The sequence below is a fragment of the Arachis ipaensis genome, chromosome B2 (assembly GCF_059453495.1).
Source record: "Arachis ipaensis isolate K30076 ecotype BB chromosome B2, ASM5945349v1, whole genome shotgun sequence".
In the NCBI taxonomy this organism is placed as follows: Eukaryota; Viridiplantae; Streptophyta; class Magnoliopsida; order Fabales; family Fabaceae; genus Arachis; species Arachis ipaensis.
In genome coordinates, this window is record NC_142437.1 from 113690894 (window position 1) to 113762982 (window position 72089).

A 72089-nucleotide genomic window follows, 5' to 3' on the forward strand; every position below is an offset into this window, starting at 1 on the left:
ACTGGAAATAATTATCATTAATAATTAAGTTTATATGGTTGTGTTTGTTTATAGAAACGGTATATTGAGATTGGGACACAAAAACATAAAATTGTGTTTAGCAAATGAGATATGAATAGAGACAGTATGTTTAAATAGGGACGGACATAAGGGGGGCGAGTGGCGGCCTCGGCCCCCCAACTTTTTTTAATAATAATAAGTTATTATGTATAATTTAATTTTTTTTTAAAAAATATTTAGTATTTAGTCTAATATAAATAAAAGTTCAGTCTAATTTAAATATTAATAATTTTAATATCTAAAAAATAAGTAACAATATTAAAAAAAATCTGAAAAAGGTATTATTACTAATATTTTTAATTAAATAAAAATTTTTAAATCTCATAAAGTGAATTTTTTTTCTTCTTGTGGCCTTTTTTTTATTCGTTTGGTATTAATTCTCTCTGTTTCAACTGCTACAATTAAGAGATCTTTTTAAACTATGAATATTGTGAAAAATAACTTAGAAACAAAATAAAAGATGAATTTCTTGCTAATTGTCTTTTAATTATATTAAAAAGAAAATTGTTGGAAATTTTGACACAAATTCTATTATCGGTGAATTTTATGATACGAAGAATCGACCACTTCGTTAGTAAAAAGTATACACATATTTTTTTTACTTTAAAATATATTCTCTATCCGTATATTTTTATAATACATCTTATATTATATAATTTTTTTACATAATTTTTAATATTATATGTGTTATTGGCCCCCCCATAATATCATTTCTGGATCCGTCCCTGTGTTTAAAGATATTGAATTAGTGTATTTTGTGTATATTCTGACAAAAATAATACAAAAATACTAACAAATGACACAATTTATTTTTTATTTTTTTTATTATTCTTGTTAATTTTTTATAATTATATTTTTTATTATTATATTTTTTTCTCAAATTTTTTAAATAAAAAAATAAAAATAAATTAAATTTTCATAATTTATTCTACTTTATTATCAAACAAAATATAAGAACATTAAATTATGTCTTTCTATTCTTTATATTTTATTTTTAGTGTGTTATCTTATCCTGTTTTAAAAAACAAAAACAAATGACGTCAAAGAATTGAAGTCTCTGAACTAATACCTTAAAAATAATTCTGTAGAATATAGTGATGAGACTAATTTATTTTTCCTAGTCTTTAATAAAAAAGACTGAAAAAGTTCTCTCCCCTCTTAATTCAACCTTCATACACCATCCCTCCATGCAGTGTCAAACATCCTGCTGTGCCTACTGGCTCCACAATATAGATCTTAGAAAAATCACATTTTCACAATTGTCCTTCCACAGTTAAATATTGTTGTTTGGTTTTACATAAAAACCAGCATCTCAGAAAAATGAGAATTTTAAATTTTTTTAATGTTGTGAATTGTCATAATTTTTCTCAAACCCGTGTAGTTTTCCACATTATCATGCATCTTCATGACATTAGGGTGCCCATTCTAGAAAAGCACCCTTGTATTATTCCTTTCAGTATTATCAACTTAATCTCCTCATCTGACTTTATCTTTCTTATTGACAATTCTAATTTACATACGGCCCTATTAAGAAAACCTATGCAACCTTCAAAATTAGAGAGCATGGTAGGTGAATACATATACGCAAAAGATAACAAGTATATAAAAATTAGGTTTAATTATTCTGTTAGTTTTTATATATTTTTTTAATTGAGTTTTTATATTATTTTTAATTTTATAATTATATTTTTTTTAGATAAAAGATATTAAAATTAACAGGATATTTTTCTCTTAAAATACACGTGGCTAAAGATCTAGTTAGATTTTTAATTATAAATACTTTTAATTTGTGAAAAAATATTTAGTTAACTCTAATTTTTTTATACTAGGAGACTTAATTATAAAATTAAAAACAGTATAAGAACTTAATTAAAAAAATATAAAAACTAATTAAAAATTTAATAAAATTATAGAAACTAACCGAATAATTAAATCTAAAAATTACTCTATATATATATATATATTTTACTGAACAATTAGCCATCAAAATATTGAATCTGTCATAATAGAATAATTAAATTTATAATAAATAAATAATTAAATTTATTTATAATAATGTAATAATTTTATATAAGATAATAAATATATATTTTTATATATAATATCTATTTAGTAGTTAACTTTTTGTGTATATATAACATAACGCATAATTGTAAATATATAATAGGAGGAACAGTTTTTAACTTTTTAGCGAGGAAGAGAATTAGCCACTGACTAAAAATTCAAATACATATATTACTTTTTAAAAACATAAAAAGGATAAAAAATTCAATGTTTTCTTATTTATTTAAAAATTAGAGGATAAATTAAAATTCTCAATTATTTTTCTATACATATATGTTATTTGTTTTATATTAATTTTTTTCTTTTTTAAGGATATATGATAAGGATTATACTCTAAACATTTTGATCATATAAGTTTTTGATATTATATCATAAAATTATTTACTCTAAAAATTTAAATTATTAGATAAATATACATAAATAATTATATATAAAATAAGAAAGAGTATGAAAGGCATCTTAATTTAGTCTAATAAAAAAAAAAAAAGTCTAGGGGTCAGTAATTTTTGTGTTTTCTAGTCAGTACTTAATCATCAAAATAAAAGTGAGTAATCTCTCATCATTAGATATAATCTCATACTATTTAAAATACTATTGATGACTAATTGATGGTTACAAAACATTAAAATTGATGCCCCTAACATTTCTCAAAAGAAAAAAGAAAAAAAAGAGTAGTAGACACTTTAACTTGCATCTAAAAGACACGCAACAAATAAGAAAGTCCTCACATGTATTTTTTTCCATCCAGAAACGGTGAGTGTTTTTTTTGGTATGCTGAAAGTGTTCAACCAACTAGACTTCAAAACACACAATTAGTTTTTGGTAAACTGATTGCAACGTACAATGGTGATATTATTGAGACCAATTAGATATTTGTGATTAGATGATACGTTTTAAAATAGTATTATTAGCTATAATGACGATAAACTTCCTTCACTTAAATTTATATCTATGTTATTATGTTTTAATTATAAGACAATTGAAGTTTTAGAATAATTGTTCGTTTAATATTAATATAACATTAATACTTTTTTTATTGATAATACTCTTGATATAATTGTGATGATTAAATAATTATTACTTTTTAATTATTTAAAATAATTTAGTTTAACTATATAGAATTTTATAAATTTTCAAGATATATTAATTATACACAACTCAAAAACTTTGATAATACTTTTTTTTTTATTTTCTTGTACTTTAATTTTTTTCCTCCTCTTCATAATTAATAATATTATTGGATGACAATTTTTTTTATATATTTTTGTTGGACATCCTTTTTTTTTTTTTCAACGCTTTACTATATATTCCATTCTGTTTATCATCCCATGAAAACTATCCTTGTTAAAAAAAAAAAGGAAAAAACATTATTTTATATAGAAAGAAAAAATTATTGGTACGTGTCTACAACTACATCTCTTGCACCCAAAATTTGGCCACAAAACTAACCACATGGTTTTATATATAAAAATGGTTGATCCACTTCTCTGGATTATCTGATTCAATCGGAACAATCTTTCTTATTATTTAAGTTCTGTATCTTTATTCATTACATGTTGAAGATATTCTAACTTCATACACGCATAATAATTAATTGTAGTAAGATATAATCCTACTAATGAAATCTATAATTAGGTTAAAAGAATTGAATGTGAGAAAACAAAATTAATAGGCATGCATGTTAATAATATATGTTATCATACCTTTTCACATGAGTCACATGGAGTTTCTCTTTCAGCATTCTCGTACAAACAAAAACAACAAAAAATGAATCATTGACGGTTACGGCTAACTACTCAAGTACTCATCTGCCTAACGTTTACGGCTTCATCTATGTTTTTATTTTTTATTTTTGGAGGACGTTAATTTAAGTATGGAACCACTTACATAAAACATACTTAAAACGCCTTTTTTTTTAAATAATTTTTAATAATTAAAATTCAATACATATAATTGATTAAATTGTATTATTTTTGTCAAAATTAGATAGATAAATTGATTTAATTGGAAAATCAGTAAACCAAATTTTGAATCGACTAAATTAATAATTTTTTTTTATAGAAAATGATTACAATAACTCTATTATAGAAAATGACTAAAATATTTTTATTATATATATATATATATATATATATATATATATATATATATATTAATTTTGAGAATTCTAAATCCTAATTGTATGATAGTACAGATATAAAAGAAGTGTTAGGATATACGGTTTTTAAAATAATAATAATAATAATAATAATAAAAATATTTTAGTTATTTTTTATAATAGGAATATTGTAATTATTTTTTATAAAAAATATTAATTTAAACTTTTTAAGGTGTAAATTATTGATTTTTTTGTCAAATTTAATTTTGATAAAAATAATACAATTTAATTAATTATATATATTAAATTTTAATTACTAAAAAATATTTTTAAAAAAAATACATTTTAAACGTTTTTATCTAAACGGCTCCTATTTAAGGATATAAAGCTTGGTTTCATTCAACGTTAAAATAGGAAGATATGTCAAAGTCTAAAATCTTTATTATTTAAGATATAAGATACGGAACAAAATTTTTTTCTCCAATATCCTCATGGTTTGGTTTATAGAAAATAATAAAATATACAAAAAAGATATGTCCTAAATGGCGGAACTTGAAGATAATTTTTGAGGGCCGACATATTAAATTTGAAATAAAAATAAAATACAAGGTAACTAAATTAGTATAGTATAAAATTTTAACCGACTAAACTAATCATACTCTTTGAGATTAATCTACTACTTCACTTTATAAAAGATTCAGAGGGGTCATAATTTTTCATTGTCCATAAGAAACTTTGCCAATATCTAGGATTGATACATTTTTTTTGTTTACTTTTTATCTATATATACCTATATATCTCATTTTCAAACATATATTTTTTTTTTTAATTTCTGTGATTATAACAAAATTTTCAAATATAATATTAAATATTGTAAAAGAAGTGTTGACTACAAAACATAATAATTTAGATGTTCAAATTATATATATATATATATAAAAAATTTTTTTTTTTCACTTTCTCACAAACCTAATTGCATTATTATAGCCTAACTTGGATCATTGCTCTTCATTATATATATCATATCACAATTAGTGCAACTATTAACCTCAAAGTCCTAAGCATTATTTTTTTTTTCCCCACCAACATGGCTAGCTCTTTTGTCCTTAAGATAATTTACTTGGCCATGATGATAATGTGCATAATGTTGGGTCAAATTTCATCACTTACACAAGGTGCTCCAACATGTGGCAAGATTCGAATCACATTAGCACCATGCCTTTCATACCTTAGGAGAAATGGTGATAGAGACTTGATCCCTAGAAAATGTTGTCATGGGGTTAAGAAGGTGAACCATGGAACCAAGAACAAACAAGATCGTCAATCTGTTTGCAAGTGCATCAAAAGAACAACTCAGAATGTTAAGGGTCTGAATCTTAAGAAGCTTGCTAATCTTCCTCAAAAGTGTGGAGTTAAATTGCCCTACAAGTTATCCCCTTCCATGGATTGCAACAAGTAATAATAAAACACTTATCACCACTATCATGCATTTTCATATTATATATATTCCCTATATTTTTACTGAAAATACACAGTTTATATAATTAGGAATATATATTTTTTCTTAGTGTCAATTGATAATATTCTTAATTGTTTATATTATTGAATAATTAGAGAATTAACTTTTTTTTTTTTACTTAATATCAGTTAATTTTTTAAAATTATCATTTTTTACTTTAAATATTTAAACACTAAATTTTAAATTTTAAATCCTATTTTTGTCCTAACTTTAAACCTTAGTCCCTAAGAAAATAACGTTTTAAAAAAAAATTTACAGTAAAGAAAAAAATTGGTATTAATGAATATACTAATTTTAGGTTCATTTTGATTGCCTAATGCAGGATTAACTGAGCTTGTAAGGAACTGTGCTTTTGGATTATGTTACTTTATTGAAGAAGTTGTGTATCCCTAAATTCCTAAATATAGACTACAAACTAAGATTTGAGATATTGATGAAAGATTCTACAATGTATTGTATCACTTGAAAGTAATAGTTGATAGAAATAAATTATTATACTTTCCATCCAATCTCCTTATCCCTCACCATAATAAGTGATAATACTTTAATTGCTTCTTCCTTTTCCCAAAATAAAAAGTTATTTGGAGGGCGTTATTTAAGCATGTAAAGCTTGGTGTCCATCCAACATTGAAATAGGAAGATATGTCATAATCTAAATTTTATTATTAATATAAGATACAGATGTTTCTTCAATGTCGTCCTCGTAGGTATATATATGTTGATGCACTGAAATATAAAATATTTAACACAGTAATTTAATTATTTTTGTTGACATAATAATATATAATTAAATATATTTATAAAATTATTTTTATACTATCAATATATTAAAATAAAATTTATATTGAAACATGCATATATACACTTATGTCATTGTAACAAAATTTTCAAATATAAATATTAACTATTGTAAAAGAGGTGTTGACGTAAAACAAATACAATAATTTAGATGTTTCAAATTATAGTAAAAAACATTTTCACTTTCTCATCAGAAACCGAATTTGCATTGTGTATGTGTGGTATAATATCTATATATACCCTAAGTTGGATAATTGCTCTTCATCATATCCATCATATATATCTCACAAGTAGTTCAAATATTAACCTATCTAAAAGTCCTACCATGGCTACCTCTATTAGTGTTGTTAAGGTTACATACTTGACCATGTTGATAATGTGCATAACTTTGGGTCAAATGACACAAGCTGTTGAATTATGTGGCAAGATTGATGCCACATTAGTACCATGCGTTGAATACCTGAGCAGAAACGAACATATAATCCCTCAAAGTTGTTGTGATGGGGTTAAGAACCTGAATGCTGGAGCCAAGAGCAAAGAAGATCGTCAATCCGTTTGCAACTGCATCAGAAGAATGACTAAGAATCTTAGGGGTCTGAAGCCTGACAAGCTTGCTAAACTTCCAGAACAATGTGGAGTTAAATTGCCCTACAAGTTATCCCCCTCCATGGATTGCACCGAGTAAGCTAAAAACACACGTTATATATATAATTGTTCATATTATTCTATTTATGGTGGTGTTACTCGTGAAAATGTCATCATGTTAAGATATTGACAGGTATTATGTTAAAAAATTCAGTTAAACATATTAAATCATATAACTTGTTAGAATATAATTATGATCAATTAACATCAATTAATATTATTTAGTATATCTGAATATTTATTATAGGAGATTACGTCTTTATTATTACGATTCTCTTAGCACCTATAAATATGCTTTTATATTGTATCATTTTAGACAACTTGAATACACTCAATAATACACAAATTCTTTCTCCAGTCTAGTATCTTATTTCTAACATAACTGTTGGCATTTATATTTTCGTATAAAGATATCTTTATGTGATTAATTATTTTATTTTATTTAGGATTACCAAATAAATAGTTAAGAGTAATTTTATCATTTGACAATAAAATATTATGTGTGTTATAATATTATGAACATACTAATCTTAGATTAATTTTGATTGGCAATTGCAGGGTTAACTGAGCTTATAGGGAGAAATGTGTCGCTGGCTTATATTACTTAGTTTGGTTGTGGTAGGAAAAATAATTTGGCAAAAGATCGAGAATGAAGAAGTTGCCTATCTCTAAATTTCTAAATATAGAATAAAAGTTAATTAGATGCAAGATATTGAGATATGTTATACGGTTTATTCTATCAGTTGAAAGTAATGAATGATATAAATAAATTGTTATACGTTGCATCTAATCTCCTTTAAACACGTGCTTTATTTACTCGTTGGCTTCTATGTACAAGTATGAATTTGAGTTCACAGAGAGCTTTAGCTCTTGGAACAGAATGCAGCAGAAGATCTTTATTACTTGATCAATTATGAAGTATTGAAGAATTAGAATTGTATCTTAATTACATAGCATTGTATGTGAAGACACCATATATTTATACCAACACTCTACTAACTAACTAATACAAATAACAAACACCTACTGATCTAACTAACTAATAACCAATTTCTGTTTTTTCTACTCCACGTCACTACTTCACGCAATATCACAATATCGATTAACCATCCTGATTCCTGGCATCCTTAACATTATAGAATTTGATTTTTTTTTTTTTTAGTTCTGAAGAATTGATTTTAATTTTCAATAATATTTGAAAGAGACAATCTAAATAGTCCAAAGTTATTTTTTTAGTATTCATTAATCACAGCTAAAATAATTGTATAACTTTAGATATAATGAATCTATAATTATATATGATAAAATAAATAAAATAATTTTAGTTATTATCTTTATAATATTATGGTTAATGTTATTTTCTAACCGTTAAAAATTCTAAAATTAACGATTACATAAATTTTAAGCATAATAAAAAATTTTTAGTCATACGCACACTCACAAACTAAGGATCCTTTTCTAGTTACCACCATCTATCTATTACCGGAAATCGAACCTTGGTATGTCTACTTATGAGGCAAACAGGTTTGGCACCCACGCTTATATGGTGATTTTTTTTTTTTATATTGTATATGATAAAATTTTTCTAGTTTTCTACTATGTCATTGGCTATGAGTTGCTGTATACGTATACGTATAGGAGGATTCGAATTCCAAATACTTATTTAAATGGACTAATACACTAACTATTAGATTAAATTAAATTGGTTTAAAATAATTTTTTTTTTTTGTTCATAGTATCTCCTAACCTAATTAGCTAAGGACTAAAAACCCTCGACATTTACTTAAGCGGACGAGTGAGTTGACCACTCGAATAAGCTAAGTTAGTTAAGATAAATTCTTTTGTTGGGTATTATATATAGTGAATTTTTTAGAGAGGTGAGTGTGAAAAGCGTAAGTTATGGTTAAAAAAATGTTAAGAAAAATCATATACTTCTCTTATAGACATTATTAGGCTTGAAAAAGTGGGCTGAAAGTCCAAATAAGACAAAAATGCAACCCAGACCAGCCCAAAATAACTCTTTTGACATCACGTAGAAGCATCTCTCGAAGCTCGTTTTGGTTGCAAATTTCAGCGCTCTAAATGTTCAAATTTTATTCTCAAAAATCAAACTGTAATGTAGTGGCTGCAAATGGCTTGTTCTGTTTTTGAGTACTGATGCTGGAAATTGATTTCAGTTTTTTTTTTTTTTTTTTTTTTTTTTTAAACGAATATTTTATGTAATTCAATGTAATTGTTTCTTTCAACTACTTCTTGTGTAGAAATTTCTTAGCTTGTTGTGATCTTTTAGCTTCTTGGAAGTAAACAAAAGATGAATCTGCAAACACAATTAAGATGATTATAATAAAGTGTAACATAGGATTTGTTATGTATATAGAAGGATGCAATTGGGTTGTATCTAATTCTTTGATGCAAATCAATAAATTCAAAACCAAGGAATCACCAACCCCCTTAGACTGAAAACGGAATTGTTTAGAATGAAGATCCCTTTTAAGTCATTAACAGTAATTTTCTACATTGTTATTTAATTTTAATTCAATGTTTATTATGCCGTAACGATTACGTACTATAAAGAAAAAGTTTTAGTAGTTAGTTTTGAAAAATTATTGTTACTATTGTTATTTAGTTTGATTTATTCAGCCTTTTATTTATTTATTTATTTATTTTTGAAATTCAACAAGAGTAAAACCACCATGTTATGACTATGATTTGGTGTGTGATTATGTTCGTAACAGAATGATGATTCTCAAGTAGACCTGTAGGGACTCTTGAAGGAGTAGAATACAGTGTGTTAATGGAGATTCTTTTGCTGGGTAGTAATTGAATTGACGGAGTCCATAGATATATTTGGACAATCATGAATAAAATTTAGCCTCACATCCATGAAGAATTATTTTGTTGGATATAACGTTATTTAACTTGGGTATTTTGGAAATTATGGTGATACTTATGCAGATATTCCTAGAAAGGGTGCAAGTGCAAATACTTATTTTTTTTTTATATTATATATGATAAATTTTTTTTTATTTTTTATGAGTTAATATTTAATTTGGTCTCTAAATTATACGTAAACTTTAATTTATATAAAATATTAATTGTTTTTTTAATTTTTAAATTTTACAAAGATGACTCACATAGTCACATTAATCCTAAAATAATTTCTAGCATAAAAAAAATTAATAAAGCGTGACAGTTAATTAAATGCTATCTTAAAAATTGTAAAACAAACGTAGTTAAAATAGTCTAAAATTGACGCCAAATCATTTGTTTAATAAAAATTTTTTTAATAAATATCACTTATAATGTTTTATTTAGATTATTAAAATGTCAAAATAAAAACGATATTATTTTATAAAATTTAACATAACATTCGACTCAAGATATTCTATTAATGTTTGTACTTCAAAAATTAACTTAGAAACTAATATAAATTACGCTTACAAAATTTAAAAGCTAAATAAAAGTCATTAAAATTTCAAGAACTAAATTAAAATTTGTGTAAAAATTAAAAAATGAATATTATGGTGTTTTTGAGATTGTACCTAACTTATCAAAAGAAGGCAAATAGATAATATTTAATAAATTTTAAATATTTTATTTTTTATTTTAAATATTTTATTTTTTATCTTTAAAAACAAATTAGACAATTTAGTCACCATAATTAAATTTGTTGCTTCTTCTCTTCCTATTTATCAAATGCAAGTGACTCTTTTTTCTACTTCGATTTGTCAAAAGATTGATTCTGTGCTTAGACAATTCTTGTGGAAGGAAAAGGTGGGGGAGCGATGCTTAAATTATGTCAAGTGGAGCAAAGTTGTCACTCCAAGAAAATATGGAGGCTTGGGAATTAGAGATACCTAGTGTGTAAATTTTGCTTTATTAGGAAAGCTTGTTTGGCAATTACTGCATAATAATGATAAGCTTTGGGTAATAATTATGTTGGCAAAATATTTATCTGGGAGGTCTTGCTTTTCATCCAGTTTTTCTAATAATGTTTCAAGCACTTGGCGAGCGATTTATAAGACAATAAAAAAGTTTCGTGATGGTTTTGATTGGTGTACAGGCAGGATGTCTCAATCCTTTTGGTATCATGCTTGGCGACCATGTGGAACGCTAGCTCCTTTGGTTCCTTTTGTGCACATCTCTGATTCTCACTTGAAGCTAGAAGATGTCTGGTACCATGGACATTGGCGGTGGGATATTCTTTGCACAATGATTCCGGAAGAAGTTAAACTTGATTTGATGCTCTTTGATCCTATCAAGCAGGCAGGAGATAAAACAGGTTGGTTTTGGACAAACTCAAATACTCTCACCTACTCGACTAAAAGCGGGTATGAATGGCTATTGAAGAAGAAATTTGGCTGGAACGATAATGAAAATTGGCTTTGGCTTTGGCGCTTGAGAATACCGGAGAAGATAAAGTGTCTGCTCTGGCTTTGTCTCAACAACGGAGTTCCCACAGTTAGTTACCGGTTTCAAAGAGGTCTTGCTACTTCTGATTTTTGCCAGCGATGTTATCTTTCTCTAGAGAATATTAACCACTGCTTTAGGACTTGCCAAAAAGCTCGTCAGATTTGGATTAGCTTAAATTTGGGAATGACCGCTGAGGACTCTAGTTTGGATTTTGTGTCTTGGATTCGTTCTAACCTCAACAAAAATGAGTTTCTCTTTGCAGCGGCCTTTTGGTGGATTTGGAGGGATAGGAACAATGACATCTTCCATCAAGATGATCCATGGAGTAAGGAGAAAATTGTTCACTTAGTTCAACATGCTGCTCGCGATTTCTCTAAGGTTGTTACCAACCAAAAACATATTATTCCTTCCTCTTTGCAATATAACTGGGAACCACCTCCAATGAATGTCTGTAAAGTGAACTGCGATGCAAGCGTTTTTGAAAATGGGCAATTAGCGGGCTTTGGATGTATTATTAGAGACAGCATGGGAATTTGGATGAAAGGTTGTTCTGCCAGTATACCTCTTTCTAGTGTTCTCTCTTGTGAGTTTCATGCTATTTGGAGAGGGCTTGTTATGGCTTGGGATTACGAGTGTAAAGAGGTCATATGTGAAACTGATAATCTTGATGCATTTCTTCTTGTTTCGCGAGGCACAACCAGCATGATTACGAATGACTCTGATCTGCTTGGCAAAATCAAAGAGATGCTTCAGCGCAATTGGACAGCTACTTTAGTGCTCATCCAGCATACAGCAAACAGAGCGGCTGATTTAATGGCTAAAACTGCTGCTTTAAACAAGCAGGTGTACCTAGAGTGGTTACAACCCCCTAATAATTTAGACATTATTATTAGAGAGGAGTGCTACTCTTTCTCTTATGTGTTTTTTCTTTGTGTTATGTTCAGTCACAAAAAAAAAAAAGTCACCATAATAAAAAACATCATAGAACTCACCAAATTAAAAAACCAAATTAAATAGTACCTCATTTTTTACGACATCAACTAACTCAACAACGGCGGGACTAAAATACCCTTATCCCACTTCTCAGTTCTCACACTTTCTTCTCTTCTCACTCCCTCTTCCAAGACACCGTCACTCATCATCATCATCGCCAGCCTCCCTCTGCCACCTTCCCTTCATCGTCGACCACCCCGCCGCTGAGAACCAGCGCCAGAACCAGAACCAGCGACGCACAACCAGCGCGGTGCAGCTCAGGAATCTGTACCACCATCGAAGAGCCCTAGCGGAAGCCGCTGTCTTGTCGCCGCCGCCAGGACCACCACAACCTCGTGGTTCGTGTGTCGCCGCTTTTGTGGCCTCGTCGTCTCCAGCTCAGTCAAGCAGAAGCAGCCAGCGACTCGCCCAGGTTCGTGCGTCATTGTCGTCTCTTCTTGTCCTTGCTATTGCTGTTGTTTGCTCGTCGACCTCGCCATCTCGCCTCCAGTGGCTGCTCGCCGCCGTGGTTAGTGATTGTGAGTCCCTGTTCCCTCTTTTCCAATTTTTCCGTTCACAGTTTCTTGCCTCCTTCTTCGCCCAATTAATTAATTTGCCAGTTTGCTATAATTTTAATAATAAAGTTGATTTAGGTTTTGAATTTTTGATAAGCTAATTAATTTTCTATTTTGCTGTTGCTGTGATTGTAATTATAAAGTTGATTTAGGTGTAGTTGTTGTTGTGATTGTTGCGGTTGCTGTTGCCGTTGTGCTGTGATTATTGCTGTTGCTGTTGCGGTTGATTTTTGGTGGGCTTCCTCATCGGAGGTGAAGTCGACGCCGAGGAGGGTAGTGGCGCTGGCGAGATGGGGTGATCCGATGGAGAACCACTGGAATTCGAAATGAGAAAGAAGAAATGGATGGGGAAGGGGAAAGGGAAAGGGGAATTGGGATTCTGTTCTTATTTCAGTCTGAGTCTCTCAGTCTCAAACGCTACCTTATAGTTTTTTTTTTTTTCTATTCAAAATTCAAAATTTTCTCCTAATCTGTTGTGTGTGCTTGTCATCGATTAGCTTAATATATTCTGTATAATTTTGAAATTGCCAATGTACTTAGGAAGCAAATTTTGATAAGTTATGGTTTAATTTAGTATTGGTTTTTCAAAAATCTAAACTATGCATACTGAATCCATCTAATGGTGCACTAGGTGTCTACTTCACTTGAGTTAGACTTTTAATTCTCAAGTTTCAGCTGCTATTTCATTTTCTTTTCAAATCATTCTTATCATAAGTTTATGTTATCTAGAACTTCTTGTATGTTCTGGCTTGAACTATTAAACAATCTTTACTTTAAGCTTCATATTTTGCAGATCTTGGTCTCTACAAGTGAGAGCTATGCCTCATAAAACTCGACCTATGACAGCACTTTTGGTGTTCACCGGACTGAATGCGGTGTTGTGTGCAACTATTACTCCAGTTTATGATTTTGTTTGCTTTCTACCCTACTGGGAAAGAAGGGTGAGAATTTTTTCTTTGTTTCTCTCAATTTTACTACTTGATCAGGAGCAAAAAATAATGAAACTTGGTTATCTAGAGAGTGATACAATCAGATTTTATGCTACTGATCTCTCTGCATCTCTTTGCTCATGATCTGCATTTTCTAAATCTTTTCCATGGATTGAAAGACATCCTTTTGAAGTTCTTGAATTCATAGCTGAATTGTACTTTATGGATGAACTATGTTCAATAATAAGCATTCTTGTATTGGCTTTCTAGAAACCGTCGAAACCTCAAGCAATTCAATATGGGATTTATCTTTCCCCCTGAAATAGTTTTGATGATTGGGAAATTTGGTGTTTGCAGAGGGAAAGGCGTCGGTTGGAGCGCGAAGCTTCTATGCTTACAGCTAACAATTCAAAATAACCATTGCATAGCAGGGTCTTCTTGGATTACCTGTTTGGAATAGGATTTTTCTTGTTTTCCCTTCATTTCATGATGTATTTTTTTCTTCTCTGATTGTATATTGCAATGCAAAATATTATCTTGAAGCTTAAGTCTAAAATCTTGGACCCCCACTTGGAAACCTTATTTGGAGGTCTCGGCACCATCATTTTCAAGACTTGATTGAGGTCTATACCAAAATGGCCAGTGCCTTCATATTTAGGTAAATTTTAAATTTGTTTGTCTTCTTTGAATGATGGAGTGAGATAGTTTGCATCTTAAATTAACATGAAAAACTCAAAATAAAATAGAAATTAAAATCTTGAAGTTAGGTAGTTAGGAATGAAGTATGAAGCTAGGATGCCAAAAATGTGTACTGAGATATTTGTTTAAAGCTATATTTAGAATATATCTCCAAGTTCATGAAAGTTTTGCAAAAAAAATATGTATTATCTATAATCAAGAAAATAACTTAAAAATAGAATATAGCGTGAAGATATTAAATTTAGAGGCCCTCTTAAATGAACATTATTAATAATTTACCACATCAAACACGCATTTTTTATTTTTGGGGAAGAAGGGAGATCAAGTTCGGATCGGGTTGGGATATGGGTGTTGTGTTCTGGTCTGGGCCGTTTTTGGCACCAGATACTAAAAAAAAAAAACACTTTGCACTGTTGCTAAATGCGTCTTGAGTGTCTCTTTCGTTAACTACTGATTACCTATGATGGATAGACACTGACACGGACACGAGACACGTCGACACGCGAATTTTAAAATCTTACATGACACGGGGACACGCATATATATAAAATATAAAGTATTTTTTAGATAAATCGTAATGATATTTTGATATTTTATTGATATTAAAATATAAATTAAAATTTTTGATTATGTTTAATATCTTATTTTAATTATATCAAGTATTTAAAATATTTTTTGTTTTAATAAATAATAATATATACTCTATATAAATTTATTTTAAAAATATATGTTAAGAATAAGACAGGACACGCTGACACGTGATGGTATTTAGATGTGTCCAGATGTATCCGGAGAAGAATTTTTTATTTTTTATTAAGACACGGTTAGACACAGCAGAAACGCGTGTCGGACGAGTGTCGTGTCCAAAATGTGTCCGACACGTGGACACGATAACTCAACAAAGTGTCCGTACTTCATAGCTGACTATCGAGTTAAATGGTGTTGCTCTTTCAGTTTTGCAATTATTTTTTTGGTTTTTGGCTGTTTGGACTTTGGATACATAAAAAAAATATTATTTTAGCAAAATATTTTTGTTGGTACAAAAAATATTCACATTTTTTTAAAACAGATATTTTATTAGGATACTTCATTAACAGGCTCATTAATTTTCATATGAGAAAGTAACGTGTGTTACTCAACGTTATGATGGTTTGAGGAGATAATGCAGTAATGTGACGGCGTTAGTTAGCTGAGGAGGGGCTAGTAATCGGACCGTCCGATTTCTTTGTTGGAGAAGGGGGTGCACAAATCGGACGGTCCGATTTGTGGGTGAGGGAAAAAGTCGTGCATAGTAATCGGACCGTCCGATTACATGGGGCTGAGATATTTTTGGTTAAGTTAACTGAAATCGGATGGTCCGATTTGCTGAATGCTAGAAATTTCGAATTTGAAAGTGATGAAAATCGGACGGTCCGATTTCAGGGCGTAGTAAAAGTTAACTGTAGGCATGCGGTCGGACCGTCCGATTTATGGTTTTATATATACCTCAACGTTACTCGAAGTCTCCATTTTTTGTTAGTCAATTTCTCTTCTGAAATCCCTTTAGTTCTTTCTTCTTCTTCTTCATTGTTTCGGCAGCAGCTTTCATGTTTATTGTTTGAAGATCCTATTTGCATCAAGTTTGAGAGTGTTTTCTGTGAGTACATCATAATGGATGATAGAGTATTGTTAAAGATTTATTATCATGGGCAGATTTTATTACAAACAGCTGAAGGTGTAAAATTTGTGTGTGAAAATCCATTGGATATTATTATTCCATTTACATTGTCGTTTGAAGAATTAAAAGGTGTAATTTGTGAGAAGATGGATTCTCAAATATGTAGGAGAATATCGTGCATTTTGTACAGGAACCCAGTATCTGTATTTGGTGGGTTCGTTCAGTTTCAAATCAAATATGTAACCGATGAAGCGAGCATGCAAGATATGTTTTCAGTGTACATGGAAACTCGCTCACAGATATCATTCATTGAGCTGTTTATTGAGTTTGAGCAGTCGGAAGCAGATTGGAATATTGAGATGGAAAATTATAATAGTGATAGTGAGGAGGAGTTCGAAAGTAATTATGAATGCCTTGATCCGGGTGGAGATGGAGATCAGGCCGAGGACACTATGCAGGCAGATGTGGCTGATGTGGCAAATGCACTAGTAAACCAGCATCCGTTTGTGGAGCCTACTTTCATGCGCTCACTGGACTTGGAGGCCATGCATATACCGGAATTTCCTGAGTATATGAATGCATGTATGCAATTTTGATACAATGTATGATAGAATAATATGACAGATTGATTAGTTAGCATGACGAACAGACCAGGTTCGGTTCAAATCGGTCCGGTTCAAATCAGACCGGTTCAAATCGGACCGGATCAAACCATACCGGACCGGTTCAAATCAAACCGGACTGGTTCAAACCGAATCCGATCAGTTCAAACCAAACCGGACCTGTTCAAACCAAACCGATTCCGACATTGGTATATTGATATTGATTGTGTTATTATTTATTTTTTTTGTTCAGCTTAATTTTATTCTTATAATTTAATAATTTGATTTAATTATGACCGGTTCAACCGGATAAACCAGTGACCCGGTCATTTGACCTGGTTGATGACCGGTTCGGTTCTGATAACTACGGTAATTAGCGTTTAGTTTTTTGGTTGATTTTTTATTTCTTACGTATTTAATTACTTATTTATATTTATATGACCAATTTATAGTTGTTAATTATAGTACATAATTTTTGGTGTGAATGTAGCAGAGCTTCCTGTTGTAGCGGATGGTGAATTTATGGTGGGAATGGAATTTAGTTCTAGGGAGGCATGTGCATGACCTAGGTCCTGCTCTTGATGAGGCACATCCTGACTCAAACCAAACTGTCTCCTCAACCTATCAGACGCATGCCACTCAATGCATTCAAATGAGATCAGCGGCACGGTTGCACTCCAAATAATCGAGTGGTGGAGGATGTCAGCCGGAATCAGACCCGCCTCAATGCGCTCAACTGCATAAGCCTCCCAAACAAACTGAACACATTGAAGATAACAGAGTATTACACACCAGATAATAATACTTCTAATGAAAAATATAAAGACAACTGAATATCACATACTTGTCCATCCTGCAGATCGTCCAATACCCTCCTATAGTGCGCCAGAGATTGAAATCTATAAGCCCGTTCATCACGGTCCCAATTACGCCATCTAACATCAAACAGCTCATTATAAACAACTTATGATAAAACTCTCAATTAAAAGGTGATGCACTTATTCAATGCAGATGATGTTTGAACTTACCTATTAGCAAGCGGAAAGACTCGAGGATTGCCTAGTATAGGCGAGAGAAATGGTAAACGAATCCAAGCCCAGGTAAGCAGAAGGGTCAGCGGTCCATCAATCTCCTTGCAGTCGACACGAGTAGCCCTACACAATGCTCTATACAAGTGCGCCAAACATGCCGAACCCCAACTAAATTCTCTGATCCCGCCGAAGTTTCGGAGCAACGGCAGAAATTTCCAGTGCACTCCTGCCGCAGACTTGTCTCCAAACATAATGGTCCCAAATAATAACATTATGTGGCACTTTACATACCTCTGAACCTGAATATCATTATCTAAGACTATATGTTCTTTTAGTCTCCGAAACCAAGTCAATTTTATAAAACTTCCTCTACATTCTGTCTTCCTGGGTGCAACACCAAAATGATGGAGGCATTCGACCTCTAACGCCTCATAACTACTCATAGTCGGTCCTGTAACTGGAAGACCATTTGTCGGAAGCCCAAAAATTACCGCCACTTCCTCCAACGTCATGGAACACTCGCCAATTGGAAAATGAAAAGTATGAGTCTCGGGCCGCCATCTCTCGATCAGAGCATTAATTAATGCCGATTGACATTGGACAACTCCAATCTGCGAAACGTAATAAAATCCAGTCTCCCGCAAATGCCCCTCCACAATTGGATTATATGGATCCGGTGGCATATAATGATCGCATATTAACATTCGTGAACCCTACAAAACAAAGCCATATATCACATTAATCAAATATAACCATGCTTAACTAACATACCATATTTAACATTCTTGCATTCTCATTATCATATAAGCAATATAACATAATTAATAAACCTTAAATGAAACTAAAATTAACATCTATTTATTACTATTATTTCCATGAAAACTATATTTTCTAATATCTACTTCCTAACCTTTTCTTAATAACGATTTCCATTCGTTTAATGTAAATAGATAGAATGAATGTTAAACTCAAATAAATTTAAAATTAAATCTAATTATTATTATTACTCGACAGCAATATAAAATTATATTTGTTAATTCTAACTCCAACATCTAAACTAAATCCTATTTGGTTTATAGTAATAACTATTAATAATATCTAATTTATATTTATATAACTGATTCCCCACTATTTTCTAGTATATTATTATTATTATTATTATTATTATTATTATTATTATTGTACGGACAGAAATGGAAATTAAATTAACAACCATACATAATCTATTCTACTAACTAACCACATTATTCTTACAGTAATTAACTATCTAAACTAGTTTAACTTACTAAACTAAACCTAAACTAACGGTCACTAGAATAATAATAATAATAATAATAATACCTCGTTCAGGATAAATAAATTAATGTCACTTAGTTCACTAATTATACTTACACAACTCTAACACTTGAACTAACTAACAGCATACATTCACTAATTATAAAAATTGCATGTAATCTAATTATTATTATTTAAATTAAAAAAAATTAATTTAATAAAATAAACTTACATAACTAGGTTGATCAAGATAATTAACAATATGTAACTCTGGACGATTAACATCTTTTGTTCTTCATCTCCTTGGCATTGTTCAACTTGGTCCCCCTCCTTGAATTTTTTTGCTGCTGAAGCTTCAATGGAAGAAAGAAAATAAGCCTTTGAAAGAGATAGAAGGGACTGAGAGTGAGATAGGAACGAAGTGGAGCACTGGATGGAAGACTAGGGTTTTACTCCAATGTGAGAAGGGTCCACTCCCTGGGTTCGTGCATGCTCGACGTGTGGCTATGGTGCGCAAATCGGACGGTCTGATTTGTTCACCATCCACGCCAGTAATCGGACCGTCTAATTACATATCCCCAAAATCGGACCGTCCGATTTCAAGTTCGCAGCCCCCACACTCCTATAATGCACGCCACACCCCAATATCGATGGAATGCACCAAAGCTACCCTCATATTAAAATTAAAAAAAGTGTCATTAACACACTAACAAAACCAAACAATGATACTTTTTTTTTTTTTTTTTTGGAGAACTAGAATTATATTTACTTTTTGAGTTAAAAGTACATTTATGTACCCGCCAAAATTACATCACGTCATACAGAAAGTCTCAACTCTATACCAAATCTACAGGTATTTACTCAAAATATTTACTTAAATAGATACCAAAAAAAAAAAAAGATACAAAAAAAAGTAGCTATCAAAAATTAAGATTAAATTGATTATAACACTATAATGTTTTCAAATTTATATAGTGGAGTATAATTTTTTATTGGGTAAAGTATATTTTTTGTCCCTGAAGTTTGGTAAAAGTTTTAAAAATATCCCTAAGTTTTATTTTATTTCAATTTTGTCCCAAAAATTTTCGATTTGCATCAAATATACCCTCAGAGGCTAAATTTTCAAAAAATTTAAGACCAATATAACAATAATGCATAAAAATTATGCTTGATTTGCTTGTGTTGAAGGGTTGTTCTTATGAAATTGTTATTGAATCGATCTTAAATTTTTTGAAAAATTAGCCGTCAGGGGTATATTTGATGCAAATTGAAAACTTTTGGGACAAAATTGAAACAAAATAAAACTTAGGGATATTTTTAAAACTTTTGTCAAACTTTAAAGACAAAGAATATACTTTACCATTTTTTTATTTTATTTGATAAGAACTTTTTACATTCATTACTTAAAATGTCATTAAAAAAATATTAGTTTGATTATATTGAATGGGTCAAAACTTCAACTATATACAAGTATACAACCCTTGTCAAAGTGTGATTAAGGACAAAATGGAGCTTGATTTGAGGGAGAATGTTAGGTGTATGAGACACTTAGATGATAGTCATTCCAGACTCAAAGAATTTGATTAAATGTCAAAAGGACGAAAATCAAACACTTATACCATAAGTTAAGAACCTATTTCCAATTTTATCAAAACATTGTAAGAAAGATACATATCTATAATCATGTCATGGGGATTTAACTATATTTTTATGTTGGTTGTCGAAAACCTAACACAACCCTCCTCCTTTATCTGAGTTTGGGACCGGCTATGTACCGTAAGTGTAACATAGGCGGAGTTAGATTTATATCTATAATTGAGAAAACAATTTAGAAATTGAATATACGTGATGAGATTGAGAAACATTTTTTGAGATAATTTAGCTTATGATAATTTCTCATTGTTTAGACAGAATTTCCAGCACAAATCTTAATTCTAGCCTTTAAAAAATCTTTGATAAAGCTTTTCGTTTGTTTCATTTAGTTTTTGGTACCATAAACTTCCAACATGGTATTATAGTCTTTTTCACCTTTTTATAGCAACATACTTCCCTTGTCTTTTGTAAGCTCTTCTCTTCAATAGAGTAATTTATTTTTTCCTCTTAAACCATCTCCATCTCTACCTCACCGGAGGTCGTCAACAATGGCACTATGCCATCTCATTAGTGATGGACAATTTTCCTTTCAAAAATGTTATGTGCACGTCAAAAGTCAGCTATCAAATCAGTCACTACATAAATATATGTGTTGTTTAACTCATTTTTATAGTGTATTTTAAATTTCAACATGTATTTTATGAGTAACTAATTTTTTATGTACATGTAACATGATTGTTTTCATTTTGTCCTTCGTAACTGTAGTTGACGTTGATAGTGGCGATGGTGGTGGAGTAGGAGGGAGAGAAGAAGAAGAAGAGATGAAGGAAAAGATGTAGCTGTGGTGTAATGTGGTAGCATGGTGACTTTAGGGAGAGAAATAGAATAGCTAATAGCATATTGGTGTGTGTGAGAGAGAGAACAGTGTCCATGAGAGGTGAGGGAGGGATAAAGGAGTAGTAGGATTGTCCAGGGTTAGAAATGTGATAAATTTGAAAATGAAACTAGGGTTAAAAGAATAATTTAAAAATTTATTATAATTTTTTAGTGTTTAGTTAGTTACAACCGAACCGAGTTTATTTTTTTTTATAGATATAACTTAAATTTTTTATGAATAAAATAGTAATTTATTTTTTTTTTAAATAATTTTGTTCAATTTCTTTTATTAATGATTAAAATTTTCTTTTAGTTTTCCTTCATTATTTTTATAACACTTTTTTTTATTTTAATATTGGGACAAATATGGTGTATAGCTGCGTTATGAGAGTGCAAGGGGCTTAACCAACATGTGACAGCTATGATCAACAAATCGAACGGTCTGATTTGAGAGAGAGTAATCGGACGGTCCGATTAGAAGCATCGCAGATACACAAATCGCATATGCCACGCGTCATACATGCAAGCACACCCAACCCCTGCTTGTATATTACCGCTGCTTACCCCATTCTTTTCACTCTCGTCTAGGGGTGAGTACGGGTAGCGGGTATCCGATTACCCGTCCGAACCCGAACCGAACCAATTAAATTGGTTCTGAAACCAACGGGTAATACCAAACTGATGGCTTTTGTTAGTGATTGGTTCGGGTATCGGTTTTGGAGGTGTGGAACCTGAACCAACCCGCGAACTCGATCATATATTAATTAAATAAAAAAATAAAAAATATATATGGCTTTTCCATTAGATAATGATTATTTGTTATTAATATGTTTGGATTTTAATGAGTTTAGTTTTTAATGTATTTGGTGTTTAACATGTTTGGATTATTTCTATTGATGTTACATGTTTATTGTACTTGTTGAATTTTTAAGATAAAAATTTGGTTTTTTTTTTTATGAATTTCAAAGTCATCGGGTACCTAATTACCCGAATCGAACCAATCCGTTCTTAATCAGTTTGGTTTGGTTCGGGTACATGTACAAAAAAATGCAAATCCGAACCAAGCCGAACCGATTACATTTTGATCGGTTCGATTCTAATTTTACCATAAATCCGAACCAAACCGACCCGTGCTCACCCCTACTCTCGTCCCACTCTTTCCTCACTCACCCCCAAGTCTCCACCCCCACCTTCAACCCCACTCATTTTACTCTCCATTGTTGAAGAAATCAGACCTGGGAGGTAAAAAAAATTGGACCACCAGCCTTCAACAATGCCAAGAAGAAGGAGAATAAAAGACGTCAATTGTCTGGAGTTCCACATTGCTAATTATCTTAATCATCCTAATTATGTAAGTTTTAATTTTTAGATATTTTAATTTAATTAAAATAATAGTGATATTAGAGATTAGTAGAAATAGATAGTGTAGTAATAATTTTTATTAAGATTTGTTTCGAGGGTTACCTGAAACTGAATTGTCTTTGGGCTTGTATGTGAGGCCCAAATCCTCAATGAAACGAATTCCGACTTAGCCTACGTCCAATAGCCGTTGTCCGAGTTGTTTGTGAGAAGATGGGGGCTGGTACCTGCAAAACACTCCGATGCTTAAGTCAACAAAGGTCTTAGCAGATTTTTGTGTATTGAAACTTAATTATATATGAGGGTGTCAGTGTAATTTTAGGTGATGAACCAATAACCACCGTTGAAGTAGTTCCACTTTTGGTGGTGGATAACTGCCCCTTTATCTTAGAATTGTTGGGATCTCTCTTCTAGAAGTGGGTGAGAGATATTAGGGATAAGTTATAACCCCTTCAGGGGAAAATTATTTTCCTGTAGCACTCTGTCCGACCTCTCAAGAGGTCGGTCATGTAAGAGACGTCTTTTGGACTTTTATATACTTTTAGGTCTGACTTATGCTTTTGGATCAGGTATGAACAAAATTATAGGTGTATGATAATAAATTAATTATTATTCATTGTGATTAATAAATTGATTGTAGTAATAATTTTTGTTAAGATGCAGGTATGATAATAAAATAATTATTATTAATTGTTATTAATAAATTTATTGTAGTAATAATTTTTATTAAGATTAGAGGTATGATAATAAATAAATTAATTAGTATTAATTGTTAGTAATAAATTTATCGTAATAATTTTTTTTATTAAGATCTAGGTATGATAATAAAATAATTGTTATGAATAAATTTATTGTAGTCATAATTTTTATTAAGATTATAGGTGTTATAATAAATTAATTATTATTAATTATTATGAACAAATTCAAGTAATAATTTTTATTAAGACCTAGGTATGATAATAAAATAATTAATATTAATTATTATTAATAAATTTATTGTAGAAGATATATAAAAATTATTGAATTAATTATTATTATGAGTATAATATAGATATTTAATAAAAGATTAATAATTTATTGTTGTGTGTTGTTAGGATAGAATATTTATTAATTATATGTTATATTTTATCTATTTATTGTCGTATTAAATATGTCTCAAATTCAAAATTTATGCATAAATCATAATTTAAAATTATTACATATCTGCATTTATATATTGAGAAAATTTCAGTGTATGCATGGCCTCCAAATCCAACGATCGCATGAAAGTTGGCTCCTCAAACGGCTGCTGGTTTGCTAATGCATTTACCACATCTGCCACATCTGCCGCCATAGCATCGTCAGTTTGATCTTCGTCTACACCCGGATAAACGACTTCATAGTTACTTTCAAACTCTTCCTCGCTATCATTGTTGTAATCTTCCAATTCAATCTCTCAGTCCGCTGCAGATTGCTCAAACTCAATATACAGTTCGATGAACAATATTCGGGACCAACTTTCAAGATACATTGAAAACATTTCTTACATGCTCGCATCGGTCACGTATTTCATTTGAAGTTGAACGAACCCACCAAAAATACAAATATAGGATATCTGTATAGAATACACGACACTCTTCTAGATATTTGAGAATCGATCTTCTCACAAATCACACATTTTAATTCTTCAAATGACAGTGTGAATGGAATTATAATATCTAATGAATTTTCACACACAAATTTCACTCCTTCAGATATTTGTAATAAAATTTGACCATGATAATATACTTTTAACATAACTCTATCATCCGTGATAATATACTCACATTACACACTCTCAATTTTGGTTTTAATCTTTTCCAAACAATAGAGAAGAAGAGAAAGAGCATAGAGGAGCTTTAGAGATTTGAAGATTGTGAGAAAAAGATGAAGTGGAGAGTTCGATGATGAAGTTGGTATATATAAAATTGAAATTGGACCGTCCGACCGTTTTTTTTATTGGTTCAAAAATTTTGAAAACCTAAGTCAAACAGTACGATTAGAGGCATAGTCCGCAAAAAAAAATTTGTGTACATGAAATCGGTGGGTCCGATTTTTTTGGACAAAAAAAATTTCACTTTGCATGCGTGAAATCAATGGGTTCGATTTCTTTGCAAAAAAAAAATGTATGCCCAACCCAAATCGGATGGTCCGATTTGTGTCATTTTTCACCTCCAAAAAATTGGACTATCCAATTTTTTTCTGTCAGTTAACTGCCGTTAGTCCGTTACAATAGTGTAAAACACCCCTAACTTTCATAACGTGGCGTTACACCAACCTATGCGTCATATCGAAAAAAATTAGCCATCTTATAACATGTATGTTTTAATATTTCTTCAAGAAAATCAACTGTGATATGTAGTTGAAGATCAAGTGTATAATTTAATTTGGTAAAACTTTTTAGAGAGGTGCTTATGCACCTTATTTTATATTTGATAAATAAAAAAGACGATATATTTGTACTTGCAATTTTTAAAAATTAGTGGTACTTTTGAAAGTATTTTAAAGTTGGCTTGTTCTTATCAAAAAATAAAAAGTCTAATATAACCCTGTATAATAATAAATATCCAAAATTATTTTTATTAATTATTAACCAAATTTTATTTATTTTTCCACATACATTTTTTGCTATTAAAGTCTTCATGTATTTTTAATTTCTCACCTTAACCTTCACAAATTCTACACACATCACACACTAAGTATGAACTTCTTCTATTTGTATTATTTGTTGTGCCTTTTCTTTTTGAGAAAGCCAAAGAATGCTTATTATTTATTAAATTTTTATTTTTATTTTTTTCAAAATATTATTTTATTATTTTTTTTCAACCTAGGGATAATTGCTTAGAAGTGAGAACCAAGCTAATATAAAAAAAAGAAAGAATGGAAATAGAAACACAAATGTCATCCTAATTCCTAATAACCTACTTGCTTTACTAAAATCTAAATGGATTTTTGTAGACAATTATTTTTGTAAATAATGTTAACAATAGGTTTTAGAATTTGACTCAATAAAGTAGAAAAATACTTCACTTAATAAATTAAACATCAATCATTGTTAACTATATGTACGAGTAAATCGAATCAAAAGAAATAACCATCTAATTAAAAATAATAAACATAATCATCTACATACCTATTGAATTAAACATCCTACATATTCATTGTTCATATTGTTTAGTATTGTCTATCTATACTTTTCCAATCTAACTATCTAATTAACCCTTGATTTTACCAATGGTGATTGGAGACCGAGTAGAGCGACCTGAGTTAGTAACCTCCATTGTGACCTTAAAGCTCTTCTCTTCTCCAAGTCACCCTGCGTGTCACACTAACCACAGATGCGGAACCGTTATTGAAGGGTAGGTGAAATCCAAGGCGCCCATCCCATCAGGGCAATCATGATGACGAGCCTCGGAGAACGCCATGATCTGGCTCTTAGCCAATGGCACATAAGAAGTTGAGGTAATCATCTATAGTTGTATCATAGACCAAGCCAGGGTCCATGGCGCGATTTGGTCTCACGTGACTAAAACCATATGCATACGGTGTTACTGTTTTAAAATCCCCATCAAACATTGGCTCATCACCCTTGTTCCTTGTCCTAGCGGATGTCATGATGGCGGACTTGATAGCTGATGGTCTCCATTCAGGGCGGAGTGTCTTGAGAAGGCCGGCGATTCCGGCAACATGAGGGCAAGACATAGATGTTCTGGACATTGTGATAAATGCAACCCTGCGCTTATCAAAGGGTATTTCTGTTGGGGGTAACTGCTTCCGAGCAGGCAGCAATGATGTTGACTCCGGGGTGGTGACGTCAGGCTTAAAGGATCTCAGATGTCTGTGTTGGACCTTCTGGAGGAGAATGATGCCATGAATGGAGCAGGCTTCACATGCAACAGTTTCTGGTGGAGTAATATATCCCATCGGATTCTTGGAAGAATTGAGGTATGCAAAGACTTGCAGGCCATCTTCATAAGTGAGCTATGATGCTGGAAGGAATTGAGGATCGGCGACGAGCTCATTAACACTGGCCTTTTCCTTGTAAAGAATCATTCCAGCTGCGCCAACCTCCATAGCCACAAGACTCTTCTCCACTCTCACACCTCTATTACAAACCAATATTTTTCACTTAGCCTTCTCTGAATCAATTGTGAGTTGCCAGTAGAGCATACGACAGTGATTCCCTTGCTGAAAGCATGGAAAGCACCAATGGAGTAATATATTTGGATAATATTGAATCAATAATAATATTGAAAGCGTTCACATTTTACAAGTGATGTTAATTAATTTATTCTATTGCTCCCATCATAATATATTTGGTTCCTTTACTGTTATTAGCCTACTAGAATAGAGTAATATTTCATGTTTATTAGTCTTAATAAATGATAATAATGTTTTATGAAGTCCATTGTTTAATAACCCATAACAAGTGCTTAGACATACTTATTCATGATTCTCTTTTTTTTAATCTTTTAATTTTTATATGAGCTTATGGAATAATTTTTTAATATTTATATTATATGAAATTCTAAAGTTTAAAAAAATAATTATTTTTCATTATAAATATGTCTATTATGATTTTTTTTTTATTTTTAAAAGATATTTTACCAAATTCAATTGCAGTGCTTATAGTTCAATTGTGCTACAGCTTTTAAAAGCTAAAAATTTTACTAAACCAAATATTTAAGTTTAAAATACGAAAAACTACCATCATAATGAACTATTACTATTTCATGATAAATAAAGTATTTTTTTTTCCTTTTTCCTTTTTTTCTCTAAGGTTTTGGATTCCTAATGAAACTTATTATAAAATTTAAGATTTTGTATAAAAGCACTTTATATTGGTTTTTAAAATTTCAAGTGAGTAGAACTAATATTAATTAAAATTGTGTTTTTTTCCCCTCAAAATTCAAGTGGGGCAAGTGCCCCCTTTCCCGTCCTTGATACTTAGGTCTATCCAGGTGCCTGCCCAACAAATTTTTTCAATGCGCCATTTATAAATTATTAAACTAATACATAAAACAAAATTCTTGCACTTACCATTCTTATTTTATCATTTTGCCGTATATCAAATTATTTCTATAAAAATACTTCAAAATTAATCATACCACCTTTCTAGCAACTGTTGGTCTTCCATACCAATTGGTCCAGAGTACTCTTTCTTCCATTATAAATATGATCACAATGGAATGCCAAAACCATATAGAAAGCTGTATTACTCGTTTTCAGGTACCATAACCTTAGATATTCCACTAGAATATCAACCATGCTTGATAGCAGTGTTGTGGTGAGAATGGTACTATGCGGTCAGCACTCAGAGGCAAAAGTGACTATGCCATTTGGCGAAATTACAAATGGCGGGGAGACAGTGCCTCGAGTGCTGCAACATACAGCATCGGACACCCCAGACCGCCAAGCTGTACGCTACTGCATTAAGAGCTCCATTTGCGGAGTCCCTTACTCTATCTTTACCATTGTCAATGCTGCTGCCGTTCCAAAGAAATATGGTGTCAACATTCTGAATTTTCACTGCTTTCACTACTTAATTCATAATTTTTGCTGGTCAGCTTTTTTAAAGCTAGTTAGCATGTTAGGAGCAGGAGTGCTAGGCTTAACTGCTGCCTATAAATATTAGGGGTTAATTAGTTAGAAAATTCTGTTCAGTTTGTTAATTCAGGAGAGGGAAAATTCTCTCCACAGTTGGTAGTTCTAGGCTTAACTGCTTCCTATCACATTCTTTACTAGATCAGTCCCAATATTGATTGCAGCAGGTTCTCACACATTTTTTTTAACACCTAAGAAAATTGCTAACAAACAGTAATAGGTCTAGAAAATTCAAGTAATATGGATAGGTTTATATATACATAATAAAAGTTTATTTGGTCTCTCGTGTATTTTTGTTTGGTTTATTTGGTGCACCGTGCAGTAAGGTTGAAGATATGTGGAGTAGTAGTAGAAGAAGAAGAAGGGTGCTAAGTAGCAATGTCTCTAAATACGAGGTCACATGACTCATTGTCTAAAACTTCTTCCTTTGAAGCTTCATATAACTAGTGTTCTTGTTGTGTGTGTATCTGTGCTTGGTTGTAACATTTTCTTGTTGTAGCAATGTAGCACTACTTGCCAGGCATAGGATAGGAATTATGGTACTATAAAACAAGAGATGTGCAATAACCAGCAGTTATTTATATGATAATGAGATGCTTCTGTTAAAAAAGATACATTAACTGATAGCTGAATAGTGTAAAGCAACAAGCACTTCAAGAGAGACTTTTTGTATGAATAGGATTATTAAATTTGTGAAGGTAAGTATAAATACTACAACCTAAGATGTTTCAAGCTTTTCCAATACTTCAATTCATTTTTAGTGAGAATATACATAACAAAACTTCGAAAAGACAAAAAAAAAAAAATATTTAGTGACTCATCCAACATTCATTTAGAAACTTTAACTACCCTCATGCTTATCTATTCTACTTTCTTAGACTTAGATCTTATATTTTCTTATCATCTATAAGTTCCGAATGACTTTTTCCTGAATGAATCGCTTCTTCTGTAAAAAAAAAAAAAAAATACCCTCATGTTTATAACAGAAAACAAAAAGTTTGTATTATAACTTAATAAGGAGATGCATTCCTTCAACTCCTCGGCTCATTACTAGTTTTTACAAACAAAAAATAAAATACAAACTATATAGCATATATAAATTATTCAGTTTGTGAGGAAAAAACACTCTTTCAAAAGACAGAGAGAAGAGAAAACAAAGGCAATATAGACATCTCGATGAACCTATAATTTTATAAACACAATAGAGTTTCTTGTAAAAGACTTTGGAGTTAGAAAAGAAAAAGAAAATGAAGGTAGCAAAAACCTCATGAATTGTTTTGGCCTTTGTCTTGCTCACTGCTCTCTTCGGGACTGCTTTCCTGCTCCTGAACAGCAGAAGGAGTACAACAATCCTCATTTTGTTTTCCCTCACTGTCATTGGTCGTCTGTGCCTGCATATTTGAGGCTGAATTTGTTTCCTGTTCTGACATCAAGCTAGTAAGACCATTTTTCTTCAGGTAGGTCTCCAATGGCAGATTTGCTTCTTCAAGAAGACTCATCATGCTCATGCTGTTTGTCCCAGCTTGAGCATCTTCTCGATCAGGTTGGCAGTTCAAATCTAAGTGTCCCTTGGCTGCATCATCCGCATGGTCTTGACTCCTTGAATCTAACTCGTTTGGCACCCTTGCTTCATTCTCCGAACCATCACCTCGAGTTAAATGCTGAGAGGTGCTTTCTACTTCAGATTCATCCTTGGTCACCCATGACTGCTGATTTCTCTGAGCAATCTCTGCTTCACGCTCAGATTGCCGCTTCTTCTTTCGCATCATAAGGGTTTTAAACCTACGTTTTACTGTCATGCACACGTTACAGGTGCATGTAGGTTTGTGCTTGCCCTTCCCACTCGGTGGTTGGATACATACAATACAGGAGCAACCAGGTCTATGCCGAGGGTGCTTCGTAGTGGCAGCAACTGGTGCTCTGCTAGGGTCACCTGCATCATCTCCAAGTATTGCAGCATTTGCCAAAGCATCCAATCCGGAAGATTCATGTTCTAAGGTTGGTCTTTGGCTGGCAGTCATTCGCTGTTTCTTGAATTCTATCCCAAAATTACAAATTGCAGTGTCTTAGATACTATAATAAAAAAAAATAGTTGAAACCATATACACAACCAGATACATGCAACATAATTCAGTTTTTTCAGCAAGCATGTATTTTGAATAAGATGCATAGACAAAGAACTAAATGAGCAAGACAGAAATGGTTAAAGACCAGCACTGACTCTATAGTAGCAACTCCTACAACAAATCAATATTGTCTACTGTCTAGTGCATTTTTGGCTATCCTAAAATGACAGAAAAAGTCAGTTCTAGCAATCGGTGGGTAAAGATCAGTTAGATATTTAATGGCGACTGGCTTGAGTTCGGTCTTATAAAAGAGTAACATAGAAGTACCATAGTATCACTTTAAAGCCATCATTTAAAAGGGTTATGCTATGGTGTAGAACACTTTTTAATGAAGAGTGAATATTGTCATTATCCTTTTTATGATAGAGGAAATAATATAAAATCATCTGCAATGCCATATTCTCTATAAATTTAGTGATAATCTTTATTTTTCATCCAATTCTACTCTTCACTAAAGAAACTAATCTATTTAAGATACCTAAGTGTGCTTAAGAATTATGATTGGTATAGCAACTGTCATACTGGAAGATGGTACATAAAATTCTTTATAATTGGGTATGCTAGTTTATTTTTAATAGCCACGCCAATTGTAGGGCTCTTAATTCCTACGAGATCTTATAGTCAATAATTTTACATTCCCATGCCATGACTAATCGCAACAAATGGTTAATACTGACATAATAGTTGACTAATAACAAGATTTGCAAACACATACAAATATCCTCGTCCTCAATAATTATGAGTATGGACACACTTATATGTTAAACTGAAATTTCCTTGTGGGTCCAATTAATGGGCAATACTGAGAGTAAATATATACATAGAATACATAGTGTTGGCATATTTAGTAGTGGAATTATATTTTATTTAAAAAAAGGGATAGGACCCACATAACTGAACATTCATTCTTACTCCCTCTGTATTCTCTACACAATTATGAGAGTAGGCACCCAATTAATCAGCTAAACCAATTTAGAGTATAATTCCTGGTCTAAAAAAGTAGAAAAATATAACAGAAGACTAGCATTTCAACCATGATTTCCCATTATCTATTGATAGATAAAAAAATGAATAAAGATAAAGAAAATGTTAGAAATAAGAACAAATGGAGATACTCATCAACAACTGCCTCCTTTTAATAACGACAGCTTATGGAATTCATTACTGATTCAATTTCTGTTATGTTAAGGAACACTATATTTCCAAATTCATCGAAACTTATCCTAAGAGAATCTATTTCTTAATATTGTTCAGAACTGTATATCAATTATCAAATTTGTTCATCGAAACAGAGACTATGTAGCATGCCCTTGAATGCAGACAGGTTAGTTGGGGAGAGGGGAACACAGCTTCATCAATAATTGTCTTACAAGGGAGATATACTTTTGTAGATGAATTAAACTTTACCAGTATCTCTTAATAAGCATTGATTAGACAAAAATGGGGGTTTAAAGGAATTCAAGAGGTGGCGATATACCCTTGATCAGTCGCAAGAGATTATCCATCTCCCTTGGGCTCAATTCGTCTGGAGCAGAACATGCACGCCTAGCAAAATCATCGAGAAACTGAAATAATTGTCTTACAAAGAACATGCTTTGTTAACAAGTGCACTGCACTATAAAGTCATACTTCTCACCTGCTCTGATCCCACAAGTTATCAGCACATGTCCACTTAGGGGGAACAAGTACATCAACTGGTAACTTCCTCCATTTTGAGCAATTATCACACTGTGTCCACTGCTCATTTATCCTGAGTTCCAATCAAATTCAAAATTAAGATGATCAACTGATATATATAAGCTTCTGTGTTATAAAGACAAAAAACAAAATTTAAGAGAAAAATATGAGAAATAGCATGAAAGGAAAAACCTGACATGCAATAAACAAAAGATACTAACACACATCCATCTTACCCAGCAGAGCGGGCTACGAATATACTCTTCTTTCCAAAGACAGGAGGTTCCTGTATGAATTAAAGTAAGTTATTTGCTGTGGAATATCTTAAACAGGCATTAATATGAAAAAAGGTAAAGTATATTTTTTGTTCGCAACATTTGCGGTTTTTTTTTTTTAAAATATCTCTAATGTTTAATTTGATTCAATTTTGCTCCTAATGTTTTCAATTTATTCAATTTTGTCCCAAATATTTTTTATTTGTGTCAAAATTATCTTTAGGCGTTTTCAATTTTGTCCATAACATTTGAGATGAAATTAACATCCAAGGATAATTTTGACACAAATTGAAAACATTAGGGACAAAATTGAATCAAATTAAACGTTAGGGATATTTTAAAAAAAAATTGCAAACATTAAGGACAAAAAACATACCTTACCTTATAAAAAATTAATCAGATTTATGTAACCTCTCTGAGTGGAGGCTTTACTTCAAAGTTTTTCTATTATTAATAAGAAACCAATTTGATGTACTTTAGATTTACATGCAATAACATGGCATTGCAAAGTTCCAGCTTCTTATAAATGGTTTACTTACTTCATATTCTTCAAATACATGATCCTCAATCATGACAATGCTTGGTTTAGCAGTTGGAGGAGGACGAAGCAAATCCTGTGCCTCTTCCCATGTAAGCTTCAACTCCAGCGCATCCTGGCTATCAATAAGCAACCTCTTACTTTTTGATCCAATATTCCTGGTTTTTTTCTTCTCTGGAACCAGCACAGGCGGCAAAAATGATCCCTCCCTTGTCCTTTTTTCAGGAATTTCAATATTATGCCAATTCATGTCACCACCAGCTGAATTCCATTTTTTAGACAGCGTATTTAGCGGGGATTCTGAACTTCCCTTTTGTGACTGGAGAAGGCCAGAATAACCACTTAATATAGGTAGATTCTCATAAACACCAGAATAGGAAGTTTCACTTGAATGAGAGCCATTGGGCATATTAGATGGATGAGATTCCTGCTTAATAGGAGACTATGTATCAATTCTAAAAGTTTGAGTTTGCTATATGAGCTAAAAGCGGCTGTTACCTGTACTGCAGCAGAATTTGTTGCCTTCCTAAACCCCATAATAAGTTTCCCTTCAGGGTCCATCCGGCTAAAAGTTACTGCAGCATTTTTTTGAAAAAGAATTAAACATATAATTATAAAATCAAAAGCAAAAAACAACTATATGTAGTGCATCTATTCCTAAAACTAGCAACTTCACAAATTAAGTAATTCTCAGTAAATATACCAGTATCTCCAGCTTGCAGTTGCATAGACTGAATACAAGGAGTTACACCTTCTAGAACATACATCCTGCTGTTATTATTTGGCCAAAATCTAAACTGGAACACCCATTCTTTTCCTTTCACATCTTGGATTCGTAGAGGAAGGCCCTCTGGTTGAGAGATAGGAGGGAAATATGCCTGCATGCACAACGCACTACTGTTTCAGTTCTAACAAAACACTAGACTCATGAAGAAAAAAAGACCGGGACAATCATTAGTTGATACCAATGACTTCTCTTAGGTTCGAAGGTCACATAAGACCATCTCTCATGACGTGTGTGTTATATGTGGGGCAAATTTAGAGTCAAATCCACATCTGTTTTTGCATTTTCCAATAGCTGTTTTCTTATGGAACAACTAGTTTAGCATTTTTGATGTAGGTTTGTTGGGTTTGGTAGTAGAAAAGAGGTAATATCTTTGGCAATGTGTAATTTTCACCACTATTTGGTTGGAGAATAATGCACACACCTTCAATTACAGATTTTCTTAGAAGAATGTTTTATGGGATAGAATTAGCCTAGCATCTAGTTGGTGTAAAACTCATGATCTTTATAAGCTACTTTCCTTCTGAGACATGTTGAGAGATTGGGAAGCTATGCTTTATAGATAATTCTTTTGTTTTTTGTTTTTGCTTTGTACAGGGGATGCCCGAATTTGTATTATCCTTCTCATCTTAATGAATTTTTTTTAATCCAAAAAAAGAAAATCATTGGTTAATAAAAATGACAAACAATATGTTAATTCAGCGTCTGTGTTCAGAAAACTTACTTCAGCACATGCTTTTGGTAAAACTAAGCGACCAATTCGACCAGCATCACTTGCACTAAGCATCTTCTCAAAGAGTGGCACAATGGTGGAATTTGAACTTAAACATATCATGAATCATGGTTAAGGAAATGTTTTTATGAGGTCAAGAGCAATAATCAAGATAACATGCTTATCACAATGTATAAAGTATCTAGACAATAACTAACAATTCATAAACTGAATTGCAAAACTGGATACTCTCCTGATATTTGTTGCAACTCTTGATCTGTAATCCTAGGCCAGTAACGGGGAAGTAGCTGATTTCTTCCACGTCCCTCGGCAGGAGGCCTTGCTACACGGATTTGGGACACCATAGCTGCATTTGTTTCTAAGCTTGAACCAAGGCTTGACCTAGGAGGCTTTGGTAAAAGGTGGCGAGACCTAGACCCAAGTAAAAGTGGAGGCGAGGTTTTACTTTGTTCCCTTTCATCAGCAATGGCACTATGAAAGGGATTTGGATTTCCTGAAGGAGAAGCAAGAGTCATACTCAAATTTGCATGTGCCAATGATTCATATATATCTTGCATCTCCATATCTGCCTGGCAGTTGTCTGATTTGGCAACCCTAGATGAACCATTAGATTTGCAGCGAAATTGTGATATCAATTGGCTTCCAAGTTCTGCAGTAGAAGGCAAACCTTCCTCTGTTTTTATCTCTGGAAAAGGGACATTTGCATCAGGATTATGAGGTTTAAGCCACCATCTCAGCCCATCACTATCTGTGGAATGTCCTACTTGCATACCCCTGACATTTAATTGGTTAGCCAGAGATGGACACAGTTGTTCACTGACGTTCTTTATCTTTGATGCCCCAGAGCCAGTAGGCTTTTCAGTACCCGCAACCTGTCAAGTAATATTGTAATGTAAATGCAGACTTGAGGCATCAAAACAAAATAACCATTTATGCAATAAGTAAAAAAGTATAAATGACAGACCAACCTTGAATTTCGAAGCTCACATCACACAATTTGCTATTATTTCATAGATCATAGTGCATTCAATTCATATCCTAAATTTTGATCAATAGTAAACTTACCAATATTATGACAAACAGGAAATTTAATCTAAGAATTAAGACCTGCAAGCTAGCATGATAAATGCTAATCTATCTGATGGTTTCAGGAAGAAATAGGGGTGAATTATCTGTTTGGTATTCGCAATGAAAAAGATAAAGTATAGCTTTGATAAGTTAAATGTTAATTTTTCTTACAAGTTGATGTCCTGAATTTCTTGTGCAATTTATACAGCTTACACCACCGGAATCTAGCAACTCAAGCTGAGACCTAGAGGCAATGCATCCACAATGTAGACGCTACAGATAAGAAAATATACAGGATCATTAACCATAGAGTAGCACGTGCAAGAGTAGAAAGGACTGGGGATAAGTTACACAGGTGAGTTTTACTCTACCTTGCCACATGAAACACACTCTCTCCAACCAGAATCATTTGAGTGGAATTTTTCACAAAATGTTGATTGCTCATATGCAGAACTACAGTAGAGAACAAAAAAATAAAGACGAAGAAGATTTAGGAATCTGAATAGACAGTTGTCATGCAGTAATGGCTGAAATTGCATCAAGTAAATAAGGTTAAATGCAGTATTGATTGAAGTCATCATGTAATCCAAAGCACACGATACCTAGATCACACTGTTAGCTACTTATGTGGCAGCAAAACAAGAGCAATAATTAAAATTATAAAAGCAACTTGTCATATTATCTTCACCCAGTAATTGCTTTCCGACTTTTTTGAACACATCAATGGAAGCTTTAAAATTTCAATTTACATTCTTGAATATATAGTAAAAATTAATGGATATATGCCATGGGGAGTTTCATATAGTGGTCCAAACCAGCAGCACACCAACTTTAGAAAATCCACAATAAATAAATAAATAAGTAACTAAAATAGGTAGCCAAAGGTCAAAACTTTGATTAAAAGAGACTGAAATTGTTCAACCAAAAAAAAAAAAAACGACTGAAATGAATATTTTCAAAATGAAGTAGCAATCCACATGGAAAATAAACAACAATTGAGAATAGTAAAGGCAAAAATCACATACTTGTAGTTACACCTAAACACCACTGTTAGTTACTTCTTCTATACAATATCTCTGATTTTCTGATATTTATAAACTCATCGAGCGTGCTAATTTGAAATCTAGAAAGTGAAATCACACATTACCCGCACTTATCACAGAGATCGGCAAATTCGCCGGATCGCAAGGCCCAACCTTTGCGCCATTGAATCGACGTCAAGGTGGCGCATACCACGTTCATGCAGCTCCTTGACTCCATTAATACTTCACGACTTCACTGCAACAAACTACACCAGAATAACACATACAAAGTTCAATTAATCAAAAAGAGAAACCCTAACAATTGCTTCTATTTCAGACAAAGACCTCACAAAATTAAATTTGACTAGCTCAAGAAAATAAAATACAACGCAAAATATAGTAACGGAGAAACGCTAATACCGAAATTAAACACAAGAAATGGAGCTCGAGTTGGAAGAATCTGTTACCAGAAGCTCGCCGAAGCTAAGTCGAAGTTTCGTGCTTCGGCGAGTTCTACGAAGATGAGAGGGAGAAGCAGTTGGTACTATTGCTTTTGATTGGCATTCGATTAGGTGATGAGGAAGTTAGGTGTAGTAGGAGAGAAGTAGGAATCTCACCGGAGAAGGATAATCGAATCGGAGAGTTGAATCGACGGCCGCCAGGGGAGAGAGAAAGAGATGTTAGAGAGAGAGAGACAGAGAGAGAGAGAGAGAAGGCGTGTGCATGCAGAATAAGAAAGGGGAAGGAAAAATAGAGAGGCACTCAAAAGTGCATGCACGACTATCTGTTTTTATGGCTTCATTTTTTTTTTTTAATATTCAATTCTCATATTAATTTGTTAGCTTTATCGTGATGGCTGTTGGTTGTTAAATAGAATAGAAAACAATAATATTGATTCAAATTGCATGTGTTTGTACCGTTTCTAATTCAGTTGTTTGGTTTAGCACTTATTAATTCTAATATCTATCATTGACCATGTTTTGATAAAAATCTTATTAAAGTATATGAGTGTATGGAAAGAAAAATTATTGATATTATAAGCAATTGTTACTATCCTAGTGCACAAATCATGAGTGGAAACTGGAAAGTGAAGATAAAAAATAAAAGAATTAAAAATCATATATATTAAATCAGAATCAAAATATAATGAACACTTAGAAACACAAAGGTTTATAATATCTTTAGACAGGCCCAAAAAGGCAAAAAGCGTGCATCAGCCCACTATAAGAAAATTAAAAATTTACAAACAAGTTAAAAATAAAATAAAATAAAATAATAAGAAAATACTAATTGGCTAATTGCCAATATTTTAGCAAGAAAAGAATTAGTTAATATTAATTTAAATATAAAAAATATTAATAAAAAACTGGTAGGTGGGGCCGTTGTGGTATTTTCCGGCGACATGTGGTGGTGGCTGGTGAGAGGCGACTCTCTTCCCTCTCTCTGTCTCTCTCTGGTTTTGTTAATTGTTATGGATGGATGTTGCTTAACTTTACGGCACGAATGTAATAGGCATAGAATCCGCAAGTTGCTTGCAAGTTGCAACCTTCATGATGATGTCTTGACTTTAAAGCTTCAGTGGAATGACTATGTCATACAGCAGTCAGCACATTACTCCCATTTTCTGTTTTCTCTCTCCTTTTTTCATAGTGTTTTTGGTCTTGAAGGCCTAAGCTACTTCATTGATATATCATTGTTGGATTGGGCTGGTAACAGTTTTTCCTTTTTCCTGTTTTTGTTTTTGGAGCTTAAAGTTGTTGTTTCAGTTTTTGACATTGAAATGTTCGTCCTCAATTTTCTGTAACAACAATTTACAATTGTATTTGTATATAAATGCCCAAAAGTAAACCAGTTGTCTATAAATAGATTCAGCTAAAAACTAATTTGAGTTAAGCTAATGATTAATTTACTAGTATGGTTAAACAAGTGTTTGGAACCTAAAATAAATATTCAGGGCTAGATCCATATTCTTAGCAAAAGAATTGAATAGGAGGATCATGCTGAAGCATCAGTCGATTTTTGGATAGTAAAAATAAATAGTGTTACATCTAAATTTTTTTGTTAACTAAATTTAATTAAATTGATTTAACATAAAAGAAATTAGTTATAACTAATATTATTTTAAATTTTATTATTTAATTTGATTGAATTTAGTTTATGAAAAAACTTGAAAATATAGCATTACTTACAAAAGAAGAGGGAATACAAGCACAAATTAGTTAGCAAAAGAAAGCTTGCAAGCTTTTCTTGTTATGCTTTTTTTTTTTTTTTTTTAATTTTTGGATGACAATATAGACAAAATTCTGTTGGAAAAATAGGATTCCATCATTTGAGTTTTGAGATTTTATACGCATTAGAATTGAAATTAGAAATAGAATTAAAATTGAATGGGTTAAACTAAATTTAATTTCAAAAATTAGTTTATAAAATGAGAAAGAGTACTGTTAGGGAGCCAATGACTTAAGCGTAAGCTGATTTTGGGGTTCACCAAGAATTGAACTTTTGACCTTTCAAATCTAGAACTCTAGTACCATATCATGAACCCACTCATCCAAAAAACGTAACCTGACAAGACAATGTAACACTAATGATCATATCTCTAATACTTCCTAAACCTCCATTGTACCTATTGTACGCTTAGGTCATTGACTCTCTATACTTTCTCAATGAGAAATACATTTTGGAGTGTGAAAATTTGTAGGTGAATAGCTTAATAATATTAAATCAGAAAAATTTATTTGAAGTATAAATATTTGTTCTAACAACATTAGATTAGATAATTCTAATACTATATTAGAATTAAAATTAAATAAGTCTAATTCAATTCCAAAATCTAATATATAAATAATGATGTGTGACATTTATAAATTATCTACAAACATGTAATATTATGAGTATGTTAGTTAGGATTAGTACTTTGTAGTGATTTTAATTAGATGAATGCTATGATGACTAAAAAGTGGTGTTTATTTATAAAAAATAAAATAAAAATTAATATTTAATTTAAAAATATAAAAATAAATAATTTTAAAAAAAATAAAACTTACTACAAAAGCAAGTGAGATAAAATTTAGTACCAACTCATAAGAATAGTAAAATTGGCCTTTTAATTACTCATCCGTTATGTAATAAGAGGGTACCGGTGCCAAGTTGGAGCATAGGCTCTCAGTTTGAGATTTTCTTCTTATTGTTGGACACTTCTTGTGGGTTTTTTGCCCTTAAAAATAAACAACTTAACTATCCCTCGTGTATGTACGTTTTGGACCAAGCAATTAACACAACAAAATAAGTTTATGTGATATTGATTGACATATAAAACATTATATAACAGATATATTGCAATTAGAGATTGTCAGAAGACTCTAATTGCATGAACCGAAACATGACTATTCCAAAGATTATTGTGCCAAACAACTTACCTTTATTGGATTTAATAAAGTGCTCTTATTTCTTCCATTTCCCTAACAACACTAGCCATGGATGGTATTTCTTTCCGTTGAAACGTACATTTCTCTGCCAGTTCCCTCATCTTCCTGGCATACTTTTTATAAATTTGACTAATTGCACTATCATACACAGGAAAGCCGTCAATAGCAAGATCCTTAACATGTGTTGGTAGATCATTATACTCTGATGGCACTCTTCCTGTTAGCATCTCAAAAAGAAGTACACCAAAGCTATACACATCACATTTTTGGGGGGTCAGTTCTTCCTTCATTGCTTCCAACCACCAGCCTTCGTTTTGTTGGTAACCTGTTTTTCTAAATTGGTCGAAGGAGTTACTTAGTGAATACGCCATTGAGAGATCTGATATGCAACCTTGATGATCATTTGTGACAAGCACATTTGATGATCTTACATTGCCATGGACATAAGTTCCTCCTTCGAGAGAGTGGATGTGAGCAAGACCCTTGGCAACTCCAAGTGAAATCTTCATTCTTGAATTCCAATCTAATGGGACATCTCTATCTTCGGATGTTTCTGTCATCAAGTTTCATAGTAGGTCCAATAAGAAAAATAACCAAAAAGTTCAAGTCGATTTATATAGGTCGGTTCACTTTATTATTTCAGAAATTCTCAATATTTTCCTTCAAACGAATATTCAAAATGATAATAACAAGTATCAGATTTACCATGCAATAGCTTCGAAAAGCTGCCTGTTGGCATGTACTCATAAATCAGTAGATTTTCATCATTGGAACAATAGCAGGCAAGAGGAGACAGAACATTTGGGTGCTGAGAAATTCTTTGCACAATCTTTATCTTCTGTTCAAATTCTTGCTTGTCTACCACCACATCTTTTAATCTCTTTATAACTAGTGTTACGCCATTCTTCATCTCTGTGGTGTAGGTAGTTGCATAACTTGTATGTCCAAGAACTTCAGCAGAACCTCTCAACAAATCCTCAATATCAAATTTGTAAGGACACCCTTCAACAAAAGTGAATTTTCCACCACTTTTCTTACGTCGAATTGGTGTTGTAGGCAGACATATACCCATGAATCTCTTCTGATCTGTATATGATTGATCATAGGATTTGACAACCGTCAACTGCTTTTCTTCTTGACTATTATTTGCCTCTTCTTTAGTCTATATACATAAGGAAACAAAACATGAATGATGAAGAAAGTTAAGTAATGTTCTGAAAAAAGTATTCATAATGAAATAGAAAACCAACATTGTTTAGTCAAAACTTAGTGGAACTATTTCAAATTAATAAAATATTTCTATGTCTAGAGAGGCGTACAACTTTTTTACAGCAATGGTAAAGGGTGAAATTGTGGTGTTGGAAGGAGGAAGAAGAAATGTGAGAAGAGGTAAAAGAATAATTTAAAAAAGATTTAGTGATGTTGGTCGAAAAATAAGTTACTAGTTGGATTGTTGGTATAAATTTATTTAAAATTACATGATGTTCAATGATTTTTCACACCTAATTCTTTATACATAGTGTTGCACTCTACTGTCTTTAAGAGTTTTAGTGTAGTTTTCATCACTCACACCCAATCCTTCTTTCCACTTTTTGATAGAGTTTGAGACAGTGCCTACTATCAAGTGCATAAATATACACTTCATAATAAATAAGTAATTTATATCTTTTGGACTAAATCTCAAAATGATCTTCCATATTTGCAGTTTTTACTATTTTAATTTTTCAAATTCAAAATTCATTATATTGATCTCCGAGATTCAGATTTGAATATTATATTGGCTCCTAAATTCTTTCTAGCAACAAATGAAGTGCTAATCTGTCTTTGACTTCTCACGCTACATATAGGACTAAACAGTATTATTTTGTTTGTGTTTAAACAAGACAACAAACAAGAAGATGAAGAAGACTTTATATAATGTACAAATCATTTTATCTTTCTTCATTTTCCAAAACAAAACAACATCATTTAGTCGTGTGTCTAGCGTAACAAGTCAGAGCTAACTCAGCATTCCATTCATTCATTCAATATCAGAAAGAGTCCAAAGATCAATATAGTGCCGAAAGCTAGATCTCGGAGATTCGTACAGTGAATTTTAAATTTGAGAGACTAAAATAATAAAAGACATAAATTTTAGAAGCCACTATAGAGATTTAATCATTTGTTTTTGTCCTATATTAAATCGAAAAAGTATAGGTAGACAATGAAAATATTAAACAATGAATATATCGGATGTTCATTTTACTAGGTATGTGGATGGTTATTCTAATATTAAGATTTAGGTGAGTAATTTGGAGATGTAGTGTATTTTTATTTTATTAGTGGATGTTCATGTTGTTCAAAAAAGTCATTGATTACCTAGGATAACCCAATTAAATCTAAAATCATCAATCTCACCTTGTGATATACAAATAATACTTTGTTTCATCCAACAATGTCCTCTAATAATTAAAAGAAAATGGCATGGTTACAAGAATTATAGTAGTTAGCTTTGGCATACACAATTATTTTCAAATTTAACTTTGGCATCCAAGTAAATAATAAACAGTAAACACACTTACTTGGCTAGCAATGTGTAAGAGTCTAGTGCCATCTTCCATGACTTGCTCAACAGAATCATTCCGAAGGGTCTCCAACTGGACTGTGATTTCCGAAACAGAGTTAGTTATTTCCGTTACATTCTCATCATTTTGCTGCTGAATTGTGACAGTAGTCTCATCATTTACATCTATCTGATTCAACTCCACAGGTACGTTAGCAGAATCAGATTCAGAAACTGAACCACCACCAGCAGTAGTTTCTTCATTGCTATTCGATTGCATCTTATTAACCGCACTATGTATTCTTCTAACCTTCATCAACGTCTCTTTCAAATCTCTTGCGTTCTGAGCCTGCATATCAATGATAAAGAACCTCACCAGAGACTCCACCAGTGCTACCAATTGTTCTTGGTACCGAATCCTAGCTGGAAAATTCAGCTTGTGGATTTTGGAACACTTGTAAACAAGCTTTGTGCCTTCTTCCATTTCCTTGATCAACAACTCTAGCTCGGCGTTCGCGCGACCCAGTTCGTTGTTTTGTTGTTCTATCTCCTTGATCACCGGATCAATCGCCGTTAACGTTGTTCTGAGGTATGCTAAGGTTGGTTTGAACATAACAGCTCTGTCTTTCATATCTATAACTGCTTTCAGGAGTTCTCCAAACACAGCTCCTATGGCAGCTCCTCCTACCAATGATGCCGCCATAACTCGCTCTACCTCTCGGTATCAACGAAGTGCAGAAGTTATGCTAAGTCGCTTTACTCGGTCAACGCGTCTGAGACATGACTACTCGGTTTACTCATTTATTGTCTTCGTTCTTCCATGCCTAGTTGTGATGTGTGATACGATGGTAACTAAACTATTTCTAAAAAAATTGAATTAATGATTAGAAGAAAGTTAGAAAAAATAAATTTTGTAATTTGTAATCATTAATTAATTATTATTAATATTTTTAATGATATAAAATAATATGATATTATTCATTTTTTTTTATTAGTTAAGTACTAATTAAATTTTAATAAAAATATTAACATCTAAACTTCATCTAATGATTAAATAATAACAAAAACAATAAATAAATTCTGATACAGACAACATTTCTCTTTTCTTATAGGCTATAGCTACTACCTTTGACATTTCAATATCATGGTTGGAGATGGATCTCTACTAGACAGCTTTAATGAGCATTTGCTTTAAATTAAAAAGTATATCAGTAATCTTAGGAAGAGAGTGTGATATAAAGTTATTTTATTTTATTTAATATTTATAATTACATATAATATTAAAAATTATATATTTTTATATCTATTATTATGTATTTATTTTAAAAATAATTAATATATATATATAATAAAATAATTTTGAGCTAATTTAGATTTATTTTTATTGTCTTCTAAATATTTTTAAAATACATTCTAAACAACTATATTTTTAGAACTATTATATATTTAACGCTATAATTTTTTTTTCTTAAAAACCAAATTTTAAAATTTCAGACAAATATTGAAACAATATATTTTCATAAACAATTCTCATAAATAAATTAAAAATGTTCAAAATAAACTCTCACTGACTAACTTTGACCATTATAATAAATTAACTCTCTTTTAGCATAATTTTATAATCACATAGAAAAATGTGCAATTACTTGAGAAATAAAAAAAAAAAAAACAAGTTCAGCGCAAGTCAGAAATTAATTTTTATATGGAGCAAATTGATTATTAGAATTTATTATATTAAAATTGAGTTGATAGTTTATTAATGATTAAAAATAATAAATTTTAATGATTTTCTCACATTTACATGAATGTATTTTGTATATCAAAAATATTATTAATATATTAAAATTAATTATTAAATAATATATTATTAAATAATTATTAAAATTAATATATTAAAATATATTAATTAACATAATATATTTATATATAAATATATTTATAATTTAATTTATTTTTAATATATAATATATATTTTATATTAATTACTTACTTCAGTAACAAATTTAGTATATAAGTAACATAGTTGTTTATGTATAATGTTAGAAATAAGAGACTCAGAGTAATTTGAAGAGTGTATTATTCAGTGTGTCGAAAAGTACAATATACACGGGGTATTTATAGGTGCTAAATGAATCAAAGTAATAAAGATATAGAATTCTACAATTAATGTATAGATATGCTATATAAATATAGACGATACTAATTGACTTGAATTGATTCTAATTAATAATTCTCTAACATCCCCCCTCAAACTCAAGTGGGAGCTAAGGATACCAACTTGAGTTTAGATAACAAAATCCGAAAACGAGTCGGGTGATGAGCTTTCGTGAAGATATCAGCAGTCTGATCCAGTGTTCCAACAGTAATGAGACAAACAACATCAATAAGGATACGTTGCCGAACAAAGTGACAATCAATCTCAATGTGTTTGGTGCGTTCATGAAACACATCATTATGGGCAATCTGAATAGCACTGCAGTTATCACAAAAAACATCAGTAGGGGACGACTGAGGAGCACCCAGATCTTCGAGAAGCCAACGAACCGAGATAACCTCAGCGGTGGTGTCAGCGAGGGCACGGTACTCAGCTTCTGTGCTTGAGCGAGCAGTGAACGTTTGCTTCTTAGCACGCCAAGAAATAAGAGCGTCGCCAAGGAACAAACAGTAACCAGTAGTAGAACGACAATCAGTGGGATCACCAGCCCAATCAGCATCGGAGTATGCCTGAAGGGTCAAAGAGGAATGGGCAGAAAAATAAAAGCCATAAAATAGAGTGCCTTTGACGTACCGAAGAATGCGAAGAACTGCCGCATAGTGAGTAGTACGAGGAGCTGACAAGAACTGGCTGAGGACAAGAACTGGATAGGCAATGTCTGGTTGGGTGACAGTCAAGTAGACGAGACCTCCAATTAACTGTCGATAGAGAGTCGGATTATCCAAAACAGTACCATCCATAGGGGTAAATCGAACATTAGGCTCAAGAGGATTAGACTCAGTGCGACTATCTGTAATCCCAGCACGAGCAAGAAGATCTGAAGCATACTTAGCCTGAGAGAGATAGATGCCATCATCTGTGGAGATGACCTCGAGGCCAAGAAAATAGCTGAGAGAACCAAGATCTTTCATCTCAAAGGTACGGTGAAGTGAGGCCTTGAGATCAGAGATACCATCAACATCATCTCCAGTAATGATCATGTCATCAACATACAAAAGTAGGAGAACAACTCCATGTTCGCTTTTACGAATGAAAATGGCATTCTCATGAGGACTAGAAATAAAACCAAGACTGCATATGGTAGTGCTGAACTTGTCAAACCATTCAAGAGGAGCTTGCTTAAGTCCATAAAGTGCCTTGCGAAGGAGACAAACCTTACTGGAAGGACAAGGATATCCCGGAGGTGGTTTCATATAGACTTTCTTTTTCAAATCCCCATTAAGAAATGCATTCTTCACATCCATCTGACTGAGAGACCATCTTTTAACCACAGCAATGGCAAGAAGAGCTCTAACAGATGTAAGGCGAGCGACAGGAGCAAAAGTCTCTTCATAATCAATACCATACTCTTGCGTACAGTCTTGAGCAACCAAGCGTGCCTTGTAATGGTCAATAGAGTCATCAGAGCGAGTCTTAATCTTGTATACTCATCTACTGCCCACAACTTCCTGATCAGAAGGAGGATCAACCAAATCCCAAGTGTGTACTTTTTCAAGTGCCTGTATTTCTTCCTGCATTGCTTGTTGCCAATTTGAATTTGTGGAGGCCTCTCTGAATGACTTAGGTTCATGTTGATGAAGAATAGTAGAAAAGCAATGATAATAAAGGAGATGAGGAGGTAGATTCCTTACCCTAGAAGAACGAGTGGGAGGAGGAGGCATGACGGTAGGAGCGGGATCGCCGTCCGGACTGGAATCATCGGGAGATGAAGAAGGAGAAGGCGGAGGAGTAGGGGCCTCGAGGAATGGACTTGGGGTAGACCCTGTAGTATCATCACTAGGAAAGAGATCAACATTTGGGTTAGTAAAAAATGGTGACGGAGTAGAAGGAATGGACTCAAAAGAGGAAAAACTAGAGAACATGTGATGCTCCCAGAAGACAACATGACGAGATATACGAACACGGCGAGAGATAGGATCCCAACAACGATAACCCTTATGTTCAGAAGCATATCCAAGAAAACAGCACATGCGAGCCCGAGGTTCAAGCTTATTGTGTTCATGAGGCTGAAGAAGGACAAAACAGACACAACCAAAAATACGGAGAGAACTATAATCGGGAGAAGTACGATAAAGACGCTCAAAGGGAGTAGTGTTACCAAGAACAGAAGAAGGGAGTTTATTGATTGTATGAACAGCAGTGAGAACAGCTTCACCCCAAGCACGCTCAGGACAGGAAGAGGAAATAAGCATCGCACGGACAGAGTCAAGAATATGACGGTGTTTACGCTCAACTCTACCATTTTGTTGAGAGGTACCAGGATAAGAAAACTCAGACAAAGTACCCTGTTCAGCGAGAAAATTTAGAATTTTGGAGTCATGATATTCCATAGCATTATCACGTCTGAAAATTTTAATGACTTTTGAAAACTGAGTTCGAACCATAGTGGCAAAGTTAATATAAATCTGAGGCAACTCATAACGATTAGTCATCAAATAAACCCAAGTAAAACATGAATAATCATCAATAAAGACGACAAAATATCGAGCCCCTCCCATATAAGCGGTGGAAGCGGTGGGAGCGGGGCCCCAAACATCAGAATGAATAAGATCAAAAGGAGAGCATGAAATAGAGGAATTATTATTAAAGGGTAAGGCAGGTTGTTTTGCAGTGCGATAAGAAATGCAATCTAAAGACTCATTTTGAACTTGAGCTAAAACACCCGTAGATATAAGAGGACGCAATTTTCCTAAGGAGATATGGGCAAGACGACGGTGCCACAAGTGAAGAGTAGATGGAGAGAAAGCAGCACAGAGATTTGTAGAGGGAACATAAAGGTTCTCGAGCTCAAATAAGCGTCCGACCTTACAACCAGTCCCGATGATCTTTCCCGTCCGACGATCCTGCACACGGCAACCAGAAATAGAAAAAATGACATCAAAACCGAGTTCAACAAGCTGACCGACAGAGATAAGATTAAAATTCAATTTTGGAATAAAATAAGCATCAGAAAGATATGAATATTGGACTGTGAAATAATCCCGTGATGTGTTGCATGCAAAAGGGAACCATTAGCAGTGTTGACAGAAGGTGCATTTGTAGTGGGAGACAACGACGAGAAAAGATGACGCAAAGGAGACATATGATTAAAACAACAAGAATCAAAATACCATTTCGAATTACATGGATGGGTGGAAAGGGTAGCAGAGGTATTACTAGAAAAAGAGAGAAGTTGCTTAAGAAGGGATTCAATATCTGATGGAGAGACAGAAGGTGTGTTGAGAGATGTGGAAGGGGTGGACTCAGTAGCAGCAGCAGCAGTAGAGGCAGGCACGTGCGGAGAGTTGTTGGGATAAGGTTGATACTTGTTCTGATCTGAACGTGGTGGTCGAGTAGGACAGATAGCAATCAAGTGACCTGAGAGCTTACAATAATGGCAGAACAGTTTTGGGCAATTGGAGCCAATGTGGCCTTTTTGTTGCACTTACGACATTCAATAGAAGAACAGTCGGAGAAGGAATGTCCAGGCCGGTTACAGTGTCAACAGAGTTTGCCCTTTCTGTCGGTGGTAGCAAAGACAGTTTCACTTTTAGAACGAAGCAATTCCAAGCGCGTTTCTTCAGACTTAAGACGAGGAAGAGCATCTTCAAGACTAGGCAAGGGATTCTGATGAAGAAGAGAAGCCCTGACCGGCTCATAGTCATCAGTAAGTGCTATCAGAAATTGGATGAGACGTGTCCGGTTCCGATAATCCTCATATGCCTTAGCATCAGTAGGATCTTTAAGAACAGGCTCACAGGAGGTCAACTGATCCCAAATAATCTCCATCTGAGTAAGAAAATCAAAAACTGCTTGGCCACATTCTTGCTTAAGGTTATGAAGTTCCTTAAGCAGTTGGTACTGATGAGAGAGATCAGAAATAGTGTAACGTTTTGCCAAATGATCCCATACCTCTTTAGCAGTATCAAAATGCCCAAACTATAAATGAATGCCAAGAGTAGAAGTGTTGCAGAACCAAGTGATAATCTGATGATTTTTACTATCCCAATCTTCCAATTTCTCTGCATAGTCCATCTCAACATCCTCCTTGGATTTGGAGGCACCATCTTTGGATTTGTCAGTCACAGTTGGCTTAACAGGACAGGCAATATCACCAGCCACATATCGCCATAATTTTTGCCCTTTAAGAAATCCTCGCATAGCTTTAACCCAATGTGCATAGTTGGAGCCATTAAGGATAACAGGGATAGGCTGAAAGACATCCAATTTTTCCATAGGAATAGAAATAATAGCAAAAAAAAGGGATAAGAAACTACAAATTCGGAATAGAAAACGAGAAAACGGAGCGCAGAATTGGAAAGAGCTCACCAAAAAACCTTAGGGAGGGTCCTGCTTGTCTGCCACATCAGCAGAACGGTGACACGTGGCAGCCCGTGAGAGGACGGAGAGGACAGGATGGCGGTGAGGTGGCGAGCAGGTCAACCAGCGGGCCGGGTCGGGTCAATCGCGGGTCGCAGGAGAAGCTGATGGCGTGACACGTGGGCGCTCCAGGATCGTCTGATCAGCAGCAAGATCCAACGGCTACTAAAGCATCTGGGATGAGGAAGAATGAAGGTGGGCAGGGAGCTTCCGGCGGCGCGTGACGGTGCATCCGGTGGCCTCAGGCGACAATTCCGGCGGCGTTGAAATCCTGACGGAGAGACGAACACAATGATGGCGAAGGTGACGAACCAAAGCGTCGGAAACAGAACGAAAAACCAGAGCAAAGAAGCACTGTCGGAATAGAAAAATAAGGAGGCTATGAACAAATGTTCATTGGAAAAAAAAATTTTAGGCTCTTGATACCTTGTTAAAAATAAGAGACTAAGAGAGTAATCTGAAGAGTGTATTATTTAGTGTGTCGAAAGGTACAATATACAAGGGGTATTTATAGGTGCTAAATGAATCAAAGTAATAAAGACATAGAATCCTACAATTAATGTATAAATATGCTATATAAATATAGATGATACTAATTGACCTAAATTGATTCTAATGATTCTCTAACATATAAGACTATTAGTCCGATTATGAAAATACTGATTTCCCGCATGGTGCGAGAAGCTGACCACATGTATGGAAAGACGACATGCGTATGGAACCCCTTGCACTGTCTGCTATCACTATTCGCCAACTTCTAACCTCTCTCGCAGAGTGCAACAAGGCCTTCCATCCACCACTTGTTCAGTTGTTCTACATGCTTACCTCAATGTTTTTTGCTGTCTAGAAAGTAACAAAAAAATCCTTTCACCAAAAATTTCACCATTGCTAGAAGTTGTTATTGGCACCTTATCCTGGCAAGGAAATTTAACATGTGGATTCTTGAATACTTGTAAACGAGGTTAGTGACCAATACTATTTCCCTAATCAACACACTTAGCTCTTCCTTTGACCGGGTCCAACAATGCAAGTATAGATGCAACTATTTATCATATTTGCTCTCTTTGCTCAAAGGATCTATTGCCATTGCCATTAAGGTTGTTTGAAGAGTTAATACTCAAATTGGCCCCTGAAATTTGACCCCCGACTCAATTTAGCCCTCCAGGTTTCAATTGACTCTAATTGTACCCTGAAATTTTGACTCGCGCCTCAAATTGGCCCTTATATGGTTTTTCGTCACCGGAGAGTTGACCTGGTAATTTTAGATGACACCTGGCAGTCTCAAAACGACGCCATTTTACTATTGGCACCGAAATTCTTAGAAACGACGTCGTTGACATGAAAAAGGGGTTAAATGAAATCCAAACATTAACCACTTCAAAAGTGAAACCCAATTGACCCTTTCTCTTCCTTCTCATCCCGTCGTATACGTTTCCGTTAGAGAAGCGCCATGGGTGTCGCAGTAATGGAGGTTTGAAACTTTTCTTACTTGTTTCGCTCCCCATTGTGAAGATTAATTACCTGGGAGTCATCTTTTGCAAAAAAGGTTAGTAACAAAAATGCTGCTCTCAACTACCATGCTCTGTTTTTCTCAAAATGTTGGTTGTGGGTTGTTTTTCATTTTTTTTTCAGTCTACTTCATCAGTGAAACTTTGGGAGAATGTGGTTGATTATGGTTGTTGATGATGATAGAGTTTTTGTTTGTTAGGGTTTAATTTTTTTTGCATGTGTGTGACTGTGATCAACTGAGTCGTTCAGTTCTTTGTCCGTTTGAGCAGTCTTTGATTCTTCGTATTTCATTTTGCTTTCATGTGTTTCCTGACTAATGAACACACCTGACAATTTTGCTTTCATGTGTTTCCTTGTTTCTTTTTGTACTATTATTTACAAGAGTACTGATATAGTGGAAAGGGAGTACTGCATTATGTAATGATCATACAAGAATATAATTTTGATAAAAAAATCCTACTTTTATACATGAACTTTAAGGGTGTAATTACTAGTTGGAATATAATTTTGCTTAATGAACACACTTGACAATTTTGCTTTCATGTGTTTCCTTGTTCCTTCTTGTACTATTATTTATAAGAGTACTGATATAGTGGAAAGGGAGTACTGCATTATGTAATGATCATAACAAGAATATAATTTTGATAAAAAAATCCTACTTTTATACATGAACTTTAAGGGTGTGATTACTAGTTGTAATATAATTTTGCTTAATGAACACACTTGACAATTTTGCTTTCATGTGTTTCCTTGTTCCTTCTTGTACTATTATTTACAAGAGTACTGATATAGTGGAAAGGGAGTACTGCATTATGTAATGATCATAACAAGAATATAATTTTGATAAAAAAAAATCTTACTTTTATACATGAACTTTAAGGATGTGATTACTAGTTGAAATCTTTGAGGGAAGGAATGACTTAATGATTAAAGTGGAGTCTATTTTATTTCTCAAGAACCCTTCCCTTAAATTTTCCAATGAGTATTTTAACACGGCACTTGTTAAAAAGCAAAAAAGGCATCTTTTTAAATGCTTAATATTTTCGATAATGCATGTGATAGTTTACTTTTTCGTACTTCCTTAATAAGTTTTTACGAGATTCATTACAAATTACTTATTTTTGTTGAGATGTGAACATTATATTGTTGTTCCATGCATAATTATTGTGCAGATTATTGCATTAAGTGGTACAGCAAATAAGCTATTAAATGAGAAATGAATTGGATTTTTTTTGCTTCTGGTGTCTGAATTACTCTGCCATTAATTATCCTTGTAAAAAGCATAATCCTTCATGTTTAGGTATTTCAGATACTTGTGACTGTTAGTTATGTAATTGATTATGTGAAGATTATAACTTTTTTGTTCTACTTTGACAATCAGTTGTGAAAAATCTTTGCCCTTTTATTCTCTTTTCTTTTTTTTAGATAGGACAGTGAGTTTCTCTTATTTTCTTTTTCACTTATAGATTGAAAATAATACTCATTGGCTTTAACAATAATTAAAACGCAGATCAAGCTGGTATGTTTTGTTGAAGGTTTCCCTGTTTATTATTATTATTATTGTTATTATTATGGTTAAAGATACCTGGTCTCCTAGTCCCTATTCATTCTGGCCATTCATAAAGTAAAAGGGATTGTACTTGTTTCATTATATTCTGTGAAGTATTGGCAATGTTGGGTAGTGTTGTATGGCATAATAGTTTGATACTTGAGTCAGAGTTGAATTTACTTTGATTAGCAAAGTTGTAATTGTATCCAAATATTGTTGATTTTACTTGCTTTATTCTTTCATGTTTCATGATTAAGGATTGCATGAGATAGATTGAAATTAAACCAAATACCTTTAACAAAATATTCATATTTTTTAATGGTAGCCAAAACACTTTTAATTGATTAAGTTGTTTAATATATTAGAACTAAGCCCCAACTGAATTGTCTGTAATCTAAATTACTATTTTCAATTTATTGTAGTGTTGTTTTTAATTATTGTGTCTCCTGAATCTTATTTATAGATGGATGAAGGTATAACGATTGTGTATCATCATGGAGGCAGTTTTGTCACCAAACCAAATGGCAGTTTGGTTTATGACAATGATCACACTGATGAGTTGACTGGGCTGCATGAGGACGTATTAGATGTATTTTCACTAAGAGACTACAAGATCCTAGGTTATGATAACATGGTTGAGTGTTGGTGGCTTGTTCCTAGTAGACATATGAAGAGTGGACTGCGAGCACTAAGTCATGACAAAGAGCTAGTAGAGATGTGCTTCTATGCAAAGAACAATAGGGAACAGTGCACATATACTATGAGCATGGAGTTTCCCAACCCATGGTAGAGGAAGAAGTACCTGAATTGATAGAGCTAACATCCAATGCCACTGAAAACGTTGTCAAGGGGACCACACCTAGCCCAAAGAATGATACACCAACCATTCCATCCCATATCAAATCACCCATCAACAGCACAAGTGAAGGCCCTTCCAAAGAGACATCCAAGTCCCTACCAGCATCTGCTTCTGTCCCCCTGGTGAAGGAGATACCCCAACCAAAACCAGCACCTAAACCCACACCTAAGCCCAGGCCAGCAACTAAGGAGAAAACTAAGCCTACACCTAAGCCCAAACATGCACCTAAGGAAACACCTAAGCCCATACCCAAACCTACACCTAAGCCCAAGTCCACATCCAAACCAGCACCTCAACCCAATCCCACATCAAATACAATTAAGTCCACACCCAAGTCCGGGTCCAAACCCAATCCAACACCCAAATCAGCATCCAAGCCCAATCCAACACCCAAATTAGCCCTCAAATCTAAAGCCACTTCATCCAAATCAATTCATACTGCAACAAGATCCTCTGCTAGACCAAAAGGAAGAGTAGTGGGACAAAAATAAGATACTGGCAGCAAAAAAATCTATATACACCTCGATGACAATAATGGCAGTGACAGTGATTCGCATGACTCGTACGAATCTGTAGAAGACAGCCTATACAAGCCTGGACCACAAGACAGTTCTACTGAATCAGATATTGAAGGTGGTCTTTCGGAAGCTAGGTTGAGAGAATTTAAGTTGAAGCATGCTCCAGGTGCTGTCTGGAAGAAGGGCAAGGAGAAAACAGTAGAAGAAGATGACGGTCTGGTTGTGGAGAATTCTGATGAAGAAGTAGATTGGGCGCAAGTGCTGGACAACAGAGAAAACAACCAAGAATCTTATGATACATATGATCCAATTCACGATGATTCTGATGGAAACGACTCTTGGAAGTCCAAAGAATTGAAAACCCCCCAAACTCAGATGAAGAGTGGAGTGATGACGATGATGCTGATGATGTGCACCCAATCTTCTCCGAGGGTGGCCGATTCGGTGAACTAAAGCTACAAGTTGGAATGAAGTTCAGTAACAAGAATGAATTTATGGATGCTGTGAGAGAATTCACCATTCAAGAGGGTAGGGAGATTAAATTTAGAAGGAATGAGAGCTACAGAATCAGAGCTATTTGCAAGTGGACAACTGGAGAAGATGAGGATATGGTTAGATGTCCATGGGTTGCTTATGCATCCAGGGATTCTGAGGAGACATGCTGGCAATTAAAAACATTTAAGAATGAACACATATATCCTAGGATGAGAAAAAACAGGGCAGCCAACAGGAGATGGCTTGCTGGCAAGTTGGTAAAGAAATTGAGGAGGTATTTGAGCTTAAAGCACAGTGAAGCTAAAGCATATTTCAGGAGAAGGTTTGACCTGGATCTAAACAAATCATCACTAACCAGAGCTTTAATGGATGCAAGAAATATTGTTTACGGTGATGTAGCTGCCCAGTATGGTTTGGTTAGAAATTATGCAGAAACTCTACTTAAGAGTAATCATGGTTCAACAGTAAAGATTGGTACATATCTTCAAGGGGATGATTCTATATTTGAAAAAATGTATGTATGCCTGGATGGATGTAAGAAGGGTTTTAAGGCTGGCTGCCGCCCACTGATCGGACTCGACGGAGCCTTCTTGAAGACTCGGTTTGGTGGACAAATACTCTCAGCAGTGGCTCAGGACGCCAATAACCATATACATCCAATTGCGTGGGCAATTGTTGATGTTGAGAATAAAGAGAATTGGAAGTGGTTTTTGGACCTGCTGCTTGATGACTTGGGTGACTACATGACTAACAAATGGGCTTTTATGTCAGACATGTAAAAGGTAAATGAGTAAATGTATTTGTATAATTAACCTCATATATGCTGTGACGACTGTGATTAAAAAGATTTATTTGTATAATCAATTCATACTTGCTGTGAGGACTGTGATTAGTAAATGTATTCGTTGCGAGGGTCTGTTTGACGTCACTTAATATATTTGGGGGGTTTGTTTGAGGTCATTTAATATTTTTTGGGGGTCTGTTTGAGGCACGATAATGGAAATTTCATGTCTTACTGGTTCAGGGTTTGGCTTCAGCAGTAAAGGAGCTCATGCCCAATGTACACCATCGATTCTGTGTCTGGCATCTATGAAAGAATTTTAACAAACAATGGAAAGAGCAGGAGTACAGAGGACTATTAATGCAGCAGCAGCTGTTGTTGCAAAATAAAAAGGTTCTAAGGCTGGAGAGACTAGAGATCCAGCAAATGCTGCTACTACTAACACCCAAGCTGCTGAGATTAATGAAAATACTCTATTAACACCAGGATAAGCTGTTGATGATGCAAATGCTTCAGAGATTGATCTCACCCAACTCACTTACTCATAGCCAGAAAATCAGGAACAGGTAGTGATTAGTTTCTAATATTTGATTAACTGTTAACTAGTTTGTATTAGTTTATAATACATGAGTAAATGTTGGGTAGATCCAATTGATTGATATTATTTGATAATATATTGCTTGATTTTTATTGGGTTGTATTGGTCACTAATTCTGTTAACAATTTCACTAGGTCCCTCCATCAGACCCACCTCCACCTCCACAATAGGTCACAAGGCCTGACAAGCTGCAATCTAAGAGGAAAAAACTTTCAATGTGGACCAATGCAAGGAGCAAGTTCTAGGACAGCTTCACGCTTGACAGAGTTTATGACATTCGTCCCCACCCCGGGCTTGAAACCACTAACAACAAAATAGAAAATGATTTGCAATGTTGACTGGAAGTTGTGTAGAACATATTTTGTAGAGAGCATTTGATCAAACTATGCTCTTTTGATATTTTGTTACTATGTTATGTAGAGTAATCTGTTTTGGTTTAGGATATTTGAAACTATGTTATCTAGGGTATTTGAAGTATGATACAGATACTGCTATTGCTAATGCTGTGATATTGACAATGATTAATGACTATGAATTACTTTATGAATTACTTATTTGTGGGTCTTCTGTCAATTGCCAGAACCACAAAAGGTTCTATTAGATTTTCTTTTGTCACTAATGGAAGTGCATACTACATATATAATTATCAGAGCTAGCTCCTGATCTTGTCTTCATATACAGACTCATAACAGCTTGACCGATTTGATCAAACTATGCTCTTCTGATACTTATTTGGTCATAAGTTATACATCCTTTTTTGTATAATCTCAGTTTTAAAAAATTTTTACAGGATATATCATTACCAAGAGAACATAAAATTCTATTTCTATTTTGTCATTAAATACATAACAATGCTTCATTCACATAACTGACATCACAGTTACATATATTTCATCCCATATAATCCATAAGCTACAATCACAATTCCAAAAATAATAACAAACACAGACAACATAATATTCCACATTTTTAATATTCTAATTTCAGCTTCAACTGCACTAATTTTTCATCCCAGAAATATTTTCCAATGGTTTTTACTAACTGAACTTTCATTTCTGCCAACTATGGCTTATTCTTCTTCAACATCTGACTATTTAAAAAAGCCGCACATTTTCTTACCGGTAGTCTACAACACCAAAACTCCAAAAAAAAAAATTGAGAGGGAGAACAACTACAAAACTAACAAGCATTTGAGAAATAAGACACACAATCAACTTGTAACAATTCAACCAACTCACATTATAGTTAGAGCATCCATAAAATGGTCTTTCTGAATTGGAATCCGTCCCAAACCACCGAAGAATAGGATGCAAACCACAACCGCACCAATGCGAAATTTTTTCACCTCTATCACCTCTGTCACGGTGTGCATTCTTCACCCAGCTACCATGCGAACGAGCTCTACTAGAGCTACCTGAGTCTTGGCTGCTGCTTCCCAACATTCTTCTCAACTCTTAGAGACACTCTTATGATTGGGAAAAATTAGAACTTCTAGGTTTTATTTAAAATTTTTAGGGGTTAAATTGATGCCTTCAAATATTTTGTCATGTCATCTAACTGCAAGGGTGCCAGGTGTCAACCAAAATTGACAGGTCAGCTTTCCAGTGACGAAAAATGTCGAAAAGGGCCAATTTGACGCTCGGGTCAAAATTTCAGAGTACAATTAGAGTCAATTGAAACTTTGAGGGCTAAATTGAGTTGGGGATCAAATTTCAGGGGTCAATTTCAGTATTAACTCGTTGTTTGGACGTAGGAACTTAGGACCTACAACAACCCCACCTAATTGATGAGATGTCATGAGTTTAGGTAACATTTAGGTTGCGTTTAGAATGGAAATTTAGATTGGGAGACAAATATTAAAAAACTGAAATTAAATTAAATTTTTGTATTGGGTTTAGTGTAAAACTAGTATTTTACTCGAAATATTATTATGGGAATATAAATTTTTTAAAATTATGTTGGTCCTGATATTATAGATTATAACACAAAAAATTTATACATTAAACTACTTTTATAAAATGGTCGTAAGGGACAAAAATTCCCGTCAGCTAAGAAGTACAGAGTCTTAAACAAAATTAAATAATAAGTTTTTTAGTTATTATTTTCAAATGAAAGAGTTTAATTTTTTTTACTTAATTTTAACATTTGTTATCTAAAATTTGAAAGAATTTAACGTGTATATTTTTATATTTGATTAGGTATTAAATTTGTTGAACAAATAAAAATAATTAATTTTTATACTTACTATTTAAAAAAAATTTATATATATAAAAATATAATTAGATATTAACATACAAAAATTTATATTGATAGTTATAAAATTAACTCATTTTTTTAAAACAATTGAATCTTGATTCTAACTTCTAATCACAACATTAGTATTTTTTTAAATTATATGTAATAAATATTTAAAAAAATAAAAATATATATTAAAAAGATAAGCAGTAAAAATTTAAAATTAAATAAAAAATATGTATATAATAATATTTTTTATTTAAATTATATTATTTTGTTAATTTTATATTTTGTAGAACATAAAGGTAGAGAAAAATAGAGAATGAGAGAAAAGAGAGAGAAAGATAAAGAAGAAGAATGAGAGAGGGAGTTTGTTAATTTTGGAAGCTAAAAAATTTTTTTATTTTAATTATAATGAAAATATCTGGTGGCACATTTTGATTTGTCAAATTACTAATATAAAATATGAATTATAAATTATATATAGAGTGGGAAGGATAGAGAAAAATAGAAAAAAAGAGAGAGGTAGATAAGAAAATATAAGAAGGATGTTTACTAATTTTAGAAAAAATATTTTCTCTAAATTTTAATGAGAGTGTCATGTGACACATTTTAGTTATTAAATTAGTTAGTAATATATAAATATAATATAGCTATATTCCAATTTTAGTATTTCGATTTTAATTTTAATTTAATTTAAATACAATTAGAGAATGTTATGTTGTATATTTTGATTGTTAAATTCGTAATTTGTCATTGATAATGATATATAAGAGAGATAGAATGAGTGAAGAAATGAGATAGATAGAAAAAAAAAGAGAAAAGAGGGGAGAGTACTTTAATTTTGGAGGAAAATATTTGATTTCAATTGCAATGAGAGAGTGACATGTGGCACATTTTGGCCTTAAAATTAGTAATATAAAATAGATAATAGATTAATAATAATATATAAGAGAGATAGAGTGAATAAAGGAATGAAAGAGATAGAGAAAGAAAAAGAGAAGAGGGGAGAGTTCCTTAATTTTGGAGGGAAAGATTTTATTTCAATTGCAATGAAGGAATGACATGTGGCACATTTTGGCCTTAAAATTAGTAATATATATATATATATTATCTATTAAATCTATTATATTCTATTATATATCTCTAATTTTACAACCAAAATGTGCCACATGTCACTCTCTTATTGCAATTGGAATCAAATCTTTCCCTCCAAAATTAAGGAATTCTCCTCTCCCCCTTAATAATTTTACAACCAAAATGTGCCACATGTCACTCTCTCATTGTAATTGAAATTAAATCTTTCTCTCTAAAATTAAAGAATTCTTCCCTCCTCCTTACTAATTTTACAACCAAAATATGATACATATCACTTTCTCATTGCAATTGAAATCAAATCTTTTCCTTTAAAATTAAAGAGTTCTCCCCTTCTCCCTCTTCCTTTCTCTATTTCTCCCATTCCTTCAACCACTCTATCTATTTTATATATCCTTATCAATATTAATGACTAATTACTAATTTGACAATCAAAATGTGCAACATGACATTCTTTAATTGCATTAAAATTAAAATTAAAATATTAACATTGAAATTGAAATATACCTATATTATGTATCATATATTACTATCTAATTTAATAATCAAATGTGTTACATGACACTCTCTTATTAAAATTGACAGAAAATATTTTTTTTCAAAATTAATAAACTCCCTTCCTAAATTCTCTCATCTATCTCTCTCTATTTTTCTATTTCTCTCTACTATTTTTACACTATATATAATTTATATTTTATATTAGTAATTTGACAAATCAAAATATGTCATCCGATATTTTTTTACAATTAAAATAAAAATTTTTCTTCCAAAATTAACAAACTCTCACTCTCACTATCATTCATTATCTTTATCTTTTTCTCTCTTTTCTCTCATTCTCTATTTTTTCTATTTTTCTCTTCTACAAAAAGCAAAATTAACAAAATAATATAATTTAAATAAAAAATATTATTATTATTGTTATTATATACATAATTTTTTAAACTTTTATTTAGTTTTAACTTTTCACCGCTTATCTTTCTAATCTATATTTTATTTCTCTTCTTTCAAATATTTATTACATATAATTTGGAGAGAATACTAATGTTATAATTAAAAGTTAGAATCAAGATTTAATTATTTTAAAAAAAATTATTTTTGAGTTAATTTTATAACTATCAATATAATTTTTTTATGCTAATATCTAATTATAATTCTATATACATAGAGAAAAAAATATTATTTTTAAATAGCAAGTATAAAAATTAATTATTTTTATTTGTGCAACAGACTTAACAGTTAACACCTAATTAAATGTAAAAGTATACATGTTAAATTATTTTAAATTTTAGATAACGAATGTTAAAATTAATTATTAATAAAAAATTAAAATTTTTCATATAAAAATAATAACTAAAAATATTATTATTTGATTTTTTATCTACAGATACATTGGTCTTTTTAGTCAGAAACTTTTGTCAACTTACGATTTTTTTTTTGTAAAAGTAGTTTGATTTTATAAATCTTTTGTGATATGCATAATCTATATTGTCAGAATAAAGTGGACCGTAATTTAAAAAATTTATATTTCCATAATATTATTACGAGTAAAAATACTAGTAATAGATATAATAGATGAGATTGAATTATGTAGATATAATAGATGAGATTGAATTATGTCTTAATAATTAATATTATGTTTAGTATAAGATAAATATAAAGATTGAAGAATAAATTTAAAATTTAAAAAGTTAAATAAAAATATTTTATTAAAAAAAATATTATAAAAATTTCCATTTTCATGCTTAGAAATTTTAATTCTGTCTCTTCACTTTTTAAAAGTATTGTAAAGATTAAAATTTTATGTCTTATGACTGAAAGTTTAATTTTATTCTCTGATTATCAAACACAATATTTAATCTCAATCTCAGCTTCTCAATCTCAATTACAGTCCTTAAAAACAAACACAATCTTATTGATTCATTTAGTGTTACTATCTATCAAAGATATGGACATAAATTACTAAATAATTATACCAAAATTATAGAGGTATGATACCAAAATTATGACTACAGAAAATTTGAAAATTTTATTCCTCATTAATTTTTTTAAATGAATTTTAGTATGCTATGTCTACAGCGACTATGATAGTTATATAGGTAACTTTTTTTATTTAATACTTCTTAAAAAGCGTTATTTTAATTTTAATAATATTTTTAAAAATATTATAACAATTATATCATAGACATATTAAAATTATTTTTCTTTTTAATTTTAAAATTTATCCTTCTACCATAATACCTTCGTCATTTCTCTAAGATTATACATAGATTGGTTTGGATATAACTAAAATTTTGATATAATCCGATCCGTACTATACCTATTAGAATCGAATTGAATTCTATATTTATACTTTTTGAGTTCATATCTCATCTACATATTTAGAGATTAGTTCGAACATCGAATATATTTGCACAACAAAAAATATTTAAAAAATCTTGTTTCTATAAAAAGACAAAATAAGTAAATCTATGAATAGAGACATTGCAATCCCTACTATATATGTCATTAATACAAGTTTCACTTGCAATTGTTGATTGTCAAGCAAGTTTTACTTGTTAAAATAACATTTTTAAAATGAAAATTAAAAAGTAACACCGCTGATTCTTCAATAAGAAATTTCAATAACATTTTTAAAATAAAAATTAAAAAAAATACACTCTCATGATATTGATATCCAATTTTTTTCTTATTAATTTTTTCAAAAATAAAAACATATGAACATAAAAAAACAGAAGACGATGATACTACAAAAAATTCGATGAGAACCATCAAAATTACCGTCGAATTTTGGGCGGGACGTTTAAGCCAACTTTACCGTCAAAATTTTCGAAAAATTATCATAATAATTTGTCTGAAAAAAATTATCGTCAAATTCGATATCCCATCCCAAAATTTAACGGTAATTTTTTACGTGAATTTAGATTTCATTGACGCCAAGTTTACCGTCAAATTTTGTGACGAAAAAATCTTATGGTAACGCCAATAAATAAAACGCGTTGTTTTGATAACCACCAGGTTGTTATCGTTGAATTGTTTTGCTAATAAATCCAACAGTAAATTGGAATTGGGTTAAATTTAATGCTTGCTCCTTCCCCTTTATTTTTGCGTATCCTCTGCTCTCTCTTCACCTCTTCTCCTCTTCTCTTTCCCTCTCATCCATTGAAAGTAGCTGCTGCAAGCTCTCCTCAATCACTGCTGTAACCGCTCCTCCGTTGATCGTTGTTGTGTAGAATGTCATTGCCACTGTTGTGGTTGGAGCACAACTCTGCCGTATTTTCATTTACTGCCGCCACTATTGACTATTCCATCACTGTTGGAGGTGACCACTGTGCCTCCATTGTTGCAGCCAAGAACTACTGCTCCAGAGGTAAGCAGTTTCTCTATTGGTGTTATATTTTGCAAAAAGAAAAAACTCTAAACCCTAATGTCTCCTACTACAGAGAATACCATTGTCACCATTTATCATGGCATCGCTACTACTAGAGATAAATTTTTAATGAATGCTTTTATTTACTGAATTTTTTATTAGTTTAAGACTTTATTATGACTTTTATTATTATGACTTTTATTAGATTTCTTATTAAATTTTTTAATAAAATGTGTGATTAGAGTTTTGATATGTTGTTTGTTAGATTAATTTAGTCTAATTAAAAGTTAAATAAGGTTAGGTTAGGTTAATTAAGTTGTAAATTAAGGTAATTAGTTAGATAAATTAGTATTTTTTTAAATAATTTTTTTTATTAATTTAGGTTAGGTTAGTTAAAATTTTTTGTACATTTTTTATGAAATGTGTGATTATGGTTATATATATTGTATTGTTTGTTAGATTAATTTAGTCTAATTAAAAATTGAATAAGGTTAGGTTAGGTAAATTTTAAATCAAGGTAATTATTTAGATAAATTAATTCTTTTTATACATTTTTTATTAATTTAGAATTTTATTAAAATTTTTATTTAACTTTTTATTAAATAATGTTGGCTTTAGTTTAGAATTAGAGTTAGAGTAATTTATAGTTGAATTTAGATAAAGTGAATTACTTTAGGGTTAATTAGGATTTTGGATTTAGGTTAACTAGTTAATTATGCAGATTTATGATTTAGAGCGTATTGCATTAGTTTAGGGTAATTAGTTTTATTTAATGTTTATAAGGTTTTTTTACAAATTTTATTAATTGATTATCAATTGTTAATTTTATTAACTTTATTTCTATACGTTACTGTGGATTATTTTTGTTGCTTATATATGTGAGTATTAAAAAAAAAAAAAAAAAAAAACTCTAGCAGAGAAAGAGTACGTACTCCGTACTCAAGGAGAATGAGAAAAGGAGAGAGCGGGGGCGAACGGTTGAGGGTGAAATACAGTGAGGAAGATGGCCATGCCATCGGAAGAGATAAGGGGGAGAGCGTGGGTGGGTGTGTATCCGGTGTTAAGGAGGGTTCTTTTCGAGAGGGGTTAGAAAAGCCATCCAAGGTCTCTTTTAGAGATAAAGTCATTGGTGCAGAAAAGTCTAAGGCCTTTGCATTAGTAGGGTCTTTATCTGGGGATGGTATCGCGACGGTGACAGGTAAGCAGGGTGATTCTCGTCCACCAAGTGTCAATTTTACCAAGGAGGCAAAGAGTTGTCTAGCTGAACCTTATAAGGAAGCCATCGTGATCAAGGTGCTAGATAAGCATTATGGCTACACGGCTCTCATGCATAAGCTTCGGATAGTATGGCGCATCAAAGGAGGGTTTGATTTGTTGGATGTGGGATTTGGATATTTTTTGGTTAAATTTGATATTGCTGCGGATCGTGAGAAAGTCATTCTTGGTGGCCCGTGGTTGATAGACGGTCACTATGTTGCAGTAAAGCCATGGGATGTGGATTTTAGGCCATGCGAAAAATCCTTTGGATCAACGCTGGTATGGATTCGAGTCTCGGGACTTCCAATTTGGTGCTACCAGGAACAAGCAATGCTGCGAATTGCTTCTGCAATAGGGATTCCGGTGAAAGTAGATTTGGCTACTAAGCTTGCAGAAAGAGGAAAATATGCCCGAGCTTGTGTTCAAATTAATCTTGAGTTGCCTGTAATCAAACATATTATAGTGGAGGGTGTGACTTATGAAGTGGAGTACGAGAGTTTACCGTTGATTTGTGCTACTTGTGCACGATATGGGCATGATAAATCATTGTGCATGGAGAAGGAGTCCTTGGAAGGAAACGGGAATTCCTTTGGTGATGAAAAAAATAATGAATCCCCGACACTAGTGCCACACAACAATCATGAGATTCAACAAGAGGCTGAATCAGAAGCTCGTGATTTGGGTGAGAATCCTCGTAATTTGGGTGAGAAATTAGGAGTTGTTAAAGGGAAGGATGTGGTTACGAAATCATGGCTCCTCACGTGCCTGATGGTCATGTTAATGAGGCATGCATGGATGATGGAGAGGGCTGGCAACAAGTGCTCCGTAAGAGAAAATTCACAATGGGTCAGTCATCAGGTTTGAAGGACCAAGATGGAAAGCAGCACAAGTTTGGTTCGAGAAGGGTTCCAAGACCCAATTTGCATGGTGATGGAGGTAAATCAATTGGCATTAGGATGGGGAAGCGAGAAAAACATGAAATTGCGCCATCTCCATCACGCAGAACTCCTGCACGTCGTGGAATTTCTCTACGGAAGCGTCCTCGGCCTTCCTCCTTGCAGAACTCGCCAGTTGATAAAAATGGTGGCACAATGGAGGAAACCTTAGTAGATGGAAGCATGGCAGGTGCAGTGTCAGGAGGTCCGAAGGTGGCAATTATTGAGGATCAGAGTGTGCCAGTACCGCAGGACAAACCACCTATTGAGGTTGGTGATTCTGTTTAGAGTTTTATGTTCTTATTTATTTTGTCCCTATTATCTATGGATAGTTTAAATATGATTGTTTGGAATATTAGGGGTGCTTCTAATAAGTTAGCCCGTGTGCATTGCAAGGAACTTGTTAGGAAATTTAGACCTGTTTTCTTTATTGTGGTTGAAACTCACTCCCCTTTTCAGCATTTAAAATTATTCTGGAAAAGATTGGGGTATCACTCTGTTGGTATAGTAGAAGCAGAGGGGCATAAGAGAGGTATTTGGTTTCTATCCTCTATGAAGGGTGTTTGTTGTAAGTTCATTGATGCTTTTGATCAGGGTGTTACTGTTGAGGTTCACTTTGATAATTTAATTTGGAGGTGTAGTGGTATTTATGGCAGTCCTCAATTTAATAAAAGGGTTCTCCTTTGGGATTATCTTGTTGCACAATCCATGGTTTTTCAAGGACCTTGGATTGTTCTTGGTGATTTTAATGAAGTCAAATTTTCTCATGAATCTAAGGGCTGTCAGTTTTCTCATCAAAGAGCAGACATGTTTGCTACTTCATTAGGGGATAGTGGTTTGTTTGATCTGAAGACTATTGGGAGGCAGTTTTCTTGGTACAGGAGGGTGAAAAATTATGTTGACGTGGCAAAAAAGCTTGATCGAGTCTGTATAAATAATAGTTGGTTATCTATCTTTCCATAGGCTTATGCAGAAGTTTTAAATAGGCTTCAGTCTGATCATTGCCCTATTCTGGTGCGTTGTAAAGGTCGTCCTCAGCCTAAAGGGAATCGACCTTTCCGATTTGTTGCTGCTTGGGCTACTCATCCTGGGTATAGGGATATTGTGAACCAGTCATGGTGGTCTGGTAATAGAGGAATTCATGGCAAGCTTTCGGAAGTACAGAAGAATTCACTAGAGTTTAACTCGAAGGTATTTGGTAACATTTTTGTTAAGAAATGTGAATTAGAGCAGCAGATTAATTATTTACAAAAGCGTTTGGAAGTGGTGGATAGTATTTATTTGCGTCAGAAAGAGCGACAGTTGCTTGATGATTATAATAATACTCTAGTGCAAGAAGAGCTACTATGGTTCCAAAAGTCCAGAGAGCAGTGGGTAAGGTTCGGGGATAGGAATACAAGATTCTTTCATATTCAAACTCTTGCGCGAAGGAAGCATAATAAGATTCATGGCCTTTTTCTCAAGGATGGAGTGTGGGAAACTGATCCAGAGGTTCTGAGTCAAGAAGCAGAATCTTTCTATAAAAGCTTATTCTGTCATTTGGATGATGTTGATTTGGGTTGCCTTGGTGATGTGCCTCTTCCTTCTCTAAATGAGGAAGCTTTGATGATTGGATTTTTGACGGTTTAGAATTTCACAAATGAAATCTCGTTGAAGTATAGTCTCTAAACCAACAATAATCCTTTCATGCAAAAATTTGTTTGTCACAAGTACAAACCCCTAAAATCTATAAACCGAAGTATTTAAACCTCGGGTCGTCTCTCAAAGGACTTGCAGGGTAGTGTTCTTGTTATTGGTTATGGACTTGTTTATTTTGGGGTTTTGGGTGAGGAATGTGAATAGTAAATGGTAGGAAAACTTTATTCACAAAATGGTCTTGGCAAGGTTTGGTTGTCAAGGGTCTTCATCATTATCACTAGCCACAAGTATGGTAGTTGCAAGGATTAATCCCACTTAGTCATCCTCAAATCGATTAACAAAGGAAAGTCAAGTGAGTTATACCAATCCTAGTCCATAAGTCCTAGCTTTCCACTAATTGGATTAATGAAGGCTAGAGTTAATGGCTATCAACTATCAATCAATTGGACACTAGTGACTCAAGAAATCCTAAGTTACCTTCTCAAGCCAAGAACATAAAATTCTAGTCTAAAATTCTTCCAAGCATTTAATCAAACACTTGGAAGGCACAAAAGAAAAGTATAGTCAATCACAACAAGAATGAATTCTAACTACAATTGAATGTAAAGAATTAACAACAACAATCAAGGAAATCACAATTATCATGAATTACCTCAAATTGCATTATTGAAAGAAAATAGAGAGAACAAGAGTATCTCAATTACAAAACCTAGAAACAAAATAAGAGAAATTACAACAAGAGAATAGGGATAGAGAGAAGAACCAAAGTGTGGCAATCATCAATTGAAGGTAGAAGTATAAGGAGACTTGAATTAAACCTAGAACTATGAGATCCTAATCTAACCCTAATTCCTAATCCTAATTCTAGAGAGAAGGGAGAGCTTCTCTCTCTAACTCTAACTATTTCTAAAACTAAACTATGACTAATGATTAAAGTATGTAAAGTATGAAAAGTATGTTGATTCCCCTTCAATCCTTGGCTTAAATAGCATCAGAAATGAGTTGGATTGGGCCCACAAGGCTTCTAAAATCGCTTGGCCACGTTTGCATTAAGTGGGTCATGTGCCACCATCGGCGCGTCCGCGTACCGTGCGCGTGTGCGCCCCTATGCGCGATGCAACTATGGAAAATCTTATATCGTTTCGAAGCCCCGGATGTTAGCTTTCCAACCCAACTGGAACCGCATCATTTGGACCTCTGTAGCTCAAGTTATGGTCAATTAAGTGCGAAGAGGTCAGGCTTGACAGCTTTTTGGTTCCATCATTTCTTCATGAGTTCTCAAACTTTACATGCTTTTTCTTCATTCCCTTAATCCAATCTTTGCCTCCTAAATCTGAAATCACTTAACAAACATATCGAGGCATCTAATAGAATCAAGGTGAATTAAATTTAGCTATTTTAAGTCCTAAAAAGCATGTTTTCACTCTTAAGCACAATTAAGGGAGAAGTTATAAAACCATGCTATTTCATTGAATAAATGTGGGTAAAAGTTGATAAAATCCCCAAAAATCAATACAAGATAAACCCTACAACTGGGGTTTGTCAACCTTGCAATAACCTTACGGCACCAGTTACTATGGAGGAAGTCAAAGTAGCGGTTTTTCACATTAACTCTTTTAAAGCTCCGGGTCCTGATGGGTTTCAAGCTTTCTTCTTCAAAGAATATTGGGAGATCATTGGTCTTGATGTTTGGAAGATGGTTAAGCAGGCATTCTCCGGTGTTCCTCTTGATCCGAGAATGTTGGAGACTTTACTAGTTCTCATTCCAAAGGTTGAATCACTGGTATCTATGAAAGATTTCAGGCCGATTAGTCTCTGCAATGTAGTTTACAAGATCATCACGAAGGTCCTTGTTAATAGGCTTCGTCCTCATCTTGCGGAGATTGTTGGCCCGCTTCAAGGAGGATTTATTCCGGGACGAGGAACTCCTGACAACATCATTATTGCCCAAGAAGTCCTCCACTTTATGAAGAAGACTAAATCAAAGAAAGGCACACTGGCATTTAAGATTGATCTGGAGAAAGCTTATGACAGAGTTGACTGGAGGTTTTTAGCTCATACCCTTAAAAGCTTTGGTTTTCCTATTCCTACACTTAATTTGATTATGAATTGTGTCACTGCTTCTTCCTTATCTATTCTTTGAAATGGGAGTTGTCTGAATGCCTTTACTCCTAGCCGAGGTCTTAGACAAGGAGACCCTATGTCACCCTATCTTTTTGTGTTGTGTATGGAGCGATTGGCATGCTTTATTAGTCATCAGGTTGATTTGGGCTTGTGGGAACCGGTTGCTATTTCTAGAGGAGGACCAAGAATATCCCACTTAATGTTTGCGGATGACTTGCTTCTATTCTGTAAAGCTACAAAGAGACAAGTGCAAAATGTGATGTTGGTTTTAGAGACTTTTTGCAAAGCATCTGGGATGAAGATTAATGTGGAGAAGTGTAAAGCGCTTTGCTCCAAGAATGTCTCTGCAACAAGGAAAGAGGTTTTCACTGGGGTATCCTCTATCAGATTTGTCTAGGACTTGGGCAAGTATCTTGGAGTTACCCTTAGCCATTCTAGGGTGACTCGTTCAGCTTTCAATGGTGTCCTGGATAAGATTCGGAGTAGGCTAGCAAGCTGGAAAGGAAGTTTACTCAATCGGACTGGTAGACTTTGCTTGGTTAATTCTGTTGTCGCTGCTATTCCCACGTACCAGATGCAGGTCTCTATTTTTCCCAAAGGAATCATTAGTAAATTGGAGTCTATGATGAGGAATTTTCTTTGGAAAGGACAAGTTGATGGAAGAGGATTGAATCTTGTTAGTTGGAAGGTACTGGTTACTCCAAAAAAATATGGAGGTTTAGGGATTAGAGATCCTTATTGTGTAAATATTGCTCTTCTTGGGAAACTAGTTTGGACTTTCTTCCAGCAGCCAAACAAGCTATGGGTCCAATTGTTGGATGCCAAATACCGATCATCTCTATATGACTGTTTTAGTTATCCTAAGAACAAGGACTCTCCCATCTGGAGGTGTCTTTGCAAGGCTTGGGAAGTGTTGAAGGATGGGTTTGCTTGGTGTATTGGAGATTTGAACCAGAATTTTTGGTTTTCTAGCTGGAGGAAAGAAGGACGGTTATCTAATGAGATCGATTATGTTCACATTTCTGATTCGAATCTCCGGATACAGGATATTTGGTCGGTTGGTAGGTGGCATTTGGATACTCTTTATTCTCCTTTATCTCAAAATCTGAAAGATAATATTCTTTCTTACAATCCAGATGAACAAGCAGGTCCGGAAGTGGGTTGGTATTGGAGTGGGTTTGCTGCCAAAGTCTATAACTCTCGCAATGGTTACTTGTGGTTGTGTAAGCAGCTGTTTGGTTGGGAGGAGCGGGAGAATTGGCTTTGGCTTTGGCGCCAGCTTGTTCCGGAAAAGCATAAATTTTTGGCTTGGTTGTGTCTTAAGGAGGCTCTTCCTACTGCAATTTTTTTTTGCTTTAGAAGAGGGATGTCGTCATCGGATAAGTGTCCAAGATGTCTTTCTAGTCAGGAATCGGTTTTACATTGTATTCGGGATTGTCCCAAAGCTCAGCTTGTCTGGCATAGGTTGGATATTTCTTGTCATCCTTTGGATTTGAAGAACTGGTTCTTGTATCATAGCAGAGAGCATCCGTTCAAGTTCTTTTCGGGACTTTGGTGGATATGGCGAGCAAGGAATAATGACACCTTTAATCCCGATGAAACTTGGCCTCCAGAAAAAGTGATTTGTCTGGCATTAACTTCAGAAAAGGAGCTTAGGAATATCTTTGAATTACAACGTATGTCCCTTCCCTCTACTCTAAATGGTTTTTGGAATCTCCCATCCATTGGTACTTTTAAGATTAATTGTGATGCTAGTTATTTTGGTTCGGGTGATAGTGTTGGTTTTGCTTGTGTTATTAGAGATTGTAATGGGAGCTGGCAAAGGGGGTGTTTGGGAATGATTGAGAGTAATAGTATTCTTCAAGGAGAATTTTTTGCTATTTGGAGAGGATATCTCTTAGCTTGGGATGTGGGTCAACGAGATGTTATTTGTGAGACGGATTGTGTGGAAGCATTTAATCTTGTTACTCAAGATGGTTTTGGGTTTATTGATCCAATGGTGCTCAAAATAAGAGATATCATGCATTGGAATTGGCGGGTTGATTTTCGTTTGATTATGAGAGATGCAAACACGGTGGCAGATACTATGGCAAAGATGGCGATGAAGTTACAACTTTTGCATGTGGAGCTTCTTTCACCTTGGGAGGAGTTTAAGAGTAGTCTTAAACGGGACTGTCCCTCTATTTAGGCAGTTCCTTGTTTTGTTTGTTTTGTTTTTCTTTGTTTAATTTATTTCAGTCACCAAAAAAATATGTGAGTATTCGTGTAGTATTGATGTTGGTTTTTTATTTACTAGATATGTTAAGTTATTAAATTTTATGCTGAATTTACTTTTTTATAATAGAGTTTTAGAATGAAAGTAGAAGAAGATTGTCTAATGGTATTTTTTTGAAATTCTTATTTGTTGAAAAATTGCATAGTAATAAGGGAAAGCGCACTAAAACGGCTATAATTTTATTTTATTTTTATCTGTTTTTTAAAAAATTTAATAAACAAAAATTATTTTACAATTTAGATAGAAGTTTTAAAAAGATATTTAAAATGGTAAAAATGTCTTTTATTTTTATTTTTTTAAAATAAAGTATTATTGACTTTTAGAAAAAATAAATAATTTATTTTTTTAATATAAATCTTTTTTTAAAAGATGTATTTAAATATGTTTAAAACTTAATAAAAATTATTTATTTTTAATAAAAAGTCTTTTTTTATTCAAATAAATCAATCCAAACTAATATTTAAGTAGCTTTGTTTTTAGAGACATGGACTGAAACTCAGTATTATATTTGGTGGTTAGAGATTGAAACTAAAATTTTAGTTTCAGAACTCAAAATAAATTTTAATCTTTTCAGTACTTTTAGAAAGTGGGGAGACATAAGAAACTAAAATTTTTTTTAATACGGAAATTGAAACTTTAATAACATTTCTTCTCAAAGATACCCTCATTTAACTTTTTAAATTCTAAAATTACTCCTCAATCTCCACATTTAGGATAAAGTATATTTTCAATAGTTGAAGTTTGTTAAAAGTTTAAAAAATACCGCTAAGTTTTATTTTGTTTCAATTTTGTCACAAAAATTTTCGATTTGCATCAAATATACCTCTAACGGTTAATTTTTTCAAAAAAATAGAACAAAATCAACAACAATTTCATAAGAACAACCTTCAACACAAATAAATCAGATATAATTGTCATGTATTATTGCTGGATTGGTCCTAAACTTTTTGAAAATTTAGCTATCAAAAATACAAATAAAAAACTTTAGAAATAGAAATGAAGCAAAATAAAACTTAAAAATATTTTTAAAATTTTTAACAAATTTTATGGACAAAAAATATATTTTATCTTCATATTTATTTTAAATTAAATATAATACTAAGCCAATCTAATATATTTTATCTTAATTTAATCTCAATCTCGATGTAGACACAACATTAAAAGGGCCAAAACTATCCAAACTTTATTCCTAGACTAGATAATATAGATTAAGCGCTTAAAGTCACATTAATTAAAACTACTTAATGTATATTAAGCTGCCAATGAGTAATAGCTCAAATGGCATAATTTTTTCATACTC

At 32.8% G+C, this 72089-nt stretch overlaps 4 protein-coding genes and 3 pseudogenes across 12 annotated transcripts; 4 read left to right on the plus strand and 3 right to left on the minus strand.

Moving 5' to 3' along the window:
• The first annotated feature begins 5366 nt into the window (after positions 1 to 5366).
• On the plus strand, positions 5367 to 5681 carry LOC107628508 (non-specific lipid-transfer protein 1 pseudogene; annotated as a pseudogene).
• Positions 5682 to 6864: 1183 nt separating this feature from the next.
• LOC107627757 (non-specific lipid-transfer protein 1 pseudogene) lies at positions 6865 to 7224 on the plus strand (annotated as a pseudogene).
• A 5417-nt stretch (positions 7225 to 12641) lies between these two features.
• LOC107625867 (uncharacterized) lies at positions 12642 to 14700 on the plus strand. 2 transcript variants are annotated; one of them, XM_088505068.1, is made up of 3 exons: positions 12642 to 13108; positions 13938 to 14085; positions 14431 to 14700. In XM_088505068.1, exons 2-3 carry the CDS (start codon positions 13963 to 13965, stop codon positions 14488 to 14490), a joined length of 183 nt encoding a protein of 60 aa, XP_088361194.1. In that variant the 5' UTR covers positions 12642 to 13108; positions 13938 to 13962; the 3' UTR covers positions 14491 to 14700. The 2 variants fall into 2 exon arrangements, with proteins under 2 accessions (XP_088361194.1, XP_088361195.1); XM_088505069.1 differs by having other exon boundaries at positions 12642 to 13098.
• An 11918-nt stretch (positions 14701 to 26618) lies between these two features.
• LOC148575277 (subtilisin-like protease SBT5.4 pseudogene) lies at positions 26619 to 27107 on the minus strand (annotated as a pseudogene).
• Positions 27108 to 27352: 245 nt separating this feature from the next.
• On the minus strand, positions 27353 to 37791 carry LOC107625868 (B3 domain-containing transcription repressor VAL2). 8 transcript variants are annotated; one of them, XM_088503852.1, is made up of 14 exons: positions 37478 to 37791; positions 37136 to 37276; positions 36360 to 36441; positions 36160 to 36261; positions 35149 to 35792; positions 34912 to 35008; positions 34107 to 34281; positions 33902 to 33978; positions 33405 to 33830; positions 32827 to 32876; positions 32550 to 32663; positions 32391 to 32458; positions 30052 to 30825; positions 27353 to 27371 (listed from the first exon to the last, which is right to left on the minus strand). In XM_088503852.1, exons 2-13 carry the CDS (start codon positions 37246 to 37248, stop codon positions 30053 to 30055), a joined length of 2721 nt encoding a protein of 906 aa, XP_088359978.1. In that variant the 5' UTR covers positions 37249 to 37276; positions 37478 to 37791; the 3' UTR covers positions 27353 to 27371; position 30052. The 8 variants fall into 8 exon arrangements, with proteins under 8 accessions (XP_088359978.1, XP_088359977.1, XP_088359976.1 ...); XM_088503851.1 differs by lacking the exon at positions 27353 to 27371 and adding an exon at positions 27932 to 29329; XM_088503850.1 differs by lacking the exon at positions 27353 to 27371 and adding an exon at positions 29440 to 29733.
• A 2475-nt stretch (positions 37792 to 40266) lies between these two features.
• On the minus strand, positions 40267 to 43812 carry LOC107625870 (putative inactive receptor kinase At5g53320). The gene is made up of 3 exons (XM_016328604.3): positions 43000 to 43812; positions 41144 to 41600; positions 40267 to 40991 (listed from the first exon to the last, which is right to left on the minus strand). Exons 1-3 carry the CDS (start codon positions 43681 to 43683, stop codon positions 40441 to 40443), a joined length of 1692 nt encoding a protein of 563 aa, XP_016184090.1. The 5' UTR covers positions 43684 to 43812; the 3' UTR covers positions 40267 to 40440.
• A 10644-nt stretch (positions 43813 to 54456) lies between these two features.
• LOC107627758 (uncharacterized) lies at positions 54457 to 55263 on the plus strand. Its single transcript, XM_016330582.1, has one exon. The coding sequence runs from the start codon at positions 54457 to 54459 to the stop codon at positions 55261 to 55263; it is 807 nt and encodes a 268-aa protein (XP_016186068.1).
• The last annotated feature ends 16826 nt before the right edge of the window (positions 55264 to 72089 follow it).

Excerpts from the sequence above, each read along its gene's own strand:
- LOC107625868 (XM_088503852.1), bottom strand. The coding sequence starts at position 37,248 with ATGGAGTCAAGGAGCTGCATGAACGTGGTATGCGCCACCTTGACGTCG. Across the intron at positions 35,793-36,159 it reads GAAATTCAGGACATCAACTT|GTTGCGGGTACTGAAAAGCC; the intron begins GTAAGAAAAATT and ends ATTACTTGACAG. Across the intron at positions 32,459-32,549 it reads AACTTGTGGGATCAGAGCAG|GCGTGCATGTTCTGCTCCAG; the intron begins GTGAGAAGTATG and ends TGATTTTGCTAG.
- LOC107627758 (XM_016330582.1), top strand. The coding sequence starts at position 54,457 with ATGAAGTTCAGTAACAAGAATGAATTTATGGATGCTGTGAGAGAATTC.
- LOC107625870 (XM_016328604.3), bottom strand. The coding sequence starts at position 43,683 with ATGGCGGCATCATTGGTAGGAGGAGCTGCCATAGGAGCTGTGTTTGGA. Across the intron at positions 41,601-42,999 it reads TCTTACACATTGCTAGCCAA|ACTAAAGAAGAGGCAAATAA; the intron begins GTAAGTGTGTTT and ends TTATGTATATAG. Across the intron at positions 40,992-41,143 it reads CTTTTCGAAGCTATTGCATG|AAACATCCGAAGATAGAGAT; the intron begins GTAAATCTGATA and ends ACTTGATGACAG.
- LOC107625867 (XM_088505068.1), top strand. The coding sequence starts at position 13,963 with ATGCCTCATAAAACTCGACCTATGACAGCACTTTTGGTGTTCACCGGA. Across the intron at positions 14,086-14,430 it reads TACCCTACTGGGAAAGAAGG|AGGGAAAGGCGTCGGTTGGA; the intron begins GTGAGAATTTTT and ends TGGTGTTTGCAG.